Here is a 72089-nt window from a genome sequence, read left to right on the forward strand (position 1 = left end):
ACTCCCTATAAACCTACGACTGTGCAGCCAAATTCCGAATGCTATCTATAAGTTTGCTGGCAATACCATTGTGGTAGGATGGATATCAAACAATGATGAGTCAGAAATACAGAAAGGAGATAGAGGGCTTTGTGACGTGGTGCAATGATAACAAACTCTCTCTCAATGTCCAAACAAAAGAACTGATTATTGACTTCAGTAAGAAAGGAGGAGAACACACCCTCATTTACATCGATAGAGGGGAGGTTGAGAGAGCAGACAGCGTCAAGTTTCTCAGAGTGACAATTACCAACAACCTGTCCTGGACTTCCGGCATAGGTGCAACAGCCAAAGAGGCACAACAAAGCATCTTCATCCTCAGGCAGCTCAGGAAATCTGGCATGTCCATAAGGACCGTCATCAACTTTTGCAGGTGTACCATTGAAAGCAAGATAATAAAATGTGAGGCTGGATGAACACAGCAGGCCCAGCAGCATCTCAGGAGCACAAATGCTAACATTTCGGGCCTAGACCCTTCATCAGAGAGGGGGATGGGGAGAGGGTTCTGGAATAAATAGGGAGAGAGGGAGAGGCGGATCGAAGATGGAGAGACAAGAAGATAGGTGGAGAGGAGAGTATAGGTGGGGAGGTAGGGAGGGGATAGGTCAGTCCAGGGAAGACGGACAGGTCAAGGAGGTGGGATGAGGTTAGTAGGTAGGAGATGGAGGTGCGGCTTGGGGTGGGAGGAAGGGATGGGTGAGAGGAAGAACAGGTTAGGGAGGCAGAGACAGGTTGGACTGGTTTTGGGATGCAGTGGGTGGAGGGGAAGAGCTGGGCTGGTTGTGTGGTGCAGTGGGGGGAGGGGACGAACTGGGCTGGTTTTGGGATGTGGTGGGGGAAGGAGAGATTTTGAAGCTGGTGAAGTCCACATTGATACCATTGGGCTGCAGGGTTCCCAAGCGGAATATGAGTTGCTGTTCCTGCAACCTTCGGGTGGCATCATTGTGGCACTGCAGGAGGCCCATGATGGACATGTCATCTAAAGAATGGGAGGGGGAGTGGAAATGGTTTGCGACTGGGAGGTGCAGTTGTTTATTGCGAACCGAGCGGAGGTGTTCTGCAAAGCGGTCCCCAAGCCTCCGCTTGGTTTCCCCAATGTAGAGGAAGCCACACCGGGTACAGTGGATGCAGTATACCACATTGGCAGATGTGCAGGTGAACCTCTGCTTAACATGGAAAGTCATCTTAGGGCCTGGGATAGGGGTGAGGGAGGAGGTGTGGGGGCAAGTGTAGCATTTCCTGCGGTTGCAGGGGAAGGTGCCGAGTGTGGTGGGGTTGGAGGGCAGTGTGGAGCAAACAAGGGAGCCATGGAGAGAGTGGTCTCTCTGGAAAGCAGACAAGGGTGGGGATGGAAAAATGTCTTGGATGGTGGGGTCAGATTGTAGATGGCAGAAGTGTCGGAGGATGATGCGTTGTATCCGGAGGTTGGTGGGGTGGTGTGTGAGAACGAGGGGGATCCTCTTTGGGCGGTTGTGGCAGGGGCGGGGTGTGAGGGATGTGTTGTGGGAAATGCGGGAGACGCGGTCAAGGGCGTTCTCGACCACTGTGGCTCGATCATGACCCCACACCCGAGCACCAAACCATCATCTCCAACACCATTCATGACCTCATCACCTCAGGGGACCTCCCACCCACAGCCTCCAACCTCATTGTTCCCCAACCCCGCACGGCCCGTTTCTATCTCCTTCCCAAAAACCACAAACCTACCTGCCCTGGTCGACCCATTGTCTCAGCCTGTTCCTGCCCCACCGAACTCATCTCCACCTATCTGGACTCCATTTTCTCCCCTTTGGTCCAGGAACTCCCTACCTACGTTCGTGACACCACCCACACCCTCCACCTCCTCCAGAACTTCCAATTGCCTGGCCCCCAGCACCTCATTTTCACCATGGACGTCCAGTCCCTATACACCTGCATTCCTCATGCAGATGGCCTCAAGACCCTCGGCTTCTTCCTGTCCCACAGGCCCGACCAGTCCCCCTCCACCGACACCCTCATCCGCCTAGCCGAACTCGTCCTCACCCTCAACAACTTCTCTTTCGATTCCTCCCACTTCATACAGACCAAGGGGGTGGCCATGGGCACCCGCATGGGCCCTAGCTATGCCTGACTCTTTGTAGGTTAAGTGGAACAGTCCCTCTTCTGCACCTACACAGGCCCCAAACCCCACCTCTTCCTCCGTTACATTGATGACTGTATCGGCGCCGCCTCTTGCTCCCCAGAGGAGCTCGAACAGTTCATCCACTTCACCAACACCTTCCACCCCAACCTCAAGTTCACCTGGGCCATTACCAGCACATCCCTCACCTTTCTGGACCTCTCAGTCTCCATCTCAGGCAACCAGCTTGTCACTGATGTCCACTTCAAGCCCACCGACTCCCACAGCTACCTAGAATACACCTCCTCCCACCCACCCTCCTGCAAAAATTCCATCCCCCATTCCCAATTCCTCCGCCTCCGCCGCATCTGCTCCCACGATGAGGCATTCCACTCCCGCACATCCCAGATGTCCAAGTTCTTCAAGGATCACAACTTTCCCCCCACAGTGGTCGAGAACGCCCTTGACCGCGTCTCCCGCATTTCCCACAACACATCCCTCACACCGCGCCCCCGCCACATCCGCCCACAGAGGATCCCCCTCGTTCTCACACACCACCCCACCAACCTCCGGATACAACGCATCATCCTCCGACACTTCCGCCATCTACAATCCGACCCCACCACCCAAGACATTTTTCCATCCCCACCCTTGTCTGCTTTCCGGAGAGACCACTCTCTCCGTGACTCCCTTGTTCGCTCCACACTGCCCTCCAACCCCACCACACTCGGCACCTTCCCCTGCAACCGCAGGAAATGCTACACTTGCCCCCACACCTCCTCCCTCACCCCTATCCCAGGCCCTAAGCTGACTTTCAATATTAAGCAGAGGTTCACCTGCACATCTGCCAATGTGGTATACTGCATCCACTGTACCCGGTGTGGCTTCCTCTACATTGGGGAAACCAAGCGGAGGCTTGGGGACCGCTTTGCAGAACACCTCCGCTCGGTTCGCAATAAACAACTGCACCTCCCAGTCGCAAACCATTTCCACTCCCCCTCCCATTCTTTAGATGACATGTCCATCATGGGCCTCCTGCAGTGCCACAATGATGCCACCCGAAGGTTGCAGGAACAGCAACTCATATTCCGCTTGGGAACCCTGCAGCCCAATGGTATCAATGTGGACTTCACCAGCTTCAAAATCTCTCCTTCCCCCACCACATCCCAAAACCAGCCCAGTTCGTCCCCTCCCCCCACTGCACCACACAACCAGCCCAGCTCTTCCCCTCCACCCACTGCATCCCAAAACCAGTCCAACCTGTCTCTGCCTCTCTAACCTGTTCTTCCTCTCACCCATCCCTTCCTCCCATCCCAAGCCGCACCTCCATTTCCTACCTACTAACCTCATCCCACCTCCTTGACCTGTCTGTCTTCCCTGGACTGACCTATCCCCTCCCTACCTCCCCACCTATACTCTCCTCCCCACCTATCTTCTTTTCCCTCCATCTTTGATCAGCCTCCCCCTCTCTCCCTATTTTTTCCAGAACCCTCACCCCATCCCCCTCTCTGATGAAGGGTCTAGGCCCGAAACGTCAGCTTTTGTGCTCCTGAGATGCTGCTGGGCCTGCTGTGTTCATCCAGCCTCACATTTTATTATCTTGGATTCTCCAGCATCTGCAGTCCCTATTATCACTGATACCATTGAAAGCATACTGCCTGGGTGCATAACAGCCCTGGCATGGCAACTGCTCTGCCCAGGGCTGTAAGAAAGTACAGAAGGTGGTGTGCACAGCCCAGACCATCATGGAAGCCAACCCACCATCCATCGATTCTATTTACATGGTTCGCTGCTGTAGAAAGGCTGCCAACATCATCAAAGACCCCTCCCACCCGGTAATGCTCTCTGACAACCTCTTCCGTCAGGCAGAAGATACAGAAGCTTGAACACACACACACCAACAAGTTCAAGAATCTCTTCTTCCATGCTGACATTAAATTGTCGAATAGACTCTCTAATGTGGATAGCCAAAAGCTTTTTCCCAGAGTGGGGGACTCAATTACTCGGGGTCATGAGTTCAAAGTGAGTGGAGGAAAGTTTAAGGGAGATATGCGCGGAAAGCTTTTTTACACGGAGGGTGGTGGGTGCCTGGAACGCACAGACACGTTAGCGTCTTTTAAGATATATTTGGACAGGTACATGGATGGGCAGGGAACAAATGGACACAGACCCTTAGAAAATAGATGACAGGTTAGACAGAGGACCTTGATCGGCGCAGGCTTGGAGGGCCGCACGGTCTGCTCCTGTGCTGTAGGTTTCTTTATTTCTTTGTTTCTTTGTAATTTCAAATAATGCTGACCTTGTTACTGCTAATCTTGCTGCACATACCTCCTGTGCAGTGTAACCTATGCCTCGCTCTGTCTAGGCACCTAAGAAGGTCATGAAGGTCTGAGAAGGTGCCTGGCAACTCCAGCTCACCACTTGCTTCTTTGGACTTTCATCTTGGATCCCTGGCACTGGCATCTTAGAGCACATGAGAGCACAAGAACTAGGAACAGGAGTAGGCCATTGTGCCCCTCATGACTGCCTTACCGTTCAATAAGATCACAACTGATCTGCCTCAGGCTTCAGCTCCTCTCTTGTGCACATCCCCAGTATTTCAAAATTCTATCTACCTCCTCTTGGCACACTTCACAACTGAAATAGCATTAGTGTCTAAATGTAGAACTTTCATCAATCTTCTATCAAAGTTACAGCAGAAAACCACACAAACTGCATGCATACTGACCCAGCACAAAACCAAGCCATCAATCTAAAAAAGAATTATGACTTGTAATTTAACATACTTTGCCTCTAACCTTTAATCTATTGGTTGTTATTTCAGCAGTGCAAGGAAAATTACAATAAGATCAGGATTCCCAACCATATGATAATATTTAACAATCTGGAGCAATAGATCACTTCACACAGATGGTACAAGAAACTGTTTACCTTCTGTTTGCCAAAATAAACCCCCAAGGAATAATGACTGTTAAAATATTCAGGTCCAGTTTGTCTGTTGACTTAATCCTCATTTACAAACAGAAAATTAACACCACAACAATATCCTTTAGAAATGAAACAATGTTGTAAACTTGCATTACATAACCGCAAAAGATTTATTTGCAGATGAAATATTCATAGACTTGAACTTAAAACAGCAAATAAATTGGCCGGTGGTTTTCAAAACTAATTTGAAATATTTCCTGTGTACAACAATAAAGGTATTATGTTTTCATATTTCTCGACATCCCTGGAGTGATACCAGTTGTTAAAAGGCCAGATTTTTAAAAATATAAGCTTGTTATTTAAACTTACTTAGCTGTACGAGCCACCAGACTCTTGTAATGAGTCATTATATGCTGACTAAATCTCATGTTTGCTTCAGTCTGGTGATACAGAATGGGATGAACATCTGGAAAATTCCAGTCAGACTAATAACTTGGTGACACTTCATCAGTACAGTTGTTCTATGGGGCCTGGTGTTCTGCTGCTTAATGGTGGAAATACTGCAGCAACAACAACATAGTTTAATTGTTACTGAGAAAACAAAACAGTAAGTGAAAGCGGAAAGAGGCGCAAGGTGCAGAAAAATGAAAAGATGTGAACGAGTCAGATTTTCCAGCTCAGAGTAAATCAAACCCCTTACTGCCTGTCAGTGTGAAGTGTTATATCGAGCCCGCTGAACATCATTTACCCATCTCCCCTTTTCAAGGCTACAAGAAGATGAAATAGGTATCTAAGGTGTGTGCGCATGCATGCATGCACGTACTTGTGTGTGTGTTGGGGAAGTGGGCGGGGGCAGGGTGTGGCAGGGGGAACGGGGAAGAATTTTAACACCACAATTGGAAAGCAGTCTGGTGCATATCAGGCCAGCCCAGAAGTGGCAGTAGGGGAGCACACCGAATTGAAGGGCTGGGCCTCATTAACACGTTTCTGACCCAAAACGGTGACAGAAAGCAACAGAGGGTCATCCAGCCAACAGCATACTTATTGAGCCCAGTGTTACAGTGTTACAGCCACAGTGTTATTAGTGAGTAGGTATTGGAATGGGGTGCATACGGCACGATCTTTGTAAATGTTTTGGGTGGGAAGCCAGGAAAAAAATGCAAGATCTTCTTTAGATTACTTTTCACATCTTTGCAGATTTTATTTGCACATGTGGATGGACAGGGATAACTTGAGATGTGTTAAACTCCTCAAGATAGGATACTGTAGTTTTTTAGATTAGATTAGATTCCCTACAGTGTGTGGAAACAGGCCCTTCGGCCCAACAAGTCCACATCGCCCTTTGAAACATCCCACCCAAACCCATCGCCCTGTAACCCACACACCCCTGAACACGACGGGCAATTTAGCATGGCCAATCCACCTAGCCTGCACATCTTTGGACTGTGGGAGGAAACCGGAGCACCCAGAGGAAACCCACGCAGACACGGGGAGAATGTGCAAACTCCACACAGACAATTACCCGAGGCTGGAATCGAACCTGGGTCCCTGGTGCTGTGAGGCTGCACTGCTAACCACTGAGCCACCGTGCTGCCCCAGTAGCAATGATCAAAACCTCTAGCACTGAAACAGCATCAATGACGAAATAAAGCCATGCATTCAAATTCTTCGGAGTGTGCGTCAATATTCTGTCAAAGTGACCGAAGAAATGAAGCAAACTTCAGGAAGGTTATCCCGGCATAAATTTAAGGTAACAACCTAAAAATATTGTATGATAAGAGAAAAGCTTGAATCTTATCTTATAAACCTTTTTCAGTAGTTGACTAGGTTCTTGCTATCTGCCATGGCTAGCTTCTTGCTTAGAAAACATTGGAGTTGCTTTAACCTTGAACTGCATGAATTAAAGAAAGCTCCTATGTAACTCATTTTATATCAAACTTTTAAAATTGCAAGATTACCCATCAGCCTTCAGTGGTTTATGCAAACAGGCTTCTTTTCCTTCCATGGCTCTGAAACTCATGCCATAAAGAAAATATTTAAATTTGTTTCTCTTACGTCCAAAGTGAATAATGTCATAAATTCCTACACTCACTTCCTAACATGGGATCTCCCTAACATGCAAACTTACAGATACAACCTCTATTGCTTCATCCGAGTTATTAGTAAGTATCCTTTGAGCTACACCTAATGTATTTGAAGGAACTTAAGTACTGATCAGAGAAAAGGGGAGGCTGTAATATAGCCATAGACGGTGGATATCAGATCCAATAATGCCTTTTAACTTCCTAACAGATTATTTGAGTTTAAATAAGAAAAGAAAAATAGTAATTTAGTCAAATTACAAACGGGTCAATTGATTGAAAATTCACTTTAATTTTTGTCAATGCAATTGATATTTTAGTAACAAACTCTTTAAAAAATGTGCTTCTTTTTAGAATCTGGATTTCTGCATTTCCAATCTTACTGGATGTTTTCCAAAGATTTCAAAGATATTATGTTATATTGCTGTTAAACAAAAACTATCCTAAAGTTATCTAGAGTCCCCTATAGGCAAATTTTGACATAAGATGATATCATGAATGGCTTTTTGTAAATCTCCATCCTGATTACTTCTGTCTCTGAGACACATTTATTCACGCCATGAGAAATCCAATTGTTTCAAGATTCATCACTTTTTCTTCTGCAAGGCTTTAAGGTTTTGTAATAAATCCCTCTTTGCAATTAAATTTGAGGCCAATGCATTCACTTTGCAGCTGCACCTCATGTTTTGGGTTTGCTTTAGATGTCGGGTTTTCTTAAATGTTTTAATGATTGCATGATGGTGTTTATGGTCGGACATAAAAATATTTAACCATTATAGAACTTCATAAAGCTTGTTGATAAACAGATGAAGTTTTGATGTATTCTGGGATAGCTGAAGTCAGGGAATGTGAAAAATACCAGACATACAGAGCTGTCTTGAACTCTGACAATGAGAAAAAATTCAGAGCTTTGAATGTACTCTGTGTGACGGGTACAATCTGTGTTCTGTGCAATGATATAATTCAAACAGTTCAGCTCCTTGAACCCTCTACATTATTCAGTTAGGAGGAGTCTATTGCTCATCGCTAAATCCACGGAGAAGATGGTAGTGGGCAGCGCATTCTTGAGCCATTGTCGTCCTTTGTGGGTATGGCCAACCAGTAAAAACGGGTACTTACAGTCCAGATTGAGCATTTCCACCACAACAAGTGGGCTCCACGAGACATGGCCACAGGAAGGGTAATCAAGGGCCGTGAGAACAATTTAAATAGAATAGAATAGCCTTTATTGTCACATGCACTTGAATGAGTGCAGTGAAAAGGTTGTAATCTCAACTCTTGGTGCCATCTTAGGTACATGGTACCTGGGTACAGATAATTTAGTGCTCCGGGACACGGCCCACTCTCGCCCTGCTCCCCGCTCCGGGACACGGCCCACTCTCGCCCTGCTCCCCGCTCCGGGACATGGCCCACTCTCGCCCTGCTCCCCGCTCCGGGACTCGGCCCACTCTCGCCCCGCTCCCCGCTCCGGGACACGGCCCACGCTCGCCCTGTTCTGGGACACGGCCCACTCTCACCCTGCTCTGGGACACGGCCCATGCTCGCCCTGCTCCAGGACACGGCCCACGCTCGCGCTGCTCCCTGCTCCGGGACACAGCCCACGCTCTTCCTGCTCTGGGACACGGCCCACTCTCACCCTGCTCCGGGACACAGCCCACTCTCACCCTGCTCCCTGCTCCGGGACACGGCCCACTCTCGCCCTGCTCCCTGCTCCGGGACACGGCCCACTCTCGCCCTGCTCCCTGCTCTGGGACACGGCCCACTCTCGCCCTGCTCCCCACTCCGGGACACAGCCCACTCTCACCCTGCTCCCTGCTCCAGGACAGGGACCACACCTAGGGTAGGGTGGGGCAGCATATGTTAGGGTAGAGTAGGGTGTGGTAGGGTGGTTTTGGGCGGGGTGGAATGGGGTACGGTAAGATAGTGTGGGGTGGGGTAGGATGGGGTGGGGTAGAGTGGGGTAGGTTAGAGTGCGCTAGGATAGGGTGTGGTGGGGAGGGGTAGGGTGGTGTGGTGTAGGGTGGGGAGGAGTGGGGATGATGCGGTAGGGTGGGGTGGGGTGGTGTAAATTGGGGAAGAGTGGGGTGAATGGGGTAGGGTGTAGTGGGGTAGGACAGGGTGGGATGGGGTAGGGTGGTGTAGGGCGAGGTGGGGTTGGGTGGGGTATGGTGAGATTGGTTGGAGTAGGGTGGGGTGGGGAAGAGTAGGGTGGGGTAGAGTAGGGTGGAGTAGGGTGTTTTAGAGTAGGTTAGGGTGGGGTAGGGTAGGGTGGAGTAGGGTGGTTTAGGGTAGGGTAGGTTAGTGTGGGGCAGGGTTGATAAGGGTAGGGTGGGGTGGGGAAGGGTAGGGGGCTGCAGGGAGGGGTAGGGTAGGGTGGGGTGAGGTGAGGAAGGGTGGGTAAGGGTAGGGTGGGGTAGGCAGAGGTGGGGTGGGGTAGGGTCAGTTAGGGTGTGGCGGTGTAGGTTGGGGTGGGTTAGTGTGGGGTGAGGATGCCTGGGTGGGGTAGGGTGGGGAAGGGTAGGGTGGGGTAGGAAGTGGTGGGGTAGTGTGGGTTAACGTGGGGTAGGAGGAGTCATGTGGGGTCAGATATGATGGGGTAGGGAGGACGGAGTAGGGTGGCGTAGGGTGTGGTAGCACGGGGAAGGATAGGGTGGGGTAGGAAGTGATGGGGTAGGGTGGGGTGGGGTGGGGTAGGGTGAGGATGGGTAGGGTGGGGTGGGTTAGTGTTGGGTAAGGAGGGGGAGTGTGGGGTAGGGTACAATGGGGTAGGGAGGGATGGGGAGGGATGGGGTAGGGTAGGGTAGGGAGAGGTCGGGTAGGGTGGGGTGGGGAAGGGTACGGTGGGGTAGAGAGGGGTGGGGTGGGGTAGGGTCAGGTAGGATGGTGTAGGGTAGGGTGTGGTGGGGTAGGATGGGGTGGGGTAGCGTGGGGTAGGGAGGGGTAGGGTGGGGTAATGTATGATGGGGTAGGGAGGGTTGGGATTGGGTGGGTAGAATGGGGTGCAGTGGGGAAAGGTAGGATGGGGGTAGGGAGGGGTAGAGTGGAGTAGGGTACGATGGGATACGGAGGGGTGGGGTCGGATGGGGTAGGGTGGGGTGAGGAAGGGTAGGGTGGGATAGGGTGAGTCGGGTTTGGACAGGGTAGGGTGGGGTAGGGTAGGGTGGGGTAGGGGGAGGTGGGGCAGGGTGGGGTATGGGGAGGTGCGGTAGGGCAGGGTAGGGTGGAGTAGGGAGGAATAGGGTAGGATGGGGTAGTTTAAGAGTTTGGGGAGGGGGTGGTGTAGCAGGGAAGGAAAACTGCTGCCTAGAAGTAAAAAAGAAAGAAATAGGAAACGGAAAACGAACTTGCGAGTGGAGTAGCTCCAACTGGAGCAGTGTACTCTGTCACCATCTCAGCTTGGCCACACACCTGGGAATGTTGTGAAGTCAGAACAAAACAATATTGGTACAGATTAGAAGTGTAAGCTGACAATTTTTTGCGGAAGAACTAAGTTAGGCTATCATGAGGCTGCAGTTAAGGAGAGTTGCTGCATTAAATGTAGGCAGCATTGATTCAAACCACATGCAGCGAGATTCATCTGGTGTATCAATTGTGGGCTGTTCTACTGTTTTGTCCAAACAACTTCAGTTAAACTTTTAGCCATAAGCTTGCGTGGATTGCATTGTTCCTTCCTCTCTTTAGTTTTTATTTCTTTTGCCTAACTTTGGTGATTTTTGTATTCCGGATTTTCTTCACTTGCGACAGAAATGGAAAGCACTTTCATGAGCCCTGGAGCTTCTTTCCTGTTGACGGTATGAGGTAATTCTCTTAAGCCAACATTGATCATCTCAGTGGATTCTTTCTTCTTTTTGGGTTCTGCCATGATTCTAAGAAGCCTGACGCAATCTTCTACCAGTTACACTGGGACAGTTGTTCTACCGGTACAATGAAGACGACTCAAATCACAATTCTTAGGCTAGTGTTTAGAGGCTGAGTATTTCGCCCATACTCAATATAGAGGGCGACGTGACACACCTTTTATGAGGAAGTCTCATTGTATGTTTCAGAGATAGTAGGAACTGCAGATGCTGGAGAATCTGGGATAACAAGGTGAGGAGTTGGATGAACACAGCAGGCCAAGCAGCATCAGAGGAGATCTGATGCTGTTTGGCCTGCTGTGCTCATCCAGCTCCACGCCATGTTATCTCATTATATGTTTCAATTTGGCTTTTAAATGTTACATGTGGTATCAAAGTGAGTTTTCAAATTGCCAAGGAGGCCAATCTGAACAGGGTGGACAGTTCTGTGTGAAGTTACTTCACATTGATGTAAGTTTTGAGGGTGCTGTTAGTCTGGGTGCCAGGCTCTGTAGGTACATCAGTTGGAGAGATTTAACGCTCACTACTGAGGTGAGTGGCTCTTGCTGGGAAACTTCCTGAAGCTGCCTTGGGAAAGAAGGTCATTGAATCTTCACTTCAGGAGGGTATGTGCGGCGTCAGGTTGGGACCCGTGACCCCCAAAGCAAAGCAAGGCAGGCACAGGGTGGTCTGGGGTTAAGGAAGGCTGGTTAGAAGCCACCTGGATTCTCTGAGACTTTGTCCCTGTGTGTAATAGCTAGACCAAATTCCTTCAGCCATTCCCTGGCCTCTTGTCCACTCCGGGCCAATTCAGTCTAACTCTCCCACTCACTCTGATAGCCACTTTATAGCCTTTGTTTCATATTTCCCAGGTGTGAGCCTGGATGACCATGACTTATACAGGAAATCCAGGTACGATCTTTGCAAAGCCATCACAGACACTAAGAAACAACACCAGGCTAAACTAGAGTCTCAGACACAGCACATGAACACTCATCAACTGTAGCAAAGCTTACACCACATAATGGGCTACAATACAAAGCCGAGTAGAATCGCTGACAACAGTGTATCCCTCCCGATGAGCTCAATGCATTCTTTGCTCGTTTTGAACAGAAGGTCAGTGAAATTATGTCACCTTCCCCCTCAGCCTCGGGTGCATCTGTACCCATGGAAAACAGCTGGTTTGGAAGCAGTCCCAGGCTGAGCACTTAGATCCTGCGGAAGCCAGCTGGTGGGAGTATTTGAAGACATGTTTGACTCTTCTGTCTACAATACAAAGTTCCTGCTTGCTCCAAGAAGACCATTATCATAGAAAAATATCATAGAATCCCTACAGGGCTGAAGCAGGCCATTTGGTTCATCGAGTCACACTGACCCTCCGAAGAGCATTCCATCCACACCCACCCTATCCCGTTAACACTACATTTCCCATGGCTAATTCAACTAGCCTATACATTCACGAACATTATGAACAATTTCAGCATGACAGATCCCCCTGACCTGCACATCTTCAGATTGTGGGAGGAAACCGGAGCACCTGGAAGAAATCCACTCAGGTATGGGGAGAATGTGCAAACTCCACACAGAAACGTCTGAGGGTGAAATTGAAAGCAGATGCCCGGCACTGTGAGGCAGTAATGCTGGCCACAGGCCACCCCAGTGCCAAAAAAAAATCAGGGAAAATGTCTCAATGACTATTGCCAGTGGCTTTGACATCCATCATTGTGCTTCAAGAGGTTAGTACTGGAACACCTAAACTCCACCCTCCCAGATTGCCCTGCTCCTTTACAGCCACACTAGATCCACAGATGATCACAGAGATCCACATCTCCCTGGCCCTACACTCATCCCTGGAACATCTGGATAACAAGGACAGCTACGCCAGACTCTTATTTATCACGAGTAGCTCTGCTTTCAAAGCCATCATTCCAACAAAACTCTTCTTTGAGACTTGGGATTCTGGTCCTCACTCTGCAACTGGGCTTCCTGACCCACAGACTGCAATCAGTAAGGTTAGGCAACAACACCCCCTCCACTATAATCCTCAACACTGGTGCCCTGCAAAGCTGTGTACTTAGCCCATCAACAAACACATTGATTTGGAGCCAATCTACCATCCCCTGAGAAAAAGAACAGGAAATGACATCGCCAACACAGGAAATGACATCACCAACCCAAGGAAGCCTAACCAGATAAATAGAAAGCGGGACATAACACCAGCGCTTCGTCGGAGGCTCACTGATGATGTTACCTAGAATGGTGATGAAACGTCTGAAAATGAACCTTCCAGCTCAGCGAGCAAACTCACATCCAGAACTTAGCCGTTTACTATACTCCTTACATACGCACGACTGTATGGCCAAATTCATTTCTAATTCCTTTTACAAATTTGCTGATGATATCACCATAGTGGGTCAGATCTCAAACAACAATGAGACAGAGTACAGGAAGGAGATAGATGGCATGGTGTAAAGACAAGCTCTCCCTCAATGTCAGCAAAATGAGGCAACTGGTCATTGGCTTCAGGAAGTGGAGTGAAGGGCACCTCTTGTCTACATCAATGGTTCTGAGGTAGAGACGGTGGAATGCTTCAAGTTTCTAGGGGTAAATATCAGCAATGAGCTGTCCTAGTCCATCCATGTTGACACTACAGACAAGGAAGCACACCAACACCTCTACTTTACTCAGGAGGCTAGGGAAATTCGATATGTCCGCTATGACTCTTACCGTTTTTATAGATGCACCATAGAAAGCATCCCACCTGAACGCTTCACAGCTTGGGCTGGCAATTGCCTCCATCTATGCCTTGGGAAAGCAAACAACATAGGCAGAGATAGTAGAAACTGCCGATGCTGGAGAATCTGAGATAACAAAGTGTAGAGTTGGATGAACACAGCAGGCCAGGCAGCATCAGAGGTGCAGGAAGGCTGATGTTTCGGGCCTAGGCCCTTCTTCATTTTCTGCTCCTCTGATGCTGCTTGGCTTGCTGTATTACTCCAGCTCCACACCTTGTTATCTAACATAATCAAAGATGCCTCCTACCCTGGTTATACTCTTTTCCATCCTCTTCCACAAAGAAGGTACAAAAGTTTGAAAACACATTGAAACAGATTTAAGAACAGCTTCTCTGTGTTGTTATCAGAATTATGAACAAACCTCTTACATTTTTGAGTTAATCTTTCTCCGCACTTTCTCTGCAGATAAAACACTATATTCTGCTTTCTGTTGCTCTGCTGTGATGTATTTTTCACTGCACCTTGGTACATGTGACAATAATAAATCAAATCAAAACTGACCCATGATCCTGCTCCCACGCCCATAGCACCACCTAGCCACAATGTCAACTCAAGTTCCCCAACATGCCAGTGGTATTTACAGCCCTCATGCCAACTCATGACCCATACAAAACACCATTACCCCTTATACTCTTTCTGCCAGCTCCTGTTATCTCACTCAGTGTGTACCCTAGCCTGTGGATCCAAGTGGTCATGAAATAAAATAAAATTTGAAAACATTAATCCAGATTTTGTCGTATAGACTTGGAATTTTTACAGCCAGGTGAGAACGAGTAGTGATCTCTCCTCTTTCCAACTTCCTTGATTGATCTCAACAAAGCACCTTTAACGCCAGACTGTTTCACTCCCCAATTAATTTATTTTAATTATTTGTGAGATGTGGGCATCGCTGGCTGGGCCAACATTTATTACCGGCCCTTAGTTGCCCCTTGGGAAAGTGGTGGTGAGCTGCCTTCTTGAGCCACTGCAGGCCACCAGCTGTGGGCTGACCCACATTGCCATTAGGGAGGGAATTCCAGGATTTTGACCCAGCGACTGTGAAGGAATGCTGATATATTTCTAAGCCAGGATGGTGAGTGACTTGGAGATGAACTTGAAGGTGGTGGTGTTCCCATATATCTGCTGCCCTTGACCAAAAATGTGCTTAATTATTGATACAGGAAGTAATAATGAATTTATTATGGGTAAAGAGCCCCTGCCCTAACAAAAAGTTTTAATGTGAAACATATGGATTTCCCGCAATCATGTGAAAACACACACACACACACACACACACACACACACACACACACACACACACACACACACACACACATTCTCTCTCTCTCTCGGGCACACACACTCACACACTCACACATTCAGACACACTCTCTCTCACACATACACAAGCACTCAGATACATTCACACACACACTCTCTCTGACACACACTCACACAGACAGACAGACAGACAGAGGCATACATGAACACACACACACACACACACACACACACACACACACACACACACACTCTGACACACACATACACACATTCACACTCACGCCAACACATACACACACACACATGCACACACACACTCAAACACACACACACACAGACACAGACACACACACAGTTGTATTTAACTTTAATGTTCTCAGCTACCTGTTGCTGCCCCTTGGAGTTGTTTCAATGGGAACTGGGTCACCTTATTCCAGATGGAGAGGAAGAACTGGAATAAATAGATTTTCTTTCAGTAATGTTTCAGAAGTTCTCAGAACTTTTGAAATCCTGGTTCCCACATGTATTTCCAAATGTTTTGTATGTCTATGACAGCTGTGGTGTCAATGTCCAATTTTTATTTTTAAATTCAGCGATGAGATGTGGGTGTTGCTGGCTAGACCAGCATTTACCGACATTCTCTCTGCCTTCGAGAAGGTGATGGTGAGCTGACTTCATGAACTGCTGCAGCCCATGTGCTACAGGTTGACTCACAATGCTTTATGGAAGGATTTCCAGGGTTTTGGCCCAGTGATATGAAGGAACACCAATACTTCCAAGTCAGGACAGTGAGTGACTTGGAGGTGACTTAAAGGTGTTGGTGTTCTCATGAATCTGCTGGCACTGTCCTTCTGGACGGAATTGGTCATGGGTTTGGAAGGTGCTGACTAAAGGACCTGTTCAAGGTTGAATTTCTGCATTGCATTTGTTAGATATCTTTCTGAGACTGTAACAGGTTTTGATGGATCTGGATTGGAGTGAGTGTCTGTCCAGCTCCAGCCCTCCCCTCTTCCCCGCAGTGGCTCTGTCTGAGTGGGTACCTGGCAACTCTAGCTGTCCACTTGCTCCTTCTGCCCTCCATTGTGGCAAAATTCTCAACGTCTGAGGGCACACTTCATGGGTGGCAATGGCCTGCATCCTACAACAAAGTGGTTGACATCTCCACAGCATTTCACTAAGTCTCTCAGCGTATGGATTACTACTGCAATCCTGCAGTTTGGGCTACACCAATACTTTACAGTGAAATGCTGTTTGCATGCAGGTACAGGTACCCATCTTATTGATCAGAGTAGGGGCGTCTCAGGTCTGCAAGATTGCTCTGTTACAGCTCATTCATTCTGTGTCCCCTTGGATGCTCACAGCAACTTGACTTTGGCTTGCCTTTCTTGCATGTCATCACCTCACAGTCCTTCTGTCTTGCCTCACCTTTTGGTGCAGACACAAAGCCAGGCACCTTGGCTCAGGTCCCTGCAGTGACCAGCTGTGCAGTAGATATGTTTCTGGAACAGTGCAGTCAATGTTGTGCCAGTGTGACTCCTGCAGCAGCTAATGTGGCAAAATAGGCTGAATCCATTTCAATAAAATGGGCAGTAGTCCTCAGACAAGTCAAGGGGAGCTGTCATCAGTCAGGGTATGCCTTCACAGCCAGTCAAGGGCATCATCAACCTTCAGTCCAAGGGGCTTGGGCATGATCAGTCATTTGGGGCAGTCTCGATTAAGGGTTCTATATCCTTGAGGTCTGTGGATGTAGGTCACCATCAGTCCTACTGGTCTAAGGCAACAGGTCCAGGGATTAGCAATAGTTTAGTTGAGGAAGTAAAGAGAGATCAGTCAGGAATCTGGTCAGTAACCACTTTCAGCTGTCATTCCAAGCTGGTTGTAGGTGGCCCACATTCAGTGTTGCTCACTAAAAGTGAAGGAGTTTTATCAGGAGCCAGTGCTGTACTGTCTGAGTTGGAGATGTCACTTGTTGGGATTGGAGGCAACATGGTGGGATTCCATGAAAGGGGGTGATCTCAATATATTGGGTGGGAGACTTGGGCATTGGAGGACACAGGTTACAGCAGGCAGCAGAAGTAATCAACTATGTCATCAGCACGCTGGCTTCAATGAGGGGCAGTACATCATGATGTTTGATATAACTGAGTCGTAGATCTGGGGTTTGTGGGGTAATGTTAAGAGATACAGTGTTAAAGAAAAGAGTTGGATGAGAACGTGTGGAAGCTCAGTAGCAAATGGGCTTGACAGGGCGTGCATGGAAGAAAGGAAAATGAGTTTTGGGAGTGTCAGTAGATTGACAACTGAGCGAATGACTCATCTGCAAGACAAACCTTTTGTGTTGCCTTCCTTCCTGATCTAAATCACAGAAGGACAATGGAAATGATCAATTGTCTGCCCCTACACCCAGTGTGGGCAGAGTTTGTCCCTGTATAAGGACTTTCTATCAATGTGAGACCACTTGAGGGACAACTGCTTTATTTGGGCGCTCATGCCATGCAGGTTAAAGACATCTGCAAATATAGAATACTGCACATGAACCACACGCTGTGGCCAACTATGTCCAATACAGATCCTAATCCTGACCATGTCATTGGCCATTACAAATCCATCATCGTCATCCCTGTGAAGCACAACAACCTTAAATATGTCACTTGGGGGCCGCTATTCACAAAGACAATCTGTGGTCTCAGGGGCTGCACGCAGGGAGTGGAACTGATTCCCTCGCACACTGCTCTGTTAGTATTTCTCAAAATGAGCTTATATATAATGCTGCCTTTTTTGGGTGACTTGGAGACAGGGGAGACAGAAATAAGGTTTCATTAATCCTCCTATACTTACAATCTCTGACTGTATTTATATGGCATGGCTTGTACTGTATAGACTGGAGTAAGGCCCCTATTCCATGATCTTTGTGGTTGAGGGCCTCCCTGTCCCATTGTAGAAAAGACAATGATAAATGTCATTTCTGAGGGATGTGAACAATATTACTAAGGACCTGTTCTGTTTCTCATGTTCTCTACACAGCTACATTGGAACTGCAACCAATGAATCCGTAAATTCCACCTTGTATCACCAAGATCTGTCCCACTTTGAGTTAGCACTTTTGACTCAGGCTATTATTGTTGGATGATTTAAACGGGTACGCTCTAGAATATAACACAGGAGAATGAACTAACGTTCACACTTTGGGAGTAAAATTTGGTTTAACTTTAGTTTCACTATGCTGCCCTACAGTTTTTAATGCTTTCGCCCTTACAAAGTTATTCCACACTTCTAGAATGACTTGAAACTACAGCACATTTAATTAAATATTTTCTCAAAGTATCTAAATTCTGTAAAATGATCTGATTACATATTGATTTATTGCAATCACTTTGGTATAATGCAGTGCTTAGCAACAGCAACATACCTGTTATTCAAAATTTCATTCCCAGATCATATTCACAGTCAAATACAACTACCACACTCTGACTGGAGTAATTTTAGGCTATTTGGCGTAAAGATGATGGGTAAACTTAAGTATTTACAAATAAACCATATGGCTCCAGTCTGGCAACAAGCTGTCCATTTCTGGTTTTAACAGAATGGATCCACGTAATGCATCCTTGAGATGTTGCTTGGTCATTAAACTATTTTGAGGAGGCTACCTGCCTCCAATTTAGCTTAACATTTGGTTTTAACATCTACAGGCTGGAACTGCTGGAGCTTGGGAAATCTGGCACTGGTAGGGAAATTCGAAGGACCTGTTTGATCAGATAAGGTGGCTTTTCAGCACTGCTTGTGGGCCAGGAGTGATTCTCCTCAGTCCAGCTACTTGTACTGCCCCTGATCAGACACGAGAATCAGTCGACTACCACTTTCCAGAATCCGTTAACCTACCAGTGACACTCAATTTGCCTCCATTCTTTCATCACGTCCAATACAATCTCTCCTTCCCCTGCCCCCTGCAAAGTCTAAATCTTGCCTTCACCATGTCAATCTCTCCTCTCCTGGCTGCAGCTGAGACAACAGTTAAAAAAACCCAATCTCCCAATGTGTCACAGTGGCAAATCCTCCTCCATCTTCTCAATCAGCACTCATTCTGGGAATCCAGACTTTGTAATTGTAAGCTTATGTTGTTAATATTACTTACAATTCCTGGCATACTGAATTTTCTGTTGAATAAATAATGTGCCATGTAAAGGAACCTCAGTTAATATTAACTCGGCCTGCTGAGTAGAAAATATTCATATGGGCAGTAAAATAGCCCACGGGACTTAGCCATTGACAATCTGCTCAGAATTGAACCTACATATACCACAATGCCACCATAAGAAATTAAAACAGGAGTAGACCATTTGGCCCCTTGAGCCTGATATACCATTCAATAGGATCATGGTTGATTCAGCACCGATATTATCACTTTTCTGCAACTCTTGAATTTCCCCATTGTTCAAGAATCTGTCTATCCCAGCTGTAAGGCATGGGGGGGGGGGGGGGGGGGGGGCGCGAGGGGGGGGGGGTGCTGTTGGCTGCAGCAGAACTTCCAATTCTGTAAACTAGATCCTGACATACCCCTCACTTTACTCTCAAGCCGATGGATCAGACTGCATTCCGTGAAGAGTCTAGGAGGTATGTAGCACCAGGCACACCTAAAAATGAGGTATTAATCTAGTTCAGCTGCTAATCGGCATTACATGCAAGGTCCAAAAAAAAGCTTAACATCTGATAGGCAACCTGGCAAACAATAGATCAGGTCTAAGATCTGCAGTTCTGCCACATTCAGTCGAGAACAGTGATAGATATTTCAATGAGTAAAGTAACAGAAAAAGAAGGTTCCAAAAATATCTCCAGCCTCATTGATGTGAGAACCCAGCACATCAGTGAAAACAAACAAGGCTAAAACACTTACAATTATCTTCAGCCAGAAGCAGTTCATCCAGGTTTCCTTTGAAGTAAAAACTGAAAAAGCTATGGATGCTGGAAATAAGAAGCAAAAACACCAATTCCTGGTAAAACTCAGCAGGTCTGGCAGCAGCTGCGGAGAGGAACCAAAGTTAACATTTTGGGTCTAGTGACCCTTCCTCAATGGACCCAAAATGTTTCCTCTGATTTCCATCCACAGATGCTGCCAGACCTGCTGAGCTTTTCCAACAATTTCTGTTTGTTTCCTTCTAAATTCACCAGTATCACAGATGTCAATTCGATTCACTTAGTATGATATCAGAAGATGGCTGAAAGCAATGCCAACAGAGTGAAAATACACCAACAGTAGTGCTGAAGACTTGAGCTCCAGAACCTGCTGTACCTCTAGTCAAGCTCTTCCAGTACAGCTAAAACACTAACATCTACCTGACAATGCCCTGTCCACAAAAAGCAGGACAAATCTAATCCTGACAATTAATGTTCTATCTGACTATTCTTGATCGTTAACAGAGAGATCAATGGAACTTACATATCAGCACATAGCATCCTAGGCACAACCACTTTTAGCTGAATCACCAATGACCTTCCCTCCATCATAAGGTCAAAAGTGCGGATTTTCTTTGTTGGTTACATAGTGTTCAGCACCATTCACTACTCCTCAGATACTGAAGCAGTCCATGTTCAAAAGCAACAAGATCTACACAATATCCAGGCTTGGGCTGACAAGTGACAAGTAGCATTCTCACCAAACAAATGCCAGGCAATGATCATCTGTAATAAGAGACAATCTAACCACAACCCAATGTAATATTCAATGATGCTATCATCATTGAGATTTCCACAACAGCATCCTGACTTGGAACTATTTTACATTCCTTTTCTATCACTGGATTGAAATCAGGAACTGCCTTGCTAAGAGTATTGTGTGTCTATTTACATCTCATGGACCATGGTGGCCCCAGAAGCTAGTTCACACCATCACCTTCTCCAGGGTCATTAGGGTTAGCTAATGATGCCCACATCCCACAAAAGGGTTTAAAAAATCCACTTTGTTAACATCCCATTAGCCTGGAGGTGAATCTTGCCTTTTGATAGGTAAAGACATTTGTTGAAATTCAGTGGGTCATTGTTGAAGAATGCACACAGTGTTCAAATGGCACTTTGCATGGCCAGTGAATGCTATTTTAACAAAGAGCATAAGGATGAGGGAGGGTAGATGGTGTCAGTTATGGCTTTATTCCAAACTACACAGGCCAGAAGAAAATCCTGAGTCCAAGACACTTAAGCAGATAAATTTTTTTGTTAGATTTCACATTATGGATTTGTTATCCACCTGCACAAGTTTGGGAATTAAAATCAGGGCTTTACGTTCTTAATGAAAAAATGAAAGAACTGGGAAAGTCAACCACTTCTTTTTCATCTGTGATCTTCTGAACTGAACTAGGAAGAGTAAAGCATGATATATCACACAGAAATGAGACTGTCCCTTTCTGAACAACTATTCTCTATCAATCACAGAAAATGCATAACATTGTCTCTCCACTCATGATATCGGCTAGTTAGCTTGGAGGGCTTAGCATGTGGTTCAGAATGATGTCGACAGCTTGGGTCCAATTCTAGTTCTGGTTGAGGTATATTCGGAGCTGTCTCCTTACCTTGGTCCTAAGAGTGAAGGCAATGACAATCCACCTCTGACAAAAGCTGCCAAGAAAATGGTTCAGAATGAAGCATCTGCAGACAACAAGCTTCAGAGCTAGAACGCATACAATAATATTCATCTTAAACTATCTTCCTCAACAATAGGAATAAATTACTTCCAAACCTCAGAATAGTATACTTTAATTCTCTGAAATCTATTTTCCAATAAAACATGTAATTAATTATGACCCTCACACCTTCATGATCTTTTTGAGTTTTTTTATATATCTTACATTTATGCAGTTAACAAAGGTCAATTTCCTCTAAGATAATAAAATGTGAGGCTGGACGAACACAGCAGGCCAAGCAGCATCTCAGGAGCACAAAAGCTGACGTCTCTGCCTCCCCAACCTGTTCTTCCTCTCACCCATCCCTTCCTCCCACCCCAAGCTGCGCCCCCCGCTACCTACTAACCTCATCCCACCTCCTTGACCTGTCCGTCTTCCCTGGACTGACCTATCCCCTCCCCACCTCCCCACCTACACTCTCTCCACCTATCTTCTTTACTCTCCATCTTCGGTCCGCCTCCCCCTCTCTCCCTATTTATTCCAGTTCCCTCTCCCCATCCCCCTCTCTGATGAAGGGTCTAGGCCCGAAACGTCAGCTTTTGTGCTCCTGAGATGCTGCTGGGCCTGCTGTGTTCATCCAGCCTCACATTTTATTATCTTGGAATCTCCAGCATCTGCAGTTCCCATCATCTCTGATTCAATTTCCTCTAATGTAGCCTGCATGGCTTCCCTAATTTGAAACATGTTTTCTGATTCAGCTAAAATATTCCACAGTGTAGAAAGACAAAAAGAGGATTGCCAATCAGCTGTCAACTTGGCTGAATCACATTTCAGGTCACTTGCGTTGTTGATTTCGATTTAATTATCACTTAATTTTGCCGTTTTGTCACTTGGGCGAACATGTCATTGCTAACAACTACCACAGGGTGTCGTGAGAAACCTGCTGTTCCAGTACATTTGACAATGTATAATATTGTCCAGGTATGTCCTATTCACAAACATATCTGGATCTTCCAATACTGCCTCAGCAGTCCATTCCTAATCGATGCGATGGAGTTATTGTTGACAATGGTATCCAGCGTTGCTTAGTGACAACCAGCTCATTAATGCTCAGGTTATATTCTGCCTGGTCAAATCAGATCCAGACTTTAGTACAAGCATCGGCAAAAGAACTGAATTCTGGGCCTGGGGTGAGAGTGACTGCACTTGACCTCAAGGCAACTTTTGACAAATGATGCTCCAAGGCGTCCAAAGTCCCAGTGCAATTGAAATTAATGGGATTAAGGCAGAAATTTCTCTGTTGATTTGGGACATTGCCATCTCAAAGGAAGGCTGTTGTTGTCATTGGAGATCAGTCAAAGGAATTAAAGGGAGTTTGTTAAAGTATTTTTAAAAAATTCTATTTAACCTGTATTGAGGTGTAACCACATGTCATTGAGTAGGTGGGACCTTAACCTGGTCCTCCAAGTCCAGAGGTAAAGCTGTAGTCCTCAAGGTGGTGTCCCAGGCCAGACTATTGCCAGCTGCTTCATGAATGGTCTTCCCTACCTTGTAGACTTGGAAATGCATGTGTTGACTGATTACTGCACAATGAAGCAGTTTGGATCAATACATAGCAAAGCCAGGACATTATTCAAGCTTGGGATGATAACTAGCAATTACTAACTGAGCCACAGAAGTGTCTAGGCTAGGCAAGAAACATTTTCAATATTGGAGTTTCTAGCCATTTACCTCGGCACTTAATGCACTGCCACCAGCAGACCTATTTCCTTAATACCACCCCCCACCCCTCCACCAACCCACTCCACCCCGAGCAACAACATCGTGAGGTTCTTCATTGACCAGAAATAAACTAGATCAGCCAAAAAAGATAGTGATGGTAAACAGCAGATAGGAGGGTTGAGAATTCTGAGTGAGCAACTTACCTTCTGTTTTCCCCAAGTCTGTCAACAAGTTACAAGGTACAAATAGAAAGAAGAACAGTAGAAACTGAGGCAGGTCATTCAGCAATTTGAGCCATACATAGATATCATGGCTAATCTTCTACTTCAACACCATCCTGCTGCACTATCCCAGTACCTCTTCATGTCTTTAAAATGTAAGCCTGGAATATGACAGAATACTCCCCAGTGCTCAGTGGCAGCAGTGGGTACCACTTACCAGATACTGCAGGAACCCACTAACGGTACCCTGACAGCATCTCTCAAACACACTCTCATTCCACCTGGAAGACCCAGGATAGCAGACAAATGGGAAAATCACAATCATCAAGATCTCCTTCAGGTGACACATCATTCTGACTTGTACCTATACCACAATTCCATCCCTAAACAGATCCAAACAGACCAAAATCCTGTAAGTCTCTCCCAAAAAGCACACTTGGTCTACTACTCAAAATGCCTGTCGTGGTTTAAGGAGGCAGTTCACAACTACTTTCCCAAGGACACATAGGGATAGCCAATAAATGCTAGCTCTGCCAGTGACACTGACATCCTAAAAATAAAATGAGAAAAAAAGTATACTAAAACTTGAAGTCAGCTAGCCATTCCTTTCAAAGAAAGAACAGTATTGGAGCACAAACAAAGTTGCAGGAAAAGCTCAGCAGGTCTGGCAGCATCTGTGAAGGAGAAAATAGAGTTAACGTTTCGGCTCCGGTGGCCCTTCCTCAGAACCTTTGGGTCACCGGACCCGAAACATTAACTGATATTTTTCTTCACAGATGCTGCCAAACGTGCTGAGCTTTTCCAGCAACTTCTGTTTTTGTTCCTGATTTACAGCATCCACGGTTATTTCAGTTTTTATTTAGCATTGGAACAGGCCCTTTTGCCCATCTAGACTGTGCTGACACATGGCATCTTTCAAACTAAAAGCCCCTCGCCTCTATGCAGTCCGTATCCCTTTGTTCTTGCTTATTCACCTATCTGTGAAGATGTCTTATCTGTCAACAATGCAACCTTAATAATTCTTCTCATCAAGTCAAGGAAAGAAACATAGATATTTCAAGAGGAAGAATAAAATGCACTATATCCAAATGCGCTATGCAGCTCGACATTTCTTCCCATTTTAAAAATAGTTTCCCCTGATGCTGAGCTACACCAAACTCACACCCCACTGTTTAGAAGCCGTCTATGTGAGCTTTGTCCCAGTGTGGGGACAGAGTCCAACTGTGGCATCCTGCTGGAAGTTTCTGAAAGATACTGTCTGTTAACACATCCTCTTTATCTCATTCAATGGTCTGGGGAAAAGTGTCTCTTTTCATCAACCTCTTCAGTCAACCCTGTTGAAACTATTCCTTTACATTACTCCTTAAAGTCTTGTGTCTGGAAATGACCACAAGCCCCACTCTTTTAAAAAAGGTTTGGTATGACTTCCTTGCTTCTATCCTGAGTAGGTTGGATTTTGTTAGGGGGCACGGACAGGACCAGCAAGCATAAGTGCCACTTCTGCTAGACCTGACATGACCAGCCAAACACGCTCACAGGTGGTAGGACAGAAGAAGCCCAAACAGCTAGCCAGCAGGATGCTGTCACCATGGCAGGAGGGAAACACCAAATAGCCAACAGTGTGCCACTTCCTCCTGGCAGGAGCAGCAAACACACAATATTAATATAACGGCTGAGAGTGGATAGCAGACCCCACTCACATTTGATCTATGACCCCATGAGAGGATGTGACCATGAAACTGGTTGGCTTTCAGGGAAGTTGTGTGACTGGTAATGATGGGACATGAGTGTCAGTCCAAGACAGAGGCTGAGTATATTTTTTATTCATTCCCAGGATATGGGCACTGCGGACAAAGCCAGGATCTATTGCCCATCCCAAATTGCCCTGGAGAATTTGGTGGTGTGATGGCTTCTTCAACCACTGCAGTCCACAGAGTGTCAGACACACACAGTGAGGGAGTTCCAGGATTTTGACCTGGTGACAGTGAGGGAACGGTGACATTGTTTTGATTCAGTGTGGAGGGAAACCTACTGAGGTTGTGTTGCCATACATCTAACACCTTTGTCCCTCTGTTTGACTGAGGTCAAGGATTTTGGAGGTGGCATTGAAGAAGACTCACTGAGTCCTTGCAAGGCATCTTGTAGATGATAAACGTCACTGCCACTGGGCATTGTAGTGGTGAAAGTGAGCATTGAAAATGGCAGATGGGTTACCAAACAAGAAACCTCTGACTTGCTCTTATGGTGACTCTATTTATATAGCTAGACCAGTTCAATTCCTGGACAATGGTAATCCCTAGAATGTTAATAACTGGAAATTTGATTTGATGTGATCTATCGTAGTCATGATTCAGTGATATTAATGCCATTGAATGTCAAAGGGCAGTAGTTAGATTTTCCCTTGTTGGAGATGGCCATTCTCTGGCACATATATGGAGTAAATGTTATTTTTCACTTATCAGCCCTAACCTGGATATTATTGCAACACATAGACGCAGGCTTCTTCAGCCTCAGAAGTTGCAAGTGGTCTGAACATTGTACAATCATTAGCAAACATCCTCGCTTCTGACTGAATGATAGAAAGTTGTTGTTGAAGCAGCTAACACTAGTTGTGCCTAGCTCATGACTCAAAGGACCTATCCTACAGAAATTTCTCAGGACTAAGATGAATGACCTTCACCAATCACAACCGCCTTCCTTCATACTAACTGTGACTTGAGCCAAAGGAGAGTATTCCCATGTCACCATTAACTATAGTCATGCGAGAGATCTGTAGAACATAGAACATAGAACATAGAACAGTACAGCACAGAACAGGCCCTTCAGCCCACAATGTTGTGCCGACCATTGATCCTCATGTATGCACCCTCAAATTTCTGTGACCATATACATGTCCAGCAGTCTCTTAAATGACCCCAATGACCTTGCTTCCACAACTGCTGCTGGCAACGCATTCCATGCTCTCACAACTCTCTGCGTAAAGAATCTGCCTCTGACATCCCCTCTATACTTTCCACCAACCAGCTTAAAACTATGACCCCTCGTGCTAGCCATTTCTGCCCTGGGAAATAGTCTCTGGCTATCAACTCTATCTATGCCTCTCATTATCTTGTATACCTCAATTAGGTCCCCTCTCCTCCTCCTTTTCTCCAATGAAAAGAGACCGAGCTCAGTCAACCTCTCTTCATAAGATAAGCCCTCCAGTCCAGGCAGCATCCTGGTAAACCTCCTCTGAACCCTCTCCAAAGCATCCACATCTTTCCTATAATAGGGCGCCCAGAACTGGACGCAGTATTCCAAGTGCGGTCTAACCAAAGTTTTATAGAGCTGCAACAAGATCTCACGACTCTTAAACTCAATTCCCCTGTTAATGAAAGCCAAAACACCATATGCTTTCTTAACAACCCTGTCCACTTGGGTGGCCATTTTAAGGGATCTATGTATCTGCACACCAAGATCCCTCTGTTCCTCCACACTGCCAAGAATCCTATCCTTAATCCTGTGCTCAGCTTTCAAATTCGACCTTCCAAAATGCATCACCTCGCATTTATCCAGGTTGAACTCCATCTGCCACCTCTCAGCCCATCTCTGCATCCTGTCAATGTCCCGCTGCAGCCTACAACAGCCCTCTACACTGTCAACGACACCTCCGACCTTTGTGTCGTCTGCAAACTTGCTGACCCATCCTTCAATTCCCTCGTCCAAGTCATTAATAAAAATTACAAACAGTAGAGGCCCAAGGACAGAGCCCTGTGGAACTCCACTCACCACTGACTTCCAGGCAGAATATTTTCCTTCTACTACCACTCGCTGTCTTCTGTTGGCCAGCCAATTCTGTATCCAAGCAGCTAAGTTCCCCTGTATCCCATTCCTCCTGACCTTCTGAATGAGCCTACCATGGGGAACCTTATCAAATGCCTTACTGAAGTCCATATACACCACATCCACAGCTCGACCCTCATCAAGTGTAATGCCACACTTGGTCAAATGCAGCCTTAATATCAAGGTTAGTCACTCTCACCTTAGCCATGGAATTCAGCTCTTTTGTCCAGGTTTGGACCAGGCCTGTAAAGAGGTCAGGAGTTGACTGAATCTGGTGAAACCTGAACTGAGCATCGCTGAGCAGGTTATTGCTGAGTGATCATCCATTTATATTAATGTCAACCACTATTTCAATCAGTTTGCTGCTAATTGAGAGTAGAATAATTAGGCAGTAGAGGAGATAATGGGAACTGCAGATGCTGGAGAATTCCAAGATAATAAAATGTGAGGCTGGATGAACACAGCAGGCCAAGCAGCATCTCAGGAGCTTCTGAGATGCTGCTTGGCCTGCTGTGTTCATCCAGCCTCACATTTTATTATCTATTAATTAGGCAGTAGTTTGATTTGGTGTGGCTTTTGTCGGGCAGGACAAGCCTGGGCAATTTTCCACACAACTGGATAGATACCAGTGTTGTAGCTGGACTGGAACAGCTTGGTTAAGGGAATGGCAAAGTTCTGCAGCTTGGTGTCCTTGCTGGAATGTTGTCAGTGCCCATAGCCTTTCCAGTATGCAGTGCTTTCAGCTGTTTATTTCTTTCATGTGTAATACAGGGTACAAGGCGCAGTGCTTATCTTACACATAAGACATATGGAGCTCCAGAACAGGAATATCTGGGATAAGTAGAGTTGGGGTGAGATGCACATCTGAGAGAGAGGAGGAGAGATCCTCAGAAGGCTTACAATTATAACATCCTCCCAGCCGCTTCACAATTGCAGATACGCTAGTGTGTACATACTTATGATTATATTTAGATTTTCAAGCAGGTGAGAACAAACACATCTTAACAGAAGCTGTGAGAGGCCAGGACAATATTGAGATCTCGGCTGATAACATGTCTCTGAGGTCACTGGCACTACATCTTTCTAGGGGAGGGTGGGGTAACAGGTATATGACTGGTCATGACCAGAGCAGCGCTGTCCTCAAAGTGGTTGGTGAAGTGTAAACTTGTACAGGCTCATGTGTAGCCGTACCCTTTTAGTTAGTGAGTGTTTCAGTTTTAAAAATAAACAACAGCACAACTTCTTCTTTTAAAAATGAGAAAGGGGTCATTTATTGAACAAAGATGGCTGAAATTTATTTTAATTATAAAGTAATAGTGCACTTGCTAAAATGCAAATATACATATTTAAAGTGGTTAATTATTTATAGAAATGAATGTAGCATGAGTCTTTAAGATCTTTTCAGGCCTATTACTTTGTGAAGATTCAATTTCCAAAGTGAAGGGTTTGGACTTTGGAAGCTAGATTCATCAGCTGTGATGTCTTATAAAGCCAAATAGCTGAATGTACTCAATAGGTTGGCAGGATTGGAAAAAGAGAAAGCAAGAGAGAGAAGGTTTCTAGTTCCTCGCTAGTTCTGTGGTAATGGCACTTGCAGATTTCTTGGACTCTTTCAGCAGAATAGCAGTTCATTTCTGTGTGTGTGTCTCTGTATATTCCATTTGGCTGAGAACCCTCTCCTTGATAATATCTCTCAGAGCGTTTCCTGAGATTCTGCCTAAAATACTTGTTCACAGCCTATCACAGAGCTAAAATAGATATTATTCCGTGCTTTTGTATTGGATTGTCCAATTCTAAGGACGGTTCACTTGAGTCAAAATGTAAAAGCTGCTTTGTCTCCACAGACGCTGCCAGATCGGCGGAATTTTTCCAGCTATTTCTTTTTTGTTTCAGACCTTTGACATCCACAGTTCTTTGTTTCATTACACTGTGTTATCCTGGTCTGGGCCACAGGACCTTCAAGTTATCCACCACCAGTTGCCTCTCTCTGATGAAATAAGCAGTCCTCAGCTCTGGTAGGATTATGGTGACTATTACCTTAAGATTATAATAGTAAGGCCCTAAAAGCAACATATGTTAGAGGTAACAGAATCTATGCACATCCAAGGCAGACAATAGAGCTGCCCCTCCCACTACCTGTGCGGGTGAGCAAATGGCTTCCTCCATCAAGATATTTGTGACCCTTGCTGAGACCCAGATCTAGCAGACAATCCTTGGAGATGCATGCAGACTGTATTCCCTCACTGTACTGTGTTCCTCACAAGACTGTGTTCCTTCACTGGCCCGTGTTCCCCACTGGGCTGTATTCCACATTGAACTGTGTTCCTTACTGGGCTGTTCCCCACTTTGAACTGTGTTCCTTACTGGGCTGTATTCCCACATTGAACTGTGTTCCTTACTGGTCTGTTCCCTGCTTTGAACTGTGTTCCTTCACTGGGCTGTATTCCCATATTGAACTGTGTTCCTTTACTGGGCTATATTCCCATATTGAACTGTGTTCTTTGAGTGGGCTACATTCCTGCACTGAACTGTGTTCCTCCTTGGCCTGTGTTCCATCACCAGGTTGATAGACCTAGAATAGGATGTGTTTCTTTAGCTTTACCGGGGCAGACTGTGAGCCTGGACACTGGGGGTTTGGAATACGAGATGAAGAAAGTGATTGCACGTCCAAATTAAGGTAGCTCTTTGCACGGCCAACAAGTTCCCTAGAAATGGGTAAGTGTAAGATTGCCCAAAGCCTCTTTTACATGCTTCTCATTTTCCCTTGCGCTCATGCATGGTGTTCCTTGTCATGTTTGATGCATTCAGCAGCCTGTTTGCTGATCATTGTTATTTGAGGTCTTGCCCCTTGGTAGTGCTAGATTGCCCAGAGAATAGCAGAGTGATATGATCTGTGAGACTTTGGCTCAGACAAACTAATGGGCGGCACCACACTGATCAAAGCACAAGAACCTTGTCTTCAGCATGCCATTGGCCTGTTTGATGGTTGCTCAGACTGCTCCATGGTAACTGATGGGAGATAATGATCGCCACACGCGTGCAGCCTGTCACACCATGTACCTAATGGAATTCAACGCTGGCCGTCCCTGCCTGAATCAGTCAATAATGCAGCTGGTTACCTCCCCTCACAAAAATAGCACTGGGTACCTCCTTGGTGTACCAGTGGGCTATGATAGGGAAGTTTTCTCACTCTCCCCACAGCATACTCGGGCAGTTCAGCATAATATTCGCTTCTTCCTGGACTACAAATTACGGTACAGCTACTTCAGGGATAGTAAGAACGGCTGATGCTAGAGTCAGAGGTAACACAGGGTGGAGCTGGAGGAACACAGCAGGCAGCATCAGAGGAGCAGGAAAGTTGATGTTCGGGTCAGGACCCTTCTTTACAGTGGGGGGAGGGGGAGGAGAGCTCTGAAATAAATAGAGACAGAAGGGGTGGGGCTGGGGAAGTGAGATGGTGACAGGTGAGGGCAGGTAGGCAGTGGTGGGGATTGGTCAGTGAGATAGGAGGTGTGGGTAGGTGGGAGAGAAGATGGACAGATTGTGTCAGGTCAAGGAGGTGGTGATGAGAGGGAAGGTTGGACTTGGGATGAAGCCAGGGGTGGGGAGATTTTGAAACTGGCAAAATCCACATTGAGACCATTGGGTTGTAGATTCTCAAGGTGGAATATGAGGTGCTGTTCCTCCAGTTTCCAGGTGGCATCATTGTGACACTGGAGGAGGCCCAGGATGGCTGTGTCGCCCAGTGAGCAGGAGGGGGAGTTGAAATGGATTGCGACTAGAAGTGTAGAAGGACAAAAGGCATAGCTTGTTACTTGTTTTGGCAGCTTTCACATGTCTTCCACATTTGTTTCAAGCTACTGTGTGAAAACTATTCAACTACACTGCAATATTCTGATATAACAAGGTGTAGAGCTGGATGAACACAGCAGGCCAAGCAGCATTATAGGAGGAGGAAGGCTGCCGTTTCAGGCCTAGACCCTTTTTCTGAAGACCCAAAACATCAGCCTTCCTGCTCCTATAATGCTGCTTGGCCTGCTGTGTTCATCCAACTCTACACCCTGTTATCTTGGATTCTCCAGCATCTGCAGTTCCCATTATCTCTGATGCAATATTCTGATGATAGGTCATCAACCTGAAATGCTCTGTGTTTCGCTCCATGGAAGTTGCTTGATCTGCCAAATACTTTCACCATTTTCTCTTTTGGTTTCAGACTTTTAGCATTTTTACCAGTTTGGTCTGGAGTAATTCTTAACGTGTCTTTCAAGATAAATCTCTTTGCTCTGTAGCTGCTAAGTACTGTCCAAGACATCCTGATGATCAGCTTCACCAGTCTTGCTGCACAGTTAAACTGATGAGCTGAAAACTTACTGGGCCACCTTTTCAAATGGTGAAGTTTAGAAATATAGGGCATTGTATCTGGCAGCAACAAGGATACGTGTGATTTGCAGTTAAAGTGAAACTGGATCCTTGCTTCATACTGAGATCAAATTTAATTGAATATGTTCGCAAGCCCTTTGTAGGTTAGAGATTAGGGAAACAGTGATAATGTTTGAACTGATATATTTACATACTAATACATGCTAGGGTTCTCATCAGAATTTCAATTGTAATGCTTCAGTTCTAAACAATATCCAAGACATTGAATGCCTCTTTCTTGATTCAACAGCCAATGAGTCATTCAGCATAGAAGGGAAGAGAATGCTTCCAGCTGAATGTGGAACATTGTTTTCTGGGCCTTGAATTGATAATTGATCTGGATCAATATTAACCGATACTTCCTTGTTACAATCAGTCATTCATGACCAAACAGCATGTTTTAAAACATGGTTGATCAAGCATTTGCAAAAATATTTGCCCATGTCCCAACTTGGCAGCCAGCCTGGATTATATGAGTAAACTACATTAAATTGCTATTCCTGGAAATTAGTCATCTGTGACAGTGGAAAACTAATGGCTTTAGTGAATCATTCATTTTCACCAATTTAAAGAAAAGCTAGCTAGATTAAAAACCATAAAGTGAGTTTGTTCAGAAGCACTGATGTGAGTGTACCCAGGCTGTTTACCCTCCATATCCTTCTCACAATAAGATGGTGATAAATACAAAGCAAAATGCTGAGCTTCATACTGACATGGAAATGCTATTCTCTGTAACAATGTCATATTTCCAGCCATAAACAGAAATAGCTGGAAAAATTCGCCATGTCTCTATGTCTGACAGCATCAATTGAAAGAAGGTAGTGGAATTGCAGGTAGATAGAATAGTGAAGATAGCACTTGGTATGTTTGCCATTATTGGTCAGTGCATTAAGTAGAGGAGTTGGGAGGTCATGTTGTGGCTTTAAGATAACAAAGTGTGAGGCTGGATGAACTCAGCGGGCCAAGCAGCATCTCAGGAGCACAAAAGCTGACATTTCGGGCCTAGACCCTTCATCACAGAGGGGGATGGGGAGAGGGTTCTGGAAGAAATAGGGAGAGAGGGGGAGGCGGACCGAAGATGGAGAGAAAAGAAGATAGGTGGAGAGAGTTTAGGTGGGGAAGTAGGGAGGGGATAGGTCAGTCCAGGGAAGATGGACAGGTCAAGGAGGCGGGATGAGGTGGTAGGTAGGAAATGGAGGTGCGGCTTGGGGTGGGAGGAAGGGATGGGTGAGTGGAAGAACAGGTTAGGGAGGCAGAGACAGGCTGGGCTGGTTTTGGGATGCAGTGGGTGGAGGGGACGAGCTGGTCTGGTTGTGTGGTACAGTGGGGGGAGGGGACGAACTGGGCTGGTTTTGGGATGCGTTGGGGGAAGGAGAGATTTTGAAGCTGGTGAAGTCCACATTGATACCATTGGGCTGCAGGGTTCCCAAGTGGAATATGAGTTGCTGTTCCTGCAACCTTCCACCCCAACCTCAAGTTCACCTGGGCCATCTCCAACACATCCCTCACCTTTCTGGACCTCTCAGCCTCCATCTCAGGTGAGCAGCTACAAACTGATGTCCATTTCAAGCCCACCGACTCCCACAGCAGCCTAGAATACAGCTTCTCCCACCCACCCTCCTGCAAAAATTCCATCCCCTATTCCCAACTCCTCCGCCTCCGCCGCATCTGCTCCCAGGATGAGGCATTCCACTCCCGCACATCCCAGATGTCCAAGTTCTTCAAGGTCCGCAACTTTCCCCCAACAGTGGTCGAGAACGTCCTTGACCGCATCTCCCGCATTTCCCGCAACACATCCTTCACACCCCGCCCCCGCCATAACCGCCCAAAGAGGATTCCCCTCGTTCTCACACACCACCCCACCAACCTCCGGATACAACGCATCATCCTCCGACACTTCTGCCATCTACAATCCGACCCCACCACCCAAGACATTTTTCCATCCCCACCCCTGTCTGCCTTCCGGAGAGACAACTCTCTTTGACACTCCCTTGTTTGCTCCACATTCCCCCCAAACCCCACCACACCCTGGCACCTTCCCCTGCAACTGCAGGAAGTGCTACACTTGCCCCCACACCTCCTCCCTCACCCCTATCCCAGACCCTAAGATGACTTTCCATATTAAGCAGAGGTTCACCTGCACATCTGCCAATGTGGTATATTGTATCCATTGTACCTGATGTGGCTTTCTCTACATTGGGGAAACCAAGTGGAGGCTTGGGGACTGCTTTGCAGAACACCTCCACTCGGTTCACAGTAAACAACTGCCCCTCCCAGCCGTGAATGGGGAGGTGTTGAAGGGACGGAGAATGGGGTGGTGCTGATGGGACTGGAGAGTGTGGTGGTGCTGATGGGACTGGAGAGCGGGGTGGTGCTGATGGGATGGAGAATGGGGTCATGCTGATGGGATGGAGAATGGGGTGGTGCTGATGGGATGGAGAATGGGGTGGTACTGATGGGATGGAGAATGGGGTGGTGCTGTTGGGATGGAGAATGGGTTGGTGCTGATGGGGCTGAGAATGGGGTGGCGCAGATGGGATGGAGAATGGGATGGTGCTGATGGGGCTGAAAATGGGATGGTGCTGATGGGGCTGAAAATGGGATGGTGCTGATGGGATGGAGAGTGCGGGGTGCGAATGGGATGGAGAATGGGGTGGTGCTGTTGGGATGGAGAATGGGGTGGTGCTGATGGGATGCAGAATGGGGTGGTACTGATGGGATGGAGAATGGGTGGTACTGATGGGATGGAGAATGGGGTTGTACTGATGGGATGGAGAATGGGGTGGTGCTGATGGGATGGAGAATGGGGTTGTACTGATGGGATGGAGAATAGGGTGGTGCTGATGGGACTGGAGAGCGGGGTGGGGCTGATGGGATGGAGAATGGGGTGGTACTGATGGGATGGAGAATGGAGTTGTACTGATGGGATGGAGAATAGGGTGGTGCTGATGGGACTGGAGAGCGGGGTGGGGCTGATGGGATGGAGAATGGGGTGGTACTGATGGGATGGAGAATGGGTTGGTGCTAATGGGGCTGAGAATGGGGTGGCGCAGATGGGATGGAGAATGGGATGGTGTTGATGGGGCTGAGAATGCGATGGTGCAGATGGGATGGAGAGTGTGGGGTGCGCATGGGATGGAGAATCGGGTGGTACTGATGGGATGGAGAATAGGGTGGTGCTGATGGGACTGGAGAGTGGGGTGGGGCTGATGGGACTGGAGAGTGGGGTGGGGCTGATGGGATGGAGAATGGCGTGGTACTAATGGGATGGAGAATGGGATGGTGCTGATGGGGGCTGAGAATGGGATGGTGCTGATGGGGGCTGAGAATGGGATGGTGCTGATGGGGCTGAGAATGGGATGGTGCTGATGGGGCTGAGAATGGGGTGGCGCAGATGAGATGGAGAGTGCGGGGTGCGAATGGGATGGAGAATGAGGTGGTGCTGATGGAATGGAGAAAGTGGTTGTGCTGATGGGATGGAGAATGGGGTGGTGCTGATGGGATGGAGAATGGGGTGGTGCTGATGGGATGGAGAATGGGGTGGTGCTGATGGGATGGAGAATGGGGTGGTGCTGATGGGATGGAGAATGGGGTGGTGCTGTTGGGATGTAGAGTGCGGGGTGCTGATGGGATGTAGAATGGGGTGGTGCAGATGGGATGTAGAATGGGGTGGTGCTGTTGGGATGGAGAATGGGGTAGTGCTGTTGGGATGGAGAATGGGGTGGTGCTGATGGGACTGAGAATGGGGTGGTACTGATGGGATGGAGAATGGGGTGGTGCTGATGGGATGGAGAATGGGGTGGTGCTGTTGGGATGGAGAATGGGGTGGTGCTGATGGGATGGAGAATGGGGTTGTACTGATGGGATGAAGAATAGGGTGGTGCTGATGGGACTGGAGAGCGGGGTGGGGCTGATGGGATGGAGAATGGGGTGGTACTGATGGGATGGAGAATGGGTTGGTGCTGATGGGGCTGAGAATGGGATGGTGCAGATGGGATGGAGAATGGGGTGGTGCTGATGGGGGCTGAGAATGGGATGGTGCTGATGGGGCTGAGAATGGGGTGGCGCAGATGGGATGGAGAGTGCGGGGTGTGAATGGGATGGAGAATGAGGTGGTGCTGATGGAAAGTAGAATGGGGTGGTGCTGATGGGGCTGAGAATGGGGTGGTGCTGATGGGGCTGAGAATGGGGCGGTGCTGATGGGATGGAGGGTGGGGGGGTGCTGATGGGACTGGACACAGTTAACAAAGGAAATAGCTGTAGGAGTCAGCCATTAGCTTCTGAAACCATCAAACAGTTCAAGTAGATCATGGCTGATCTAATGCATCAATACCATTTACCTACAGTCTCCCCATTTCTCTTGATATCTTTAATATTTAGAAATCCATCTATCCCAATCTTGAACACACTGAATGATTGCATTTCCATAGCCTTCTCAGTTGGTAGATTCCAAAGACACATCACCCTCGGAGTGAACAAATTCCTCCCCTTCTCACTCCTAAATGGCCTACCCTCTGTTCTCAGTCCGTGGCACTTGGTTCTACATATCCCAGCCAGGAAAACAAACTTCCTGCACCTAGGATCCCTTGGTAAATATTATACACTTCAACAAGATTACCTTTCATTCTTCTAAACCGCAGAGAATACAGGCCATGTCTTCCTAATCACTTCAGCTAGCCTTCCGTCCCAGGTATCAGGCTGGTAACATTTTGCTGCTCTCCTTTTGTGTGCTTTGCATTAACCAAGGTTGAAAGGGTGCCCTGTTTCATTTTCAAGTCTGAATACCCCATTGGTCACAACAAATTTTAAGTTTAATTAGGTGGATGATAAGGCCTAGTACGTATTAATTTCTCTGTCCTGTTTGATTTTAATTTAGTTATAATCATGCAACCATTGGCATGTGTAAATTGCTAGGGGAAGAAGGTATGCTGCCAGAAGCTTGCATGAATTCAGAATACCTTTATAACACTTCCAATCACCAAAGTGCCCAATACAAGAATGAGTATATATTTAATTCATCCATGACTAAAACCCTCAGTCTTCATTATTCCATTGTTCTCCTTAATGGTTTGCTACACTTCACACTTCATAGAATCCAGTTTAATAACAGAGGATGGAGTGAATTTAACATTCCATGATATATAGGGTGATGTAGCCCTGTATTGTCAGATATATTGGTGATAAATTAACTTTATTGCTGGAAAACATACACTTCAAAATTCATTACTTTGGGTACAACAATTTATAGTTTTATAGTGCTTTTAACATGATGAAATGACCCAGGGGACATCAAAAAAGGTCTATGAAACACAGTATTGGAATAAACAACATGAGGAAATATTAACTCAAATCTTCCTGTTGTCATTGCTGCTGTCCGTGAAAATTTTTGCACCCTGGCCTCTTTCAGCTTAAGCTCAATTAAGAATTAAGATCAATTCTGATCAAAGCTGTGGTGGATCAACAGGGCCTTTCAAGAGAAAGTCTGCAAAATACTGGACAAGATGGGCAAAGAGATGATACACTCCCTTTATACAAGATTAGCTGCGTACACAAGTATGTTTGTAAAAGTACCATGCAGCTAATCAGTGCAGTTGAGCAAGTGTTTGGAAGTGGGCTAGGATGGGGGCACAGTTGGATGGGAGTGTGTAGTCAGGACAGAGTATAGTCAGGTTGGGTTGGCTGGAATAATTAGATGGAGGGGTTAGTTGAGTCAGGAGGTAAGATGCCTGGGTGATAGTCAGATGAGAGTATTTGGATTGCTAGGGTAGTTGTCTCAGGGGATAGTCAAATTTGGTGCCTGTGGATGAGTTCGCGGGTAAGATGTTGATGTCATTGGGTTGGGGTGATTGTTAGCATGGGAGGCTGTTGGGTTGTGTTGGGAGGTAGTCGGGTAGGATTGGGGCTAGGTCATTGGGTCAAATTGGATAGTTGGTTCATATCAGCTGTTCAGTTGTGGTTTCAGCCCATTCACACTGTTAATAACTGAATCACAGCAGAGATTCTGGGAAAGTGCAGAGTATCTATCCTGACAGTGAAATTCCAATCAGGGACATCAGCCCTTGAATGTTTAAACTTGCCAGATAATTACAGAATATGTGACACACATCAGGACTTTTGATGGATCCCAACAAGCTTCAGAATTAAGCCCAATTTTCTTCCCTCTGGATTTCATAAAATTCAGATCATTGGATCAAATGAGGGTTATTTAGGGACAGACAGTGGTAGGTTGCTAATATTCTCGGACTAGCAATCCAGAGTCCCAAGATAATATTCTCAGAATGTAGATTCAAGTTCTATCAAGCAACTAGTGAAATTCAAATTAAAATAATAAGTTCAGAATTGAAATCTGGCGTCAATCAGGGTGACCATGAAGCCATCATTCATTACTGTAACACCCACTGGATCATTGATGCCCTCTGGGCAATGAAATCTGCCATTCTTATCTGGGTTTACCTATATTTAACTCTAGACCCAGAGCAATGTGGTTTAAACAGCTTCTGATGAGAATTTTAAAGTCAAGATGCTGCCTAACCAAGGTTCAACATAATCATGGATGTAAATGGAATAGGAGTCAGTGCAAGTTAAAACATCAGCAGTTGAGTTTTGGATAAGCACAAGCGTACAATAGGTGGACTGTGCAAGACCAGTCATGAGTGTACTGGAATCATTTACAAATGTCTCTGCTGTGAGTATCTTGCTCATTGTTTACGGGTTTTAGACAATAACCTTAGCTTTAGGAATATAACTTTTAGGTTACAAGATATAAAGTTCAGAACAGAAGAGATAGAACAGTAAAACAGCATGTGGACTTATGCAAACAAATTGTAAATGAGGTCCAATTAACTTAAAGGTCGATTTTACAACAGCCTAGACAAGGTACATGGTCATAGAGATGGACTTACAAGATCCTCTGCTTTTAACATATCTGAGCATTTTCCAGGACGTTTAATTCCTGTTTAGACCTGATGTAGTCTCCAGCTCCCGATAGAAGATAGACAAGATGGATAAATAGACCTGCACTGTTAAGCAGATATGAAAAACATTGGTATCATTGCTGACTGTATGGAAGGTGGATAAAACTTAATCTCAATTTGAATCTTATGGGACTAAACGTTTGAACATTGTTTAGTTTGAAACCAGTTGAAGAATCTACAATGTACCCTACAAAGTCTTGTGATAAAAAAGAAGCAGATTAGCTTTAAGTAGCTTTAAGTAGCCTGAACAAAGGGCTGAGGCATCCACAGTCAAGAGAAGTTAACTATAAACTTTACTCCTGGGAATAAGTGGGCCTGAGGAGCATTCTCCAGCGGGCAGTGGGTGAGTGTTCCCTACAAAAGTAAATAGCTTCAAAATTGAAGTATTCTGTGGGGGATTCTCAGGGGAAGAAATAGGCCTGAGCATATGACATGTTACATTTATAGTGGTTATTTTGTTTAAGGTTTTAATATACAATGAATTTCATTTTGTTGAAAAACATTAAATCTTGAAGAGTAGTTCTAGTGATTAAAACAAGGTATTCAGATTCCATTTTTAAATGTGAACAGTTCCTGACCAGATTGTAACACTTAAGATTTTCAGTAACAGACAAGCAAAGACAAGGTTGAAGTCAGATGATGTTGAGAGGGAAGAATGTGTCTTAATGAAATTATGAGTATGAAGCTCACCTGTGTTGCCATGGTTATGAACTTCATTGGCTTCATCTCAGGCTGTGGACAAGTCAAATGCCAAAAATGCAGTGTTCACAATGCCCTGCTAGTAAACATAAAAATCTATGAAGACAAAGATAGTATACTTATTTTAAAAGATTTCAACTACTCAAATAGCAAATGGGACTGGATTAATTTAGAATATCTGGTCAGGATGGATGAGTTAGATTGTTTCTGCGCTGTACAGCTCTCTGCCTCTCTCACTTGAAAAGACAGAATTTGGAGATATGCAGATTAATAAAATTACTCTGGCCAGTACTGAAGTAGTAAAACAATAAACAAAACAGCCAAACAAACAAAAAAATACACATAGGGATAAACACAAATAGTAAATGTTCTGAATGATTATTTCCTCTAAGTATTGACAAGGGAAGATGAGTAGCAGGTTTTCCACTGAAATAGACTGCTGCTTGGATTTGTGAAGCACTTAGAATCACTGGAAATAGGTCCATGAAAGGGAAGTTTCAACAGGCATGAAATAGGTTAATATGCTCCTTATACTCATGAAAGAAATCAAAATAGTTCCTGGTCATTTTTAGATTCATCAGCCTTGGCTCTTAGCCATGTAAAATTGATTAAAATGGCATTGACAATCAGGAGTCAACTTGAGGACTAGATATAATAAGTTTATAAATGGCAGTCAACATGGATTCAGGAGACAATCTCAAAATCTTTGGGTTAATGATAATCCAAGTATACAAAGGTATTAGGCATTTCAATCCCTCGCCCAATTTGTTACAATTCGAGAAGATGATTATTGATTCTCAGTACCTACCTTAGTTCAGTATCTCATATTACCTTTAGATACGTAAAAATTACTGATCTTGGGTTCAAAGCTAACAGTTGATCTTGTGTCGAATAGCATTTGCAGAAAAGTGTTCTATACTTTTACCACACTTTCCAGGTAAAAGCACTCTCTAATTTTGATCTGGACTGGTCTGAATCTAAATCATTTGGTGGAATCTTCCCAGGGCGTGAGCGACATGGATCATAGCAAGTAAGTTGAAACATTGCATGAGATGGCCAGTGTGGAGATTCCTGCTATCAAAATCAAGGCAAGCTTCCAAACAGGTTTAGAACTGTGAGACACGATTTTCATCAATCAGCACTGAGAGGTCTGTTTGCACACACTTGCACGTTTTAATAGCTCATGGTCAGCTGATAAATGTGCACACCTCACTGATGTGATCCTCCCACAAGATCAAAATCAGGTGGCAACAATTCCTGACACGAGAGTCAGAGCATTATCTGGAGACTCCTGCTCCTGCTTGGCCGTGAGCCTCCACCTTGGACAACAGGCACCAAAAACCCAGGCCACACTGTATGGGCAGTGATCACGTGCACCCCCATCCACTGACCTCAATGTCTGACATATGGCTCACCCCATCATCATGGCACATTCCTGATCCATTCACAGGATGGTGCGGACTTCACTGTTGCAGCAACATTTGGAGAACGTTAGCACCTTGTCATTGCAATGTTGCTTCAGGGACACTGTGAAAGCAGGGACACTAGGCACATAACAAAGGGATATAGTGGCAGGGAGGGACACTGCACTCAGGGACAGGCACTGACACTTGAACTGCACCTCAGGGATCCGCACTGTTTGAAGTAAGTAGGAAATGGAATTAGGAAAGTGCCATTCTCAATAAATAGTACTGAGTGAATGAAGGGCCAAGCTGAAAGATTCAGCTAAGATATTTCATCTTACAATGAATTTTGACATTTTAGCTCCAGACATAGTTGTGGAAGAATCACAAGATTGTACCTTGCTGTAAATTAATGACTTATAAGTACAAGGAACAAGAAACATTAACATACAGAAGCTGTCTCTCTCTCTCTCAACCTACAGAAGCAGCAAGCCTTAGAAAGGTCATTTAGGCATATCTTTTCTGGAAGCTAACTGTGTGTGAACTGACTGGTGCAGTTTTTAACATTACAGCACTAGCCACACTTTGAAAACACTAAACTGCCTATAAACAGCTTTGGGTCATGCTGAACATGTAAAATGTTCATATAAATTCAAGTCTTTCTTGTCAGTCTAAGTAAAATGTTTCTTGCAGCTATGGCAACTCCCTGGAGTGGGTGAGTATCCCTTTTAATACTGCTATAGTGGCAGCCTGTTAATTTGCACTGTCAGATAAAGTCAGAAGTCACACAACACCAGGTTATAGTCCAACAGGTTTATTTGAATTAACAAGCTTTTGGAGCATAGTCTCTTCATTAGAGCACACAGACACAGAATTTATAGACAAAGAGAGATTAAGGGCGGGGAGACCAAAAGACCATACAAATGGTATGAGTGGAGGGTTGAATAATAAGTCCTTACAGGTGATCCAAAGTGTTAGGCGGTGTGAGTAATGTGTCAATAGCCGAATAACGGTGGAAAAGGTGACCTATAAGCCAATTAACTGAGGCAGAGAGATAATTACAAAAAGTTAAAAATAAGGTGGTGCTGGAGACAAACCAAATGACTAAAACAACATGATAAGTGTAGGAGTCACATGGCAAGGGTCTAATCAAAGATTGGAAGCTGAATGACCTTAACCACTGAAGTGTTTCCTGACTGAGAGGGAACATTCCTGTCTGGTGATGGTTACACCGTGTGCGTTGTCGTAGCACCTGCATGGGCTGGCCACAATAGTGGTATCAATGTCAATGATTATTGTTCAGACCATTATTTGCAGCTAACTACCCAGCCCACAGGAGAACATCAGCCATAACACCACACAACCCTGCCACTGCAACCTCTGCAAGACATGCCAGATCATCAACAGGGATACTACCATCACATGTGGGAACACCATCCACCATGTATATAGCAGATACTCATGTGACTTGGCCAATGTTGTCTACCTCATAAACTGCAGGCAAGGATGCCCCGAGGCATGATATGTTGGCATGATAATGCAGATGCTACAACAATAGAAGAATGGATACCGCACAACAATTTCCAAACAGGAATGTTCCCTCCCAGTCAGGGAACACTTAAGTGATTAAGGTCACTCAGCTTCCAATCTTTGGGTTATCATCCTCTAGGGCAGCCTTTGAGACACACAACAAAGCAGATTCGCTGAGTAGAAACTGATGGCCAAGTTCCATACCCATGAAGATGTCCTCAACCATGATCTTGGGTTCATGTTGACCCCACCACACTATTCTGTATTTGTAAAATCTTCCTTACTATCCTGTTTTATCACCATCACCTGGATAAATAGTTATGATCTCTCCATTAGTTTGTACAGTTTTGGATTACTTATGACTTTGATTAGACCCTCAGCATGTGATGGTTATACCTATCATGTTATTCCAGCTATTTGGTTTAACTCCAGAACCGCTTTATTTTTAATTTTTTGTAATTATCTCTCTGCCTCATTTAATCAGATTATAAGTCATCCCTTCGCTTGTTATTCAGCTGTTGGCACTTTACTCACACCATCGAACATTTCAGATCACCTGCAAGGCTTATTATTCAGCACTCCACTCACTTCATGTGTGAGATCTTTTGATCTGTCTGCCATTGATCTCTCTCTGCCCATAAATTCTGTGTGTTTCTCTCTCACTTCACCTGATAAAGAGGCTGTGCTCTGAAAGCTTGTGATTTCAAATAAACTTGTTGGACTGTAATCTGATGACGTGTGACTTCCGACTTAGTCCTCCCCAGTCCAACACCAGCTCCTCCACATCATAGGATCATAAGAACCAAGTGCAGAAGTAGAGAGTAGGGCCTATATACTGGCTTTGCTCTGCTATTTAACACTATCATGGCTCATCTTTACCTCCTGACAAATAAATAAGAAAATATTGAAACTTACAACTAAAACACATAATAGCTATGGGAAACTTTAATCTTCATTTAGATTGGACCAATCAAATTACCCAACTTGGTGTGAAAGAGGAGTAATCTAAGTATACTACATCAACTAGTTCACCTTTATTTCCCCAACATATATCATCCTCGACATCCTTGAAAATGCATTTATCAAATCAAGTTCCCTTCCCATCCCACAGTGATGAATCGTCGCAGTATTAGTCCGTGGATCCATTTTCTCTGTCTGTCATTCCTTTTTTGAATAGTGGGATTTTATTTGCCAACTGGCAATCCACTGGGATGATTCTGGAATCTAGAAATTTTTGAAAACTTAAAACCTTTATTAAAAACTTCTGAGAATAAGTTCGATTTTAGCCCCTTCAGTTTCTCCAATACCTTTTCTTTACATATGTTATTGACTTAAATGTCCAGACTCTTCATAGCCCCTTGATTGTTCACTATTTCTGTCAAGGTTGGCATACACAGTTCATTCTTTCTCTAATTCTCTCCACCCTTATGATAACTTTTCCTGCATTTTCTTCTAAGAGCCCAGTTTTTATGTTCTCTGCTATTTGCTTTACATTCCTGTGAAAGGTCTTTCAATCTCTTCTCATCTTTGGGGTTGTTGGCTTGGACTTTTTCCAACCTTATTAATTTTTTGGTGGCCCGTTGCTGGTTTCTGAATCACCCTCAGTCCTCAGGTTTACTGCTATCCTTTGCAATATCACAACCCTTTTCTTTTAATGTAATAGCACATGAAACTTCCTCAGTCTGCTGTGGTATTTTCTTGCTGAGTGAATAGAATATATATTTGTTGAATTCCCACTTGCATCAAATTCCTGGCATTGCACTCAGTTCATGAAGCACTCCGTTCCCAGATCTCTCCATGTTTGTGTAAGCATTAAGAAACTGGTAGCAGCAACCTGAGCATTGGTGAAAATAAATGTGATATTAACTGAATGCTTTTATTCTAACTTTCACCTATTAAGTGGTCTCCGCAGTGAATTTTTGGATTACAGGAAGCTGCTGCCTAGTAGAAGTTCAATGCAGAAATTAGCAAACGCCAAAATCTGGGCCAGGTACAAAGTGCACTTTGTAATCATTAAAGTGGCAAATAATAAAAAAAAACTATTCAATACAAGAAAAAATGTCACCAAAGCCTTTGCCAAGTTTTATCTGAGAGCAAATGATTTAAATATATTGGAATTAACTTCCTCCTAATGGAATTAGATAAACGTTTGCTGTCAAATCAAACAGCTATTGTTTTGTGATAATGGGAACTGCAGATGCTGGAGAATCCAAGATAATAAAATGTGAGGCTGGATGAACACAGCAGGCCCAGCAGCATCTCAGGAGCACAAAAGCTGACATTTCGGGCCTAGACCCTTCATCAGAGAGGGGGATGCGGTAAGGGTTCTGGAATAAATAGGGAGAGAGGGGGAGGCGGACCCTCCCCACCTATACTCTCCTCTCCACCTATCTTCTTTTCTCTCCATCTTTGGTCCGCCTCTCCCTATTTATTCCAGAACCCTCACCCCATCCCCTTTTCTGATGAAGGGTCTAGGCCCGAAACGTCAGCTTTTGTGCTCCTGAGATGCTGCTTGGCTTGCTGTGTTCATCCAGCCTCACATTTCATTATCTTAACTATTGTTTTGTTATGGCTGAGGCACATACTTGGGGCGGAATTGGACATCTTTGAAATGAAATCAAATTTTCAAATCTGTGCTTCCTGCATTAATGTCTACTTTTACCTCAAAAGTTACTCTTTATATCCTCTGAGCTGAGGGCATAAGATCAAATGCCAGATTTTCTAGCCCACATATGTCACCAGTTAGGTTCTGGCAAAGTCTCATACTATTAGGACACTGGGGTATGAATCAAGTCCAACAATTCCAGTTTGTAACATGGGGTTGGATTTTCCCAGATCAACCTGGACAATTGTGAAAATATGGGGTGAGATTGGGAAAAGAAGATTCCCAAAACTGAGAATAAGAGTCTGCTTTTCCACCTGAAATTTGATTGTTCTCACTTTTCAATCTTGGTAACAAGCAGTGAGAGGTGCACATCTCGTTATTTTCTATTCTTGCCTCATTGAAATGCAATTTGCTATTATCCCCCTCGGTGGAGAGAAGCTGGATGGCGACCATTGTCGACATGAAAGCCAGGGTATGTACTTGACTGGAGCTCATCACTTGCTCCTGCTGGCTTCCACCTTTTCCAACATTTCCCAATATCCTACAACATGTTCCATGACAGCAACTGCCTGCATTCAGCAGCCATGGGGTTTGGCATCAGATAAGCACCAGCCTCACCACCTCAGCAAGGCACATATCTGAATCACTTAGAATATAGGTTTCTAATTCACCTTGTAGTACACTGGCATCTTTCATTTCACACCTACTCGATTGCTCATAACATCTTTGCCTTACTTTGTGCTTTGCTGCTTCATTCAGGGCTTAGAGGGTCACTGCACTTCTGTCGTGAATTATCTTGCCTTTAGATACAAATCCAGGCGGCTAATCATGGTGGCCAGCAGTGATATGTCTGGGCGATGGATCTGTTGCTGTATGACACCATGTTAAATCAATCTCATCTATGTATCATGTGCCTTAGCTTATGCCGCAAACACATTGAAGGTGCTTCAACTAAATGGGCATGCCTCAAAGACTAAGGCGAGCAGCTACCAGTCAGGTCAAAAAACTGATGTCATCTGGGGTTTCTCGCAAAGTAAGTTAAAGGCATCATCTGATATCAGTCCAGGAGCTTGGACATGGTCAGTCAGCCACTTAGGTAGTTCAAGGTCAAGGCTGTTGATTCATTACATTCGAGGAAGTGGGCTGCACTCAGCACTGAGTTTCGAGTGTAACCAGTCAAGGGATTGCTGGAAAGTAAGTAGGGCACCTAACAGACATCAGTCAGGGGATTGGCCACTCATCAGTCATTGCTGTCCTTCCAGGTCACTGGGGGGAGTTAGGCCAGCAAAAAAATGACAAGATGTTATGCTAAATTGAAATTGAGCTTTAGCGAAGGAATAGCACTCCCTCAGACAGGATTCTAACATGGTTTGGATTTAAAGGTCAAGTACTTGTTAGTTTCACACCTGCCACTGGAATTGCAATGGTATGTTGTAAAGTAGCAATACATATACAAATTTAAACTTCTTTTTCCAAGAAAAGGCATCCTTGTTATCTCTGTGCCCTCAGAAACTGGTCCCACTATGTACACTCTGATGTGCTATTCATGCTTGGCAGTGATTAACCTAGTCTACAGAGAAGCTTTAAATACGGTTCCGGTGGTGAGAATCCTAGAAAGCCCTGGCAGTGCGAGTTCTTCCATTGTTAGTGAGTGCATGATAATGTGACAATTGTTTTGGAGGCACCGTGCATACATAATGAGGCGAGGGGTGTAAAGTTATGTGAGAAAATTTGCTTGAGCTCATGGAGAAAAATCTTTCACAAAACTCCCCGAAATTGACACTTGGCCAATTTGCGGTAAGAATTTGTTTTATACCTCTGTGTTGTCAGAAACAGGCTCTGACTTTGAGATGAAATGTTGCCTTGCATTTGGCATGTGACTCTACACCGATGTTTTTCAAAGCCTTAGCCTTTTCTCATCCATTTCCCCGTTATCTAGATTTAAATAAAGAGTTCCTTAAATTTCTGCCACATTCCTGGATCACAGTTTATGAGCAGGCAGGCAGAAACAGGCTGAGATGAGTCATCCCCTTATGTTTAAGTTGCCTAATCCCTGCTAAACCTTGACAGCAAAACTGAAATCAGGAACTCTCCGTGGGGTAAGGATACTTTCTGAAAATGTTGGTGATATATCTGCTTGGAATGACTGAGGAGCTCATTGTGCCTCAGTTCTCCACCTACAGCATGTTGTAACACTAGTTTTGCTGTCTTTCTTGGATTAGCCACTTTGGAAACAGATGGTGCTGGTCAGAGCAAAAGGAAAGATTAACTATCGCAATTAACATTTAATGAGCCCAGGTATTCAGGTAATACTACACTTCCACCCCCAAGAAAAGCACTAAAAAGAGTTAATCTTTACCCTGACAGTCATGTGAACCATGGAAACTTGAGAATTTAGGGTGTTTACTTAGCAAATTTAGTCATGCAGGACACAAGCACAAACTCAAAACAGGCCATGCTTAGCAGGGTATGTAAGGAATGTTTAAATCACTAAAGAATGTCAACTGTTTTCAAAGGATGATACCTTCATCAAGGGTTTTACGTTTTATTAGGATATTGCACTTCCTAACAGGATCAAAGTAAATTTAAAACACTCATCTTTTTTTTCCCTTTTATATTTAAGTGGGGACTCAAACTAAATGAGGAGGATGTTGCTGACCCTCAGGAATCAGGCTCTGATTGATTTCTGTATGATACTGAATCCAAATGACATATTAACCAAAATCTTCAAAACCACTGCTGGGATAGGATATGTTCTGACGATATGTCATTGAGCTGAAACATTTAAATTAAAGGAGCTAAACACCTTCAGAAAGTGGGAGCCACCAGCTAGACACCAGCAAAAAGACAATCAGTGCTCAGTTCCCAGGTATAAGGGAGTGCATATGAAGGGTCTGTGAAGAATAAAGTGACCTGTAGATACCATGTCAAGCAGTATTTGTCAACTCTGCAACATTCTGAAAAAGTATACATGAAAAGCAAGATTCCTATGCCCTGTGGTGACTCTGACAGCTCAAAACCAATGTGCACATTATCGTTTGGGTGTTTGGCCTATTCACCATCAATTTGAAACTCCAGTTCTGTGCTTAACCTTGTCTTTTGTTATTTTCTTTTGTGTAATAAAGTAATGCTGTTTGGTTAAAGTACATTGGTAGCCCTATGTGAACATGTTCATTCTCATTAAACTTTGTTCCTAGGCCTTGTGTTCAGAGCCCGGGAGAGAAGTCAAATGCCCTGGTTCTGCTCCTGGCCTGGGTTCCTGAACCCTGACCCGAGTACAGGATCTTCCCTCAGTACCAATACTAAATTACTATTTGAACACTAACATGCACCTGGGCACAACAGGGCCTGTCTCCCCAACCTGAGCACAGCAGGGTCCCCTGAAGATCAGAGATAATGGGAACTGCAGATGCTGGAGAATCCAAGATAACAAAGTGTAGAGCTGGATGAACACAGCAGACCAAGCAGCATCTCAGGAGCACAAAAGCTGACGTTTTGGGCCTAGACCCTTCATCAGAAAAGGGGGAGGGGGAGAGGGTTCTGAAATAAACAGGGAGAGAGGGGGAGGCGGACCAAAGATGGATAGAGGAGAAGATAAGTGGAGAGGAGAGTATAGGTGGGGAGGTGGGGAGGGGATAGGTTTCCTGGTTGTTGAGCCTGATGTACCTCTGTGTCTCAGACTCAGCATGTTAGTATTACAAATGAGTTCTTTTCCTCAGGTGTTTCTTCTGTTGTCATTAGCACACTTCCTCAAAGAAAATGATCCTTGTCTTCACAAACTATTTACTACCCAATCTCTGGCAACACTTTATTTCTGATGTAAAGTTTCTCTCACAGCTTTAATATTTTGGCTTTTGGCTTCTCTTTCTTGCTCTCTCCATCTCCTGTCTCATCTTGTTTTGTTCTTGTGGTCTTTCTCTCAAATGTACAAGAAACAAATGATGGCACAATTTACTCTGGCTGTTGAAAATTGGTACATTCTTGGCTTGAGGTTTATCAACTTTGATTCCGATCATCTGTAAATCATTTCTCTGCTGAGCAATCTTTTATCGCTTGGATGCTCTTAGCAAAAACTGTTGTTCCTGCTGAATCTAATAATAAGTCTATTACCTTATCTAGAAAATCTTTAATCCTGAGCAGAGGAACTCTTCCCTACTAACTCAGGTATTCACTCCCTAACATCATCTGGGGGACCTTTAAGTTCATGAACATCCATCATGGACGTCAGGTGCTGTGTTCAGAGATAGTACGAACTGCAGATGCTGGAGAATCTGAGATAACAAGGTGTAGAGCTGGATGAACACAGCAGGCCAAGCAGCATCAGAGGAGCAGGAAAGTTGACGTTTCGGGCCTAGGGTCTAGGCTATTATATACACATATATTTTATATATATAATGAACAATAAGGGAGCCAGCACTGTACCTTGAACTGATCACTAAACATTTTCCTAACCTCTGTCATGTTTCTAAAGGATTATTATTTACTGAACATTATCTGTGTCACTATATTGATAGTTGATCATCAAAGGATAAAGGATTGAAATGTTGGTTTTGAATGTGTGATCATTCATTATCTGGCAGCAAAGAAAACCTTGCTATATGCATTTGTTTGTAGTTATATTTTGGTGTCTGGACAGTGGCATTTAATGTTGAATCAGTTCTATTTCTTAAGAACTGTTTTATCCATATGGTGCTCTGTTTGGTACATTTCTGACATTTGACCCTTTAAGCCTGCCCTTATTGATTCTATCATGTCATGGTTGATCTGCTTAGGCCTCAGCTCCCCTTCTGTACAAGCTCCTCAGAATCATCAACTCCTCGATATTTAGCTTAAAGATCTAACAACCTCATTTTTAAATAGCTTCATGATCTAACAATCTGAACGCTCTGGGGTAGAGAATTTCAGGCATTCATTTCCTTCTGAGAGAATAAATTCCTTTGCATTTCTGTTTTAAATGAATATCCTCATATTCTGTAACTGCATCCTGTGGTCTGAGATCCTTGACTAATGGGACCGCTTGACATCCACCCTGTCAAGTTCCCTCATCAACTTTTCGGCCCATGCTTCAGCATTCAATATGATCACAGCTGATCTGACAATAGCCTCAACAACTCTTTTCTGCCTCCCCCAAGTTATCGTTGACTCCTTTGTTAACCAGGAATCGATCTACGTCTGCCTGAAAACAAATCCTCTGATGAAGGGTCTAGGCCCAAAACGTCAGCTTTTGTGCTCCTGAGATGCTACTTGGACTGCTGTGTTCATCCAGCTCCAAACCTTGTTATCTTGAATTCTCCAGCATCTGCAGTTCCCATTATCTCTGTTTACAATGAATCCACCTCCACTGCCCTTTGGGGAAGCAAGTTCCAAAGACTCATAGCCCACTGAAGGAAAACAGCATCCATGTCTTCATTTGAAATGGGGGAACCTCTTATTTCAAACTTTGTTCCTTAGTTTGTCAAAATGCAGGAAAATTCTTTCAGCATCCATCCTGTCCAATCCATCAATAGCCCTATATGTTCCCTCTCAGTATCACAGAATTCTTATGGTGCAGGAGGAGGCCATTTGGCCTACCATTTCTGCATCAGCCCTTCTGAATCCAATGGGTAGAGGCCCAGCCTGTCCACCTTGTCCTCATATGACAACAGCATCGCCATCCACTCCAGAAACAATCCACTATCCTCTGAGATATCAATCACGCATTTTGTGCCAATTCTAACTTGGGTTCCACACCAGTGTGTTCAATTTATATGTACAGGGCAGAAGCGAGGTATACTTGTCTTTTTTTAAGCTCACTCGTGGAAAGTGAGCATCGCTGGCTGAGCCAGCACTTATTGCCTATCTCTAGTTGTCCTTGAGAAGGTGGTGGTGAGCTGCCTCCTTGAGCCACTGCAGACCATGTGCTGTAGGTTGACCCACAATACCTTTAGGGAGGGAGCTGCAGTAGTTTGACACTGTGACACTGAAGAAACGGCAATCTAAAATAAACAAATACTCCTTCACTGAGTGGTCAGTGGTGTAGTGATGCAGACTGTAGGCTCTGGGCCAGAAGATCTAGGCTTCAAGTCCCACCTGCCCTGGATGTGTGTCCAAACAGGTTTGGGTTAAAACAAGTATAGCTTCACGCCAAGAAAGGCTTTGGAATCAACTCATAAGCTGTGCTGAGTTCACTGAGCTCAGCTATGAAAGCAGTTGAGGTCCTCCTGTTAACTTCAGCAATTTTGAGCTAAGGAAGAGTTGCAGATATCAGGCAGCATTTTGGCTCCAGATTATTTATAGTGCATGGGTGTGGACTTTGAGAACAGAATCAGATTTGGTGGCAAAACCTGCCACAATCAAGAATGTGTTGACACTAGCCATATCGATTCATACTTAAAGAATGATTGAGTTATGGAGGGCAGGGCTGATCTCCATGGAACTGTGTATCTGTATGAGTCAGCGCGCTTTGGCAGGTGTGGAGTACATTGTAAGGATAGAAAACAAATTCTATACAAGAAACAATCAATCAACATTTTGCCAGATTCTCAGCTATCTGAACTGTGGGAGCTAACTGCACATATACACCAGCAGAGGCTGCTGTTGTTGCTAAAAAGAAGTCTGAATTACTGATATTTCAGAAGGACAATTAACATATTTATCATGCATTCATAAATTAATGCAGAACTGACCTTATTTGCTAAATAATTAAGAATCTGTTCTGTAAAGACAACCGCCATCACTTTTTTAAAGTCCCAACGTGCCTGAGTAACAGATATTCATGTGGGAGTCTTCGTGTTTCCCGTAGCAATGAGCAAAAGGATATTTTAGTAATAAGTGGGTAGATGCAGTGCTGAATATTTGCTTTTCATGATGATTACCATCCATTGTTCCTAAAAGACAGGGGCAAGGTTACTCGCCATGAGATAGTAACCTAGCAATTACTTTGTGACTTTGGGTGCAAACCTAATGACAGCTAATAATCGCTACACTGAGGGCGATGTGCATGGAGATAATGTGAAATGACTCCTTTTCTTATCATCAGGATTTGAGCTGGAAGCGCCAGCCACTAAGTGTACACTGGTCACAAAACCTCTGGCATTGGACTGATGCTGAGTCCAGTAGAGGGTGGGTGAAGGAAGATACTCAGGGTATTGATGGTGCTGGATTGGTCAGCAGAAGCCTGCAATCTGTTGTTAACAAAGCAACAAAGAACAATTTTCACAATGAGGGCTGTAATAAATATTGATGTATTTTCAACGTAAAACAGAATAATATTGTCTGAGAGTTCTCTAGAGGTTATCCCTTGTAACTCACAAGGCAAAGGCTGGGCTGTTGTCAAGACATATGCCTTGAAACATATTGTTTATTAACAACACCAACTATTTAGACTTATAAAATCTCAGACTTACACATAGTCTGCGTTCTATTTGTACTGCACATAGAGCAACTGCAAGCAGACTCTTACTGTTGTCACTATTGTTGCTGCTACTATGTAATGCTGATACAGGTAGCTTTATGTTGGAATGCCACATGTTATGCGTCAGCTAACTGTCTTAAAGATACAATGACTGCCTGGAATTTATGCACTAGGGCAACAGCCTCAGTTTCACATTTAAAGAATGTTAACCATTTTCCAACCAATGTGTTCAGAGATGTATGTACATATAATATCTCTACACATTGAGAAATTACCTTGGCAGATGTACAATACTAGATCTAATCTTTATACAGTTGTCATAGTTCGGTGATAAAAGGTCACTTTGTGGTCTGCTGATTGTACCTGTAGATGGATCATTTATGAATGTTTTGTCCTGTCACAAGACCCTAAGATGTAGGAGCAGAATTAGGCTAGTTGGCCCATCAAGTCTGCTCTGCCATTCAGTCAGATCACAGCAAAGATCAGAACTTATTTGGTTTTAAGCCTGGAATCTCTTGCTGCAGACCCCTATGTGAGATCGGACAACTGGCACTAAGATAATATTTCCAGTACTTGATTTAGTACTGATATTTGGTTATGTCACCTATTTCTCCATAGGCCTTGAAAATTTCTCATGACAATTTCACATGACCAAGGATCAGCACAATGACATGTATCCTTCCATGAACCATGTGTTTGTGTGACAGTTTTCAACTCTGTCCTGGTTTAAACTGGGATAGCAGACTCATACTCATTGAACATGCTCTTGTACCATAATCTCCCCTCTCTCCAATAATGTGTCCTGCACATTTGGTTGGTTTGTGAGGAGGAGGAGGAACTGTGTGGGCCTGTCTTCCAAACTTGGGAGCTGCTGTTGAGGGTGAGACATTTCCTTAAGGGGCGTCGTATAGGTGTAACATAGATATACAGAAATCTTGGCAAGGACTTTTACGCTTTACTGTCATAGATTTTACCATTTTGCAATACCATAGGGCAGAATAACAGAGCGGTACAGCAGGTGTCCTTTTGGCCCATCATATCTGCACGGACTGTCAGAGCGTTTTTAACTTGGTGCCAGTCTCCTGGCTTTTCCCCATATCATGCACATTGTTTCTATTCAAACGATGAGCCAATGCCCTCAAGAATGTCTCAAGTGAACCTGCCTCCATTATATTTTTGGGCAGTGATTTTCTAAGAAAGTCCTATTTCATCTCTGAAGATCCTGGAGAATATCATTGCTTGGGGACCTGTTCTGACTTCATAATGATCCTTTTTAGTTGTTACAGCTGCTCAGCATCTGATGTAGCTTGTTGAATTTCCTCTGCTTTGCTGTGACCAAAATGTATAAGATCAGTTGAGGTTATCTTCTAACTCAGAATCACGGATATCCATTTGTAGGTCTAAAGAGATTTCCCAGCTAGATTTAAAACTCAATTAAGAGCATTGGAAAGTGTCATTTGGAAACCTGTTTTGTACAGTACTTCTAAACGATACTTCTGGACTTACTCAATGGGCTGACTGGTCTGATTCTACTCCTATGTCTTATGTCTATGGTGAAGACAAGGGAGTGCATTTGTGAGTGGCTTCAAGCACATCATTTCCAACAGCTTGTGGTTGGTGTGAAGAATGAAATGCTTGTGGACTAGGAATGGGATGAAACGGTTGTGTTCCAAAAATCTAAAACTAGAGTTTCTCTGTCATGTTGGAGGTGGCGGCTTGAACTGCCATAGGTCTTATCGTTCTATTAATAGACCTGCTCCAGAACCTTTCTGGGATGCACCTATGCCAATATGGTAAGATTGGAAGGGTAAGAATATTGAAATACATGAAATATGGATGCTGAAGCATTACTAAGAGTCTGAGAAATGATCATCGTGCCTTTTGTACTATTTGTCTTTGCGGAGAAGATTTGAAAGAGAAGAAGTTTTGGTTGCAAAAGTTGGAATAGATGGGGCAAACAAAAACAAAGTTGCTGGAAAAGCTCAGCAGGTCTGGCAGCATCTGTGGAGAGAAAGCAGAGCTAACTCTTCAGGTTGGGTGACCCTTCCTCAGAACGTACATGGGGTGAAAATGTACTCCACAAATTCCCATGCATGGCTCTAATCTATGCTGCAGAAATGACTATTGGGCCATTGAAAAATTCTAGGCTTTTTTTTGGAATTCTGACTACAGATGCCTGTAGTCAAAAAGTGTGGAACTGGAAAAGCACAGCAGGTCAGACAGCATCCGAGGAGCAGGAAAGCCATCATTTAAACATTGACTTCACTGCTCCTTGGTTGCTGTCTGACCTGCTGTGCTTTTCCAGCTCAACATTTTTTTGACTCTAGATTCCAGCATCTGCAATCCTTCCTGTCTACAAAGGCCTGCAGCAGTTTCTCACAGGACCAGCTCAACAGACCCCTGTCAAACTGGAATCACAACTGTTCAGCAGTGATTCAGAATACTCAATACCCTCTGTGAAGGTATGAAGGTAGCTCTGCATTCTACAACTCGTCTTATACTTCTTGAAAAGAATGACAAAACTATTAATAATCCAACCATTGAAGTTCAGTGATAATGAAGTAAGGAAGATAACCATTTTTTAAAAAAAATCTGGTGTCTCAGTCAATTTCTGACATTTGCAGGCTGAACAGTTTAAGGTCACACAAGATTCCATGCAATTCAGCTACATTTACAAGGTTCTCACAAACTTTAATTTCTTCAACGTGAAGACAAATAAGCAGAAATTAGCATTTTTTCTGAAGAAGGGCCCCGACCCCAAACATCAACTTTCCTGTTACTCTGATGCTGCCTGGCCTGCTGTGTTCCTCCAGCTCCACACCATGTTATCTCTGACTCCAGCTTCTGCAGTTCTTACTATCTCAGAGGAAAAAGAAAACCCTGTGTACAGAGGGACCAATGGTGGGGTCAATATATTCTTTCTAGGTGCAAAACTGATGTAACTCAGTTTGGAAACGTCTCCCGATGATGAGATAATTCACATAAATCACTGTAACGATTAGAAGCGTCAGGTTTCATAAAGATGTAATTTAAGCATTGTGGAAAGTCAATTTTCACAGTCAAATCAATTTTTCAAGTCAAGTTCGCAAAGATCCTAAACTAGGATCTATTTCTGAATTTTTACAGTAGTGTTATCTTCATTCGTAAGACCATATAGAGGTTTATAAAATCATGAGGGACATAGATAAGGTGAACAGCAAAGGTCTTGTCCCTTTTGGGAGAGGGGGGATTTCAAAACTAAACTGAGAGGAGAAAGATTTAAAATGGACTGGAGAGACAATGTTTTCACACAGAGGGTGGTTTGTATGTGTGATTGGAACTGCCAGAAGAAGTGGGAGATGTGTGTTCAGTTACAACATTTAAAAGACATTTGGTCAGGTACATGAATAGGAAAGGTTTAGAGGGATATAGGCCAAATGCAGGCAAGTGGGACTAGGTTAGTTTGGGAAACTTGGTCAGCATGAGTAAGTTGAACAAAAGGGTCTGACTCTGTGCTGTATGACCCTATATAAATATCTATAAATATAAATAGGAACAGGAGTGGGGTATTCAGCTCCTTGACCCAGTTTTACCATTCAATAGGATCATGGAAAATCTGACAATCCTCAAATCCACTTCCCTGTCTTATCCCGATAATCCTGGAATGCCCTACTGATCAAGAATCTATCTATCTCAGCTTTAAATATACACAAGCAGTCTTTCTGCACCAAAGACTCACAATGCCCAATAAAATTCCTCCTCATCTCAGTGTTAAAGTGGTGCCCTTTTATTTTAAGGTTATGCCATCTGGTCCTAGACTCACTTATGAGGGGAAACATCCTCTCCACATTTACCCTGTCAAGCCCCTTAAGAGTCTTCTTTGTTTCAATGAGATCATCTCCCATTCTTCTAAACTTAAAGAATGGGAGATGATCTCATTGAAACATATCATTGAATCCCAACCTGTTTAACCTTTGCTCATAAGACAATCCCTCCATACAAGGGATCATCCTAGTGAATCTCTTCTGAATGTCTCCTTTGATATCATATCTTTTCTTCAATAAGGAAACCAAAGCTACCTACAGTACTCCAGATGTGGTCTCACCAGCACTTTGTACAGTTTCACCAAGACTTCCCTACTCTTATACTCCAACCCCCTAGAAATAAGGGCCAACATTCCATTAGCCATCCTGACTACCTGTTGTACATGTGTGCTAGTTTTGTGTGCTTCATTCTCATTCCTGTTCAATAGCTTTAGTCAGAAGACATTCTAATGCTTGTGACTAAATAGTTATGAATTTCGCCATTACATTTTCACAGAAACACAGATCAATAAATTATGATGAAGTGTGAAGCTGGATGAACACAGCAGGCCAAGCAGCATCTCAGGAGCACAAAAGCTGACATTTCGGGCCTAGACCCTTCATCAGAGAGAATTGCCTGATCTTTCTGAGGAACCATTCCAGCCTATCTATTCTTCTATTAATTCTGTGACATATCTGGATAATGAATATAATGTAGCAATAGTCGTTTGAAAAATCCAATTGGGAAATCTTTAGTTTTCTTGCAAATACAAGTTAAATGATGCAAATTATACTAATAGTCATGAAAGTAAGAGGGAGTGCATTTTTCTACTTGTGAAGCAGGGTTCTGTGGTCACCTTACTCTTTAGTCTATTAGCTTAGCAATTTAAATTTAATTTATTTTCAACAGTTTTGCTGAGAAGCAGAGCAGAGGATAGAAAAAATGAACTTGTGGAAACAAGAACTGCCTTTTTCTTTCATCTCAAAATACAACACCTGGTGAAAAAAAATTGGGAATTAACCACTCTGAAAAGCCAAAGCTTTCCACAGATGCTGCCACTGCTGAGGATACAAGCCATCTATGAAACAACTATGGTTCCAGGTTAAGAATTTAACTTTTTAAGAACACTCTTTTTTGACTGTATAGTCTTTGGCTGGGACCTTTGTTGTTTGTAATACGCATAGGTGGTCTGATTAGCAAGTTTGTAAAAGACACCAAATTGGTGAAGTTGCATATAGTGACGAGGATTGTCAAAGGATACAGTGGGATATAGATAGATTGCAGATTTAGTCGGAGAAATGGCAGATGGAATTTAAGCCAGACAAATGCGAGGAGATGCATTTTGAAAGATCAAATTTCAGGTGCAAATTATACAATAAATGGGAGAACCCTCAGGAGTATCGATATACCGAGGGGTTTGGGTGTACAGGTGCACAGATGCCTGAAAGTCACAACGCAGGTGGATAAGGTGGTCAAGAAGTCACAAAGCATGCGTGCCTTCATTGCCCAGGGCATCAAATATAAAAGTTGGCGAGTTATGTTACCGCTGTGTAAAACTTTAGTTGGGTCACTTTTGGAATATTGCATGCATTTTTGGTCGCTACATTACCAGAAGGCATGGATAATTTGGAGAGGGTACAGAAAAGGTTTTACCAGGATGTTGCCTGGTCTGGAAGGTTTTGGTTATGAGGAGAGGTTGGATAAAATTAATTGTTTTCATGGGAAAGATGAAGGCTGAGGGATAACCTGATTGAGGTCTACAAAATAACGAGAGGCAGAGATAGGTTCTCCAAAATAGAAAAGTCGACTACTGGAGGGCTCAGGTTTAGGGAGAGACGGTGAACATTTAGCGGAAAAATGCGAGTAAAATTTTTCACACAGAGGCTGGTGCATGCTTGGAATGCAGTACCTGTGGAGGTGGTGAAGCGGGCATGTTAGCCATGTTTAAGGCATATCTTGTTAGACACATGAGGAGGAGAACAGAGGGGTGGAAACAGTGTATGGGCAATAAGTAGCCGGTTTAAATAAAGTGTAGGGTTCAGTTTGCTCGATGGGTTGTTTGGCCTGTTCCTGTGCTGTATTGTATTATCTTCCAATTGCCCCCAAAAAATCTCCCTTTTAAACTTATTACGTGTGATTGTGTATGATCAATGTTGCATTATTTTTTACTACTTTTTCTCTGGGCTCGTAAGAAATAAAATTCTTCTTTCACTCAGAAAATGTTAGCAATTGGCTCCATCAATTTTTGCCCTCTCTGATGAAGGGCCTAGGCTCGAAATGTCAGCTTTTGTGCTCCTGAGATGCTGCTGGGCCTGCTGTGTTCATCCAGCCTCACATTTCATTGTCTTGGATTCTCCAGCATCTGCAGTTCCCATTATCACTCATAAAGATACGTCTTGTGACTGTTCACAAGAGGGGATCTGGTTTTCCCTTTCACCTATCTTAACAATAGTTATTCCTCAAGCACCCCTGCAGAAACTGATTAACTGTATATTAAAACTAATGAAATTTGGGGACAAATCAAATGCTGCATTTTACTACAAAACAATAGTAATTAGACATCAAAAATGATTCATTAGTTGCAAGGTACTTCGGTATATCGTTAAAATGTGAGAAGTGATACATGAAAACCAGTTCTTTTGTTTCTTCTTTAACATGCAGTCTTCATAAAATAGCTTCTTGACACATTTTCTTTGGATTTGTTCCAAACACAATAAAATGGTCTCAGAATAGCACTGAATGCATATCGTTCGGCAGTATCACAGTAAAGATGATTTATCATTTGTCTTATTTTCCAGTCTGCAAAAAGATTTGTCACAGGCTTTTTTTGGAGGTACTGTTTCTTTCCTTCACATTGTAATATGTGCCTGTGATACGTTATCAACAGTAACCACCATTGCAGTAAAATAGCATTAACTGCACTTTCATAGATGCAAATTAATTCTTTCAATGCTGAAAAATTGTTGGTCCTGATTATTATCAAATTTCATGTTATGTTGATACCAAGTATTGATCACAGTATCAATTCAGTGTAATCCTAAATCTTAAAATCTTAATGAAAATTTACAAATCTAACAACTTCTTGGGGATTTTGTGCAGGTGGGAGGATTGGAGTTGAATGGTGCTGGATCTTTATTCAAAAATATTGGAAGGTCGTCATTTCAGATTAATAAGATAATATATCCAACCCTTCTAGTTTACTGTTTTGAATGTTATTAACTATTCCATAACTTGCTGCAGTATAATTGTGTGATTACAACTTAGGACTGATCTGCTCACAAAGCCAAATATTTCCTTTTCTTATGATATGCAATAGTTCTATTAGTATTAATTTTATTGTACGCAGCACAAATCTTATCTTGACCAAAAATATTAAATTCTTAATTACAGCACTGAAAATAGGAATCATGCTTAAAATTTGACAAAAAGATTGTTTACTGAGATGCTCATTTTGCTGAATCTTACTAGAAATCCGTTAAGTATCATCGAGTTTCATAAAAAGTTTCTCTTTGCAAAACATAGTGTGGGAAAATTTACTATCAACCCAAACTCGCTTCAATACCTTGATACCACATCGCTGTGGCTTTGCTCTCGTCTGATGTTGGCCCAAGTCTCTCAATCCCAGGAGGTATGTGTACTTGCAATTGTCAGGGCATTCTGAGATTACTGGCACTGGCGCCTTCTTTAAAAGGTCATAGTGCACCCAGCCAAGCACTAGCAGCCTACACCTGTCCTACAAGGTTTAGGGCATTTGTTTTGGACATAGTAGTGAAGGTGAAATTGGTCTCGCACTTTGCAAACATGGACCTGGAGGCCCTGGTGGACTGGGTTGAGAAGAAGAGTGCCAGCCTCTTTCTTCAGTACCAGCTGAGGACGCCACAATACCACAGCCTGCCAACCTGGTCAGAGGTTGCCACCTCGGACAGTCCACCCATCATTGAAGGTAGAAGGTCGGTCTCCTTCTCCTCTTTGCTGGACTAGGAGCTGATGTCATCTCTCTGGGACCTAACACTCATTCTCTCTCTGCCAGTGCATCCACCAGCATTCAAAGTTCACATTCTACCATTCTTATTATCACATGCCACATCTTCTGTCACTCACCCATTTGTTTGTCTAATCCTGGACTGTAAGGTGTGCAAGATTTGTGTGGCATCCTTGGTAGGTATTAATGAGGTGAAGTGATCTGAAGATGAGTTGTCCATTTCTGGATAGTTCAGAATGGGCAAATGCGCCAGTTTCACATCCTTGTGAAGGGATTTGGAACTGAAATTACTGCAGCATAGGAAGGAAGAAATTGTTGATTGGATGGTGGGAATTGTCAGAAAGAAGTTCCTAGTACCTGCAATAACAAAAACAAGGAAGTCATCCACACAAAATAGAAAGGAAATTTTTAATCAAAGAGAATACCAACAATCTCTTCCCAAAGTCAATCACACAGCAGAAGAAGCTGCCAAAGGAAATTGTCACAGCCATTGCTTGAAGTCTTCAAGACCAAGTGTAGATTATTCTCTTTTTAAAAATGTCATTATCAGGATCACCACCTCAGCAGGTTATGCTTGGTTTGACAAGTGCAGTGATTTAAACACTAATGGAACTCAAATGTTTATGATTCTAATATAATTAAAGCAGAACCAAGACCATGAAAGGAGCTGTAATCCTGGGCCCAGTAACATTTTATGTCTAATGATCTTTAACACTCTTTCACTATCTCCAAATGACATGTTATATATCCATGCATTGTGTTTACAATTTTTACTTAACACTAATGAGTAAAATGAGATTTCATCAGCTAAAATAGTGTTCACATATAAAACATATTCACCTCTGATTGCCAGAATGAATAACAAATATTTAGAAGTAGCCTTGCTTATCTTTGAGAATAGCCAATTGCCCTAATTTTGCACTTTCCACAAATGTAACCACCAAAGTTAGCTAAGCCTGTGATGATTTAAACTCACCTGAATTTCTAAGTTGCTCAGGCCCGACATTTTTCAACCTGTAACCCATCAGTGATTTGGCTTCACAATCAAGAGTAGATTGCGGTAAAGCAGGTAGTGATAAAAGTACTAACAGTTTTTCAAGTAATTGTGAGCAAGGGCGATTGAGAAAATTTCATAGGAAGAGCTCCACTTTGGCAGGAAGAATTAAAAAGCATAGTGCCCAAATGGTGAGAGAGTGCAGAGCTCAGAGGTGCAGAGAGATCTGAATCTGTTGTCCATCAATCGTAGAAGGGGGGCATGCAAGTACAGCCGACAGTTTGGAAAACTAACAGAGTATTAATATTTATCATGAGAGGAATTGAATACAAGGAGGAATGTTATGTTTCAGTTCCACAGAGCACAGTATATTGGTCACCTTATTTAAGAAAGGGCGTAGATTTGTTGGAAGCAATTCAGAAAAGGCTTACCAGGCTATTACCTGGGTTTGGGGGTGTGGAGTTGGGCTAGGCGTTCTGTCTTATGATGAAAAGTTGGACAGGCTAGGCTTGTAACTGCTGGAGTTGAGAAGAGGCAACTTAACTGAAAATTAAAAGATCATGAAGGATCTTGACAGGGACAATGTGCAGAGGACGTTTTCTCTTATGTGAGAATCTAGAACAAGGGAGGTCATGTTTTAAACATTGGGATCAGGTATTTAAAATAGAGGTAAGATTTCTTTCACCCCTTGCTGAGGGTCACAAATCTCTGGAACTCTCTTCCTGATGGAAGTAGAATCTTTGAAAAATTTTTAACACAAAGATAGGTAGATTCTTGTTGGGCAAAGAGGAGGCGTGGTGGTGACTGCCCATTCTTCACTATTTTCTCCAAAGGGCACTGGAAGGGTTTCCAGTAAGTTTAATACCGGAATGGGTGCGTACAGTGGCTGCAGCACCAGTGGTATATCTGCCAGTGGGAGGCGGATCAAGGCATCCACGTTTGTCATTGACATCCTGGATGGTGTTTCAGAATAAGAACCTACAGCTGAATTTGACCTGACGTTATAAGAGACTGGAACCAAAGTTGTGCCCTTAATCTGAAGGGGATCCCTGGTAAAGGTTCTCAGCCTGACTGAGATCTTATACAAACTTAAGGGCTGAGTGCTCAGTGAATTTTGGTGAAGACTGGTTTCACAATCAGCCATGTCTGTATCAACCTCCAGTAGGACTCTGTGAACATTTAACCAGACGTTCATTTGGTTGGTTCTGATTTGGATGTTGCTAAGCAATTTAACAGTCCCAACCAATTGTAAGTGGACTTTCCAGGTGTACACTCTCCTGGATATTGGCCTACAGGTTCTCTTACTCAGTTCAGGCCTAGTGGGACTCTTTTGATGTCACAAACTGGCAATGGCCTGCTGTCCCAGATCCTTGAGAAAATTTTATCCATTTGGTTGAGGCTTGGATTTGTTTTGGGGTTTTGGTGTGGGCTGACCTAGAGTCCCTCTGCTCAGAATTTGTCCTGAATGAAGCTATACTATTGTTTTCACTCAAGTGGCTGTTCCCCAAGCTAGTCGGCCTGGCAGAGATGTCCACTTCTGTGAGAATGCCCTGCAACTTATATACTCCACTTACTGCAGTTTCTAATGACAAAGCCAGTTGTACAGCTTGTTTAAAGTCAAGTCAGGTTTCAGACATTGGGTATTTTTGCGTGGTCACACCAATAATCCCACATACCAAACAGCCTTTCAGCATCTCACTCAGGATTAAACCAAAACCACATACCTCCTCCAGTTGCCTTAACCTAGTCAAAAAATCAAATAGAATTCCCCTGGATCTCCAACTGCCCAGTAAAATCTATAGTACCTCAGAATTAGAAGAGGCTTGGGGTCATAGTATTCCTTAGCTAAATCTGTCAACTCTTGAAAGGATTTAGTATCTGATGCCTCAGGGAAAGTTAAGTTTCCAATAGCCAAAAAAGCTGTGAGCCTACAAGCTATCAGGAGAATTACCTTTTGCCTTTTGTCTTCCGGAATGCCACTTGTCTGGAAAAAAATATGCTTGGCCCAGTCTTTGACAGTAGGATTGAACAGGCCGAGCTTCCCATATAACAGCATGATGCCAGAAATACTTACCCCAACTCGAAGGCAACTGTTGTAGTGAATGGGTAGCAAGAACTGCAGATGCTGGAGTCTGAGATAACACAACATGGAGCTGGAGAAGCACAGCAGGCCAGGCTGCACCAAAGGAGCAGGTAATTTCTGAAGCAGGTTCCTGGTCCGAAAAATCAACTTGCCTGCTCCTCTGATGCTGCCCGGCCTGCTGTGCTTCTCCAGCTCCATATTGTGCTATCTCTGTTGCAAGCGAATCTGTTCAGGAGAACGTTTCCTTTCTTTTCGCTACTGAAATAATTCCATGAAGGTTGGTAGCCCATCACCAAGTCACTCTTTATTCACACATGCATAGTAAAAGATGCTGACACAGATAGTTCAGTGCCAGCTCCCAGGGTGACCAGAATTCCTGATACTCCTGTTTATATCTGTCAGCCAGGGCTCCCTGAGGGACTAGGTTGACAGCCCTAATTCGGGAACCTATATTACGTGAAATCCATCTGGCTGACCTGGTTCCAGTCACTACACACACTTAAGATACTGCAGTATTTTTTAAATAAGCCAAAAAATTCAAATGAATTGTAAATATAAATATTTCGTGCTTCTTGCCAAGTTTCTTGCTGTTCCAAGATTACAGATCAATCACAAATCCTAGAATTAGTCCCATACATCACATACAAAAAGTTCAGTTTTTTTGTTTAAGAATGATTTATGCAGTTGCAGTGCTACTATCAGACACATCAGCTCAGAGATGGTGAGTGGGAAATCAGCCAGGTTTTCCTCTCCTGATTATTATCTGGGACTCCTACGCAGATTCTTAGGCTGCCTGAGAACAAGACAATGCTTGCCTCTGATGCCCACCATGGAAATTACCTAACTGCTTACATTCTGTATCTGGGTTTAGCACACAAAAGATCACCTGGACTAAACATTAGAGAATTACTAACATTGAATTACTGACAATTATTAACATGTCACTGTCTTCAGGAAGCAGGAGGGAATTGTAAGGTACTAACTAGGTGGTAATCATCTCAAAGACAATGAGCTACCACATCTCTTTCACCTTCACTGGCACCATTAGCATTGAATTCCGTGACATTAAAATCTTGGCATTCATCCTTGCCCTAAGCTTAACTGAAAAAAATCATACAAATGCCATGGCAACAAGAGCAGGAAGAAGGTAAGGTATTCATTTCTGAGTATTTTACCTCCTGAGTCACCAGAGCTTCTTCAAAATTTTCACCTGGACGTATTGGTACATTAATCACCCGTCTGAATGCAATTACAGGATATCTTAAGCAGCTTTTAAGCATCTAGTACAATGCAGTTCACATAAATATCACCAGGTTAATTACCTATTCCCAACAGTGTATTTAGATAAGCATCATGATCTTTTCATCATCACTGGTACATTAGACTAGAATTCTTTACTTAACATCATTGTGGGAACTTATCTCTACAATGATTTCTATCATTCATTGGATTGCCCTACAGTTTGGATAGAGACCATTTGGTTAATTGAGTCTACATTGACCCTCTGAAGAACATTTTATCCAGACCTAGCCCCACTTTGTCCCCGTAACCCTGCATTTCCCATGGCCAATCCACGTATCATGCACACCTTTAAAAGGGGGACCTGGCAGAAATCCATGCAGTCATGAGGACAATGTGTAAACTCCACACAGACAGTTGCCTAAGGGAGGAATCGTACCTGTGTTCCTGGTGTTGTGAGACAGCAGTGCTAGCCACTTTGCCACTGTGCTCATTCAGAAAGGAGGCCTCAACGCATTTTAAAACAACCAAATTGTGACTTATACATTCACAAAGCTACATCGGCTTTACTTTCAGTAATATTTTTAGTGTGGACTCGACATTTTTGCTTCTTACCACACATTTCACATGTAAAATAAAGAGTTAATTTTTCCCAATATTACACAAACAGGGGTGACTTTAAAAGAAGCATATAAGCAGAATGGCTTTTATGAGCAATGGCTGGCTCACGACTTTGCTGGCAAAGAGAAAAATGAACAGCCCTGAGAGCTGGCTGCGGTTGTTTAATCAGGAAGGAATTAACCTTTACTTTTAATGGTACAGGAGTGTACAACCTTTAGAATTCTGAGCGGGCTATTGAAGTTTGCTGCGGATGTATTTCCTTTGTTACTATGAAAGGAATGTGAAGAATTACACTGATCACTGTTTAGTGCTGACATGGTGATATGGCTGAAAAGGTATGCAATCAAGCTAACAGAAGCCCAGCCTACCTCAATGATCGAAACTACACCCACGGATTATTAACCTGTGAGTTACAGCCGTGGGAAATCTTTGAGGCCTCAGAGAGCTATGTTTATTAGAAATGGAAGCAGTACTTTCAGGGTAGGGCAGGTTCAAAGTTTTTCAAGTGCTAAGACAAAATGATATGATAAAAGATCAGCTTACATACTTTTTGAATATATATTAAATCTATATTGAAGTTTAAATTAGGATAATTAGTTTTTTATACAGTTACATTTACTCTTAATAAATAAACAAATAATTAATTAACAAATAATTGACTAAGAACAATTTCTGAATAATTCATGTCTTGAGGTGCTTTCTGTCACTGAAATCCTTGGCCACAAAACCTCATGTTGAATTACAGAGAAAGGCTGCTGCTCATCTGGGCTTCTTGATAAATACCTGACACATTCAGGTACAAACCCAGATGAATAACCTAACCTCCTGATTGAAATAATATTTAGAGTGCTGCCAAATGTGTATTATCTTTTTACAAGATCCTAAGAGATTTCATTTACCTAACAACATGCATGACCTGAAATGGTCTCAGTAATCCAAGGCCCCATAACACCTACCATTTAATCAGAATAATAATATATCTCAGAAGACAGGCTACTGCTAAATGCTAAACTAAATACAGCCCAAACAGAAGTGATTCCTCTTTTCTGTGCCACTCTCATAATAGGCCAGCACAAACTCTAATTTTTCCCCAGTTGTAATCTTTCTTATTAATTGATTGAGCAGGAATTGCTGACAAGGTTGGCTTTTGATTCCCATTCTTAATTGCCCTTGAAACGGTGATGGCGAGTGACCTTTACGAAACACTAAAGTCCTTAGGATATAGCGAACCCCACAGTGCTGCTAGAAAAGAGAGTTCTAGGATTTTGATCCTGTGATAGCGAAGGAACAGCGATGTCGTCAGAATGGTGTGTAGCTTGGAAGGAACCTGTAAGTGGCAGTGTTCCCAGGTATCTGCTGCTCTTCCAGGTGGTAGAGCTTACAGGTTCAGAAACTGTTGTTGGTATTCTTGTGGAGTTACAGCAGTGCGTCTTGTAGGTGTACACTTCTATAACTGAGCATTAGTCATGGAGGGCATAAATGTCTAAAGTGTTGAATGGAGTACGAGTCAAGCAGGCTGCTTTGTCCTGGATGGTAGAGTTTCTTGGCGGTTGTAGGTGAACTCAACCAGACAAATGGGGAGTAAATCAGCTCACTCCTGACTTGCACAATGCATATAATGGAAATATTTTTAGGAGTTAGGAATTGATCTACTTACCATAAAATGCCCAGCCTCTGACTTACTCTTATGGCCACAGTATTTAAACGGCTGCTCAAGTGACATTTCTGGTTAAAGGGAATCCTCAGAATGTTGATGGTGGGGGATTCAGCAATGGTAATGGCAATGGACGTCAGCGGATGTTGGTTAGATCATCTATTGTTGGAAATTAATGTTGCCTGACATAGAACAGCATAGATGTTAGTGGCCACTAATTACCCAAGTCTGAATATTGACCATGTGATACTTTCTGTGGTCCACTCTGCTTCATTTTCTGAGGAGCTGTGAATCAAACTGAACACTGTGCAATCATCAGCTGTACAGCTGTATAGGGTGTTGGCGAGACCATACCTGGAGTACTGTGTGCAGTTTAGGTCTTCTTATTTGAGAAAGAATGTACTGGCACTGGAGGGCTTGCAGAGGAGATTCACTAGGTTGATTCCAGAGTTGAGAGGGGTGGCTTATGAGGTGAAACTGAGCAGACTAGGATTATATTCATTGGAATTTGGAATAATGAGGGGGACATCTTATAAAAACATGTAAAATTATGAAGGGAATAGGTAAGGTAGAAGCAGGGAGATTGTTTCTACTGGCAGTTGAAACTAGAGCAAGAGGGCATAGCCTCAAAATTCGGGGGAGCAGATTTTGGACTGAACTGAGGAGGAACTTCTTCACCCAAAGGGTTGTGAAACAGTGGAATTTCCTACCCAGTGAAGTAGTTGAGGCTTCCTCATTGAATATCTTTAAAGCTAAGATAGACAATTTTCTAAACAGTAAAGGAATTAAAGGTTATGGTGACAAGGTGGGTAAGTGGAGCTGAGGGCACGGAAAGATCAGCCATGATCTTATTGAATGGTGGAGCCGGCTCCAAGAACCAGATGACCCATTCCTGACCCTGGTTCATATCAGTGAACACTCTCATTTCTAGCTTATATTGGCGGAAGGTAATTGATGAAGCACATTGATCCCAGGAAACCACCCAGAGAAAAAAACTCCTGCAATGATAAGGCTGAGATGTTTGGGTTCCAACAATCCCAATAATTTTCCTTTGTGATAGGTTTGGTTCCACATTCTAGAGAGTTTCTCTCTAATTGCCATCAACTCCAAATTTATTAAGAGTCTTTGATGCCACATTTGACCAAGCGCTACCTTGATAACAAGAGAAGATACGCCACACAAATGAAAGTGAGGTCTTTTGTTCTTGTTTGGACCTAAGTGATTATAAAATCAACAGCCAAGTAGACCTGACAGAATCCAAGTTGAGCAATGGTGAACAGATTATTGATAAGCAAGCACCTTTTGATAACATAGCCCATGACATGTCCCATCATTTTGCTGATGATTGAAAGCAAACTCATGACATAATAATTAGTTGGATTGAATTTATTCTACTTTTTGTCAGCAAGACATACCTAAACAATTTTCACAATGTCAGGCAGATGCTAGTATTGTATCTGTGGCTTGACTAGGAGCACAGCTTTTTTCTGAAGCATAAATCTTTAGTAGTGCAGCTGGAATGCTGTGAGGCCCCATAGATTTTACTATAAGCTGTGAACTCTGTACGTAGAGTAATTGAACTGGCAGAAGACTAGCATCTGTGATAAAGAGGACATCAGGAGAAGGTCAGGATGCATTATTCACTTGGCGCCTCTGGCTAAAGATAGATTCCACATTGTTGAGGATGAAGATGTCTATGGAGCCTGATCCTCTAAACTAATGTTTAATTGTGAGCTCTATTCAAACGGTATGTGGCAGTACCACAGAGCTCTGATCTGACCCATTGATTATGTGATCATATATCTCATGCTGCTTTTGGTGTCTATGGTAGTAGTCCTGTGTTGTGGCTTGCTCTGGGTGATGCTTCATTTTTAGGTATGCTCCTAGCATGCTCTTCTCAACTCTTCATTAAACTACAGTTAGTTCCCTGGTTTGATGAGTGACAGATATGCTGGCATGATGTTACAGATTGTGGTGAATATAATTATGTTGCTGCTGATGGCTTACAGTGCCTCATGATCCATTAGATCCACTGTTAATCTAACCTATTTCGCATGCTGGTAGCATCACACAGTTAGATGGAGAATATAGTCAGTCTAGAGTAGGGACTTGTGCAGTTCAATGTTCAGTGCAGTGGTTACACCCACTAACACTACTGTGGATAGATCTGTTTACAACAGATAAAAAGATGAGATCAAGTAAGTTTTACCTTCATGATGTCTCACCACTTGTGTAAATCCAGTCAAGCAATTTAACATCTGGATTTGCCCAGTTTGTTTTACAAATGAGCCATTATTTGGTATTGAACATTGAAGTTTCACACCCAAAGTAAATTTCATGACCTTGCTATCCTAAATGCTTCGTCCATGTACTGTTCAAAGTCAAAGAGTGCCGACTAATTAGATGAGTAATGGCTTTATGTGTTAATCAGGAGGACGTTCCCTTGTCCAGGCTTGACCCGTTACAACGAGGCTTCATCAGGACTGCAGTCCATATTGAGGGCTTTCTTGTGCAATTGTTTCTGACTATTTATCGCTGAATCTCCATTAATGTTTCTATTAATTGTTGTTTGAAGTGCAGAAATGAATTATTTAAACTCGGGCCCTTTATTTATCAGCCTCAAAGGCGATAGCTGAAAAGTATTGATTTATGTACAGCTTGTGTGGTAACTGTTGTGCTGTTGTCTAGTTTACGGAGAATATTGGCTGCCACCTCTTGTGGGTCTGTCCTGTAATGGCATATTTGCTAAATATTATGATTCTGTCAAGCTGCTTCTCAAACAGGTCCGTGTAATAGTTTCCCAAATTCCCTGGATGGCTGTGAGGAGCACCTTTCTCTGCCCTTTTTTTAATCTGGTTCATAAATTGATACCAAGTTTTATGCGTTTTATACAATAAAGGCTTTTTACAACTGCTATTTCAAAGTGTAGTTAAAAGGCAGTCATACTGCTGTACTTGGGTCACAGATCATCCAGACCAGGTAAGGACAGCAGATTTCCTTCACCAAGGGCATGAGAGAACCAGATCAATTTTAATACTATCAATAATAGTTGCATTGTCTACACCAATGATACTGACAGTTTATTCCAGATTTGTTGAAATTTTTTTAAGTGGAAGGATTTAAATGCGTTTTTAGGAACAATGCCCCAGTAATGTAACCTGGAATGTAATCTACATTCCCCAGAATTGCCACACATCTGATTTATTTCCAGAGTGCTCAGTTATTGCATTTTGTTCTAGTATATACGCTGATTGGATACTGGACCTATTATTGTGGCAGATAAGCCAGAGGAAAATGATCTTGGATTAAGGAATTTGGCAGCATGTAACAACACATGTCTATTCAAAAAGGACTTGATGTTCAAAAAATCTGCCTGAAACAATAGAAAAAAATTAACTGAGCTCATCATTCATTCCAAGATAGCAGATGTTACACACCTAAACATGTGTTGGAAAAAGTATGCCATGGGTAACTACCTCCTGCCCACGTAGCCTGACCATATTTCCTAATGTTCCCAGGACAACCCTTTATGCAGCAGTATACAGTTTGCCATAACATTCTTCCCATCAGCTACTTCTTCCTTCTGTATAGTCGCTGCTGCTTGCCATGATAAAACCTTCAATGTTCCATACTTGTATGATCCTTGTTCGGTAATTGCAACTTCTCTGCATTGTGTAGGTACTAGGTTTCTCTGCCAAAGTTAGTTATTTAATCCCTTTTGCTTCTTTTGTAAGAAATATCACACGTCAGCTGGGACTGCTGGAAGAAGGCATTCTTATCCATTTTTACCCATTTCTTATCCATTTTCCTCCTTTTAGAAAGTGGCTCAGGTGATACAGAGCAATAACATTATGCTGGATATGATGTTTTTAAAAGAATAAATTGTTCTGAATATTAAATGTTCCTCAACCCATTCAGAAGCCTATCACACAACCTTCAGCACAGGATGTTCTACTAATCATGTAATTGCCATGTAGTCTACAGTTGTGAGATTGGTAGACAAGTTGTGATCAGTGTAGAACGGTCACCACAATCTCTCAGGATGACCACACGCCCACACTGTCAACGCTGTATCTAATGACTGCAACATCAGGCAGAATGAGATCTACCTGGGCAACTATCAAGGTGGTTCATTCTGCACATGTACGAGAAAATAGGTATAAGCTCAGGAAAATGCCTTAGATGCAGAGCAGCCAGTCACTGCTTTGGATGCCGAGTATATAAATTATAGTCAATTGGCAAGGAAAAGTAACAGAGGAGCAAATCCTGACAAAACACGTTTATGGACATAATATTTGGTTGCCCTATGTCTTAATAGTTGTGGCAGTTAGTATGTCTTTTAGAGATGTACTGAAGATATCTTGGTTGTATTGTAGGATCTAAGAGTATATATAGGTCTCAAACTCCATCTTAACTGAAGTCACTTGCGGCGTGACAAGATAATGGAAGGGTGTTATCCTGCATAACAAAATAGATTAATTTTACAAACTGAAATGTCTCTGAATATAATATTTGCATACATTGTTGAATCTTTCAATCCACTTTACCCATGTCTAGATACTTACATAATGGGAGAAAACATAAGCAGTGCCTCTTCGGATATCTTTTTAGATGTAAACTGGGCATCATTAGTAATGTATTGAATTCTCTATCATGAGGTGAAAGAAATAGAATGTTTGCCAGTTCTGTGGAAGCTGCAAATTCTGAAGATAAAATGTAATTTCTTGATGGTTTTAGAAGGATTTAGCGAAGATGGTTTACATGATGGTTGGCTAATTATGAAAATGTTTGCAAATGGCTCTCGCAGCAGGAGACAATAATGATGTTAACACTTTGACCTTTCTATTCTAGGCCACCCCTTCTTTAAGCAATTGCTTCTCATTAGACCTGTGTTGTGTTCAATAAATATCTTTCTTAGATGCATACTCCTTATTTGCCAATGCCCAACTGTTGTGAATGGCTGCCTTAGAGAGGCCATGAGTCATGTGAAGCAGGCAAGCTTTCTTTCTGGCTCATTCCTTCATTCATGGGATATGGGATATTGTGGCACTGACATATTCCCAAGTTAGAATGGGAACTGGCTTAGAGACCCCCACCACTAAATAATGGGGACCTGGTCAATCATAATCAGCATTGCTACCAGGGAAATGGGCATTGTCATGCATGATATGAAAGGAAAATGAAATCACACCTGAAAGTTCCTGTCTGGCACTTTAATTAGCTTCCAATGAAATAGAAAATCTATCAAGTCCAGATATCCAATTTATAAGTGGTTCATTAAAAAGCTGCGTCCT

This window comes from Stegostoma tigrinum, chromosome 12, assembly GCF_030684315.1.
Source record: "Stegostoma tigrinum isolate sSteTig4 chromosome 12, sSteTig4.hap1, whole genome shotgun sequence".
In the NCBI taxonomy this organism is placed as follows: Eukaryota; Metazoa; Chordata; class Chondrichthyes; order Orectolobiformes; family Stegostomatidae; genus Stegostoma; species Stegostoma tigrinum.